The sequence below is a fragment of the Gallinula chloropus genome, assembly GCF_964237585.1.
Source record: "Gallinula chloropus genome assembly, chromosome: 12".
Taxonomy (NCBI): domain Eukaryota; kingdom Metazoa; phylum Chordata; class Aves; order Gruiformes; family Rallidae; genus Gallinula; species Gallinula chloropus.
Window position 1 is genome coordinate 15,452,985 of NC_140097.1, and position 50,829 is coordinate 15,503,813.

Sequence of the window (50,829 nt, forward strand, 5' to 3'; positions counted from 1 at the left end):
CGCCAGGAGTGCAAGTGGAACACAAATCACCAGAGCCGCTGTGCCAATCATACAGTTCCTGCGCACATCTGTAGGGCATACCCCTGTTCTCCTTGGGCGAACAGCCCTGTCAGCACTTCTCTTCTTCTCTTGCTGTCCGCATCTGGAGGAGCAAGTAGGGATGTTAGTCCCTCCTGTGCACCGCTGGATGACCTCGTGGCACCTGTGCTGGACACGGCCAGTAGTCCTCGGTTTCCTCCCCGTGCCGGTGCCTGGAGGCACGCTTCCGCCCTTGGGACAGCTCGTCCCACCCAAGAAAACTCAGGTTGCCAGGAGGAGAGCACGTGGCGGACCTCAGCTGCTTGAGCACTCACTGGCTCCTTCGAGGGACACGGACAGAAGGCATCCCGGCAGCAGAGAGCGCCAACCCCAACCCTCCCTCGCTGCCGGGCCAGCTCCCACAGCCCGAGGCCTTCTCAAGGGACACCTGAACCTTGCTCTCCCCTTCTGCCTTTTCCCCAGCCTGGGCACCGCTCGCAGATGCTCCCAGGTTTCGGGAGGTGTCTCCCACTTTGGCACCCCGGCAAGACTGCTCAGTACCTGAGTGCACTGGAAAGAATTCATAGGTTTTGTTGTGGTGGTCTTCCTTGGACTTGGAGCGCGCTGCCAAATAGAAGAGATGACAGGTAAAGCCTCAGCATGGCTCAGGCATGGAGGATGCAGGACCACCCGGAGGTTCCTCAAAGCCCCTGTCCAAGCCAGACGCTAACAGCATCTCTAAAGAGCAACATGCTCTTGCCACACTGTCAAGCTTTCTTCCTTCAAGGAAAGGGACATTGAGAACTTCCCTCCAGGATGCCCTGAGGGCTCCAAATCAACACTTGTCCAAGCTGCAGCATTGCCAGCCTTGCCACCATCCTCATCTACAAGCAAGCACAGATGAGAATCGTTTCCATTGCTGGTTGGGTTCCACTGCTGCCTTGGCGAATTCCAGGCTCCCACCTGGAAGGGGGCCAGGTAACAATGTGGGAGCCAGACGTTGGCCAAGCTTGCTGGTGAAACAGCTTCACCGGTCTTTATTTGAAAGAGCTGGACCCTGTTGGTGTGCCCAGACCTCTGTCCTGGCACAATCACCTTCAACGGCTGAGCCCGTGAGCTTGTGAGGTGTGGGGGGGGCCCTTTTGGTTGGGGCTGCAATGTGCGACTCTGGTCCTGCACCCAACGGAACGTTGCTGGCATCCCAGGGAGGGGGCAGCGGCCCTGGGGGGGAGATGGTGGTCGGAGGTGCCTGATGGCAGTGAAGGCACTCTCCTTCGTGGGGACTCTGGAGGCTGCCTTGAAGCCGGGCATGGGGGCTGCATGGGCTGTGGTGAAGCCGGGCGCTGGGGCTGTTCATGCAGGCCGTGGACAGGCCGATGAGCCTGTGTGGGCTATGAAGTACCCAACTGGGGGGCTGCAAAGGTGTGGTGGAGCCGGGCAGGGGGTCCATGGAACCTTTGGAGAAGCCGGGCATACGGATTTGCCAGGCTGGTGTGATGGCTGCAGGCGCTGGGCCCAGCTCTCTGGGTCCTGTTAGCTGTACCCTTCCTTTCGTGCTGCGTTTGGTAGGCCAAACGAAACTCTGGGGCATGGGCCACCTTCAGCGATTACCTAAGGCCCAATGCAGTGGGCTTGGGGGGCAGGAGGCCCATTTTGACTGGGGCTGGAATGCCCCGCCAAAGCTCGAGGGCTTTGGAGGCTGTGGTGAAGCCTGGCGCGAGGGCCCTGTGTGCAGTGCAGGCTTTCAATAAACCGGCTGCAGGGGCCTGGGGTTGCCACGTTGCCAGGCTGGTGCCTCGCAGGGTTTGCTGTTGATCCCACTCAGACACTTGTGAAACAGCCCCATCTGACTTTATTTGAAAGAGCTGCACCCTGTTGGTATGCCCAGAACTCTGTCCTGGCACGTCCACCTTCAACATTGACCGAAGGGCTGAGCGACTGGGATTGTGGGGCCGGGGGGCCCTTTCGGTTTGGGCTTGAGGGGTCGACTCCGCTCCTGCAGCCAGTGGAATGCTGGAGGCGGCCCGGGGGGAGGCGGTGGCCCGGGGGGAGGCGGCGGGCCGGGTGGGAGCGGAACCAGTTGGTTCGTGCGCCCTTTTTATTGGTACTTCAAGGTGCCAGTCCGTTCCTGCACCCTGTTGAAGTTTGGGGGCGGTCCGGGCGAGGGCGGCGGTCCGAGGTGGGACGGTGTCTGTGGCGGCCGCGGTGAAGCCGGGCGCGGAGACTGTGGATGAGGCGGCCGTGCCGGTTTGGCAGGCTGCTCCGGCGCCTGGTGGTACTGGTGGTACTGGGGCCGTGCCTCTGGCACTCCAGGCTGGGTGCTGTACAAGTAGCCGCTGTCCATGTGTGAGGGGCGGCCGCCCGTTCCGTGCCGGGCTCTTGAAGCAGCAGAGGCGTACCTGAGGGGAGAGGAGGCGGCTCAGGCCCTTGGCCACTCATGGGACTCGGGCCCTCCCCTTTCACAGGTGGCCCAGAGCCGGCAAGGCTCACTGCCACGGGCGGAGCTGCTGGTACACCTGGGCCGAGGTGGACACTGCCCCTCACGGCACCGCCGAGCAGCGGCATTCCCGTGGGCAGGGTCCCTGCTCAGCACCGGCTGCCGGTGCATGTCTCGCTTTGCGGAGCGACCTCAGCCCCGCTCTTTCTCTTCCTGAGCCTGCTCCTGGGGCTGCTCTTGTCCAGACGGGGGTCAGTTTGAGCTGACACTGGCTCCAGTCAGAGCAGGCTCCTGAGCTGGCCGTCCAGGAGTTAGGTTGAAGCATCTGACGGCACCGGGAAGCCCAGCAGAGGTTCTTTGCCCGGCACTAACTGGCCACTCTGCAGCCTCCTGACTACAAGTCCTTCGTGGCTAGGAGCAGCCTATAAAGCACGCAGCGTGGGTGCGTGTCTTTGCTGGGGGGAGGTAGATTAAATCCATGCCTCACTTTTTTCAAGCCGCGAAGTGCAACTTGATTTCAATACAGCACGCCAGGAGTGCAAGTGGAACACAAATCACCAGAGCCGCTGTGCCAATCATACAGTTCCTGCGCACATCTGTAGGGCATACCCCTGTTCTCCTTGGGCGAACAGCCCTGTCAGCACTTCTCTTCTTCTCTTGCTGTCCGCATCTGGAGGAGCAAGTAGGGATGTTAGTCCCTCCTGTGCACCGCTGGATGACCTCGTGGCACCTGTGCTGGACACGGCCAGTAGTCCTCGGTTTCCTCCCCGTGCCGGTGCCTGGAGGCACGCTTCCGCCCTTGGGACAGCTCGTCCCACCCAAGAAAACTCAGGTTGCCAGGAGGAGAGCACGTGGCGGACCTCAGCTGCTTGAGCACTCACTGGCTCCTTCGAGGGACACGGACAGAAGGCATCCCGGCAGCAGAGAGCGCCAACCCCAACCCTCCCTCGCTGCCGGGCCAGCTCCCACAGCCCGAGGCCTTCTCAAGGGACACCTGAACCTTGCTCTCCCCTTCTGCCTTTTCCCCAGCCTGGGCACCGCTCGCAGATGCTCCCAGGTTTCGGGAGGTGTCTCCCACTTTGGCACCCCGGCAAGACTGCTCAGTACCTGAGTGCACTGGAAAGAATTCATAGGTTTTGTTGTGGTGGTCTTCCTTGGACTTGGAGCGCGCTGCCAAATAGAAGAGATGACAGGTAAAGCCTCAGCATGGCTCAGGCATGGAGGATGCAGGACCACCCGGAGGTTCCTCAAAGCCCCTGTCCAAGCCAGACGCTAACAGCATCTCTAAAGAGCAACATGCTCTTGCCACACTGTCAAGCTTTCTTCCTTCAAGGAAAGGGACATTGAGAACTTCCCTCCAGGATGCCCTGAGGGCTCCAAATCAACACTTGTCCAAGCTGCAGCATTGCCAGCCTTGCCACCATCCTCATCTACAAGCAAGCACAGATGAGAATCGTTTCCATTGCTGGTTGGGTTCCACTGCTGCCTTGGCGAATTCCAGGCTCCCACCTGGAAGGGGGCCAGGTAACAATGTGGGAGCCAGACGTTGGCCAAGCTTGCTGGTGAAACAGCTTCACCGGTCTTTATTTGAAAGAGCTGGACCCTGTTGGTGTGCCCAGACCTCTGTCCTGGCACAATCACCTTCAACGGCTGAGCCCGTGAGCTTGTGAGGTGTGGGGGGGGCCCTTTTGGTTGGGGCTGCAATGTGCGACTCTGGTCCTGCACCCAACGGAACGTTGCTGGCATCCCAGGGAGGGGGCAGCGGCCCTGGGGGGGAGATGGTGGTCGGAGGTGCCTGATGGCAGTGAAGGCACTCTCCTTCGTGGGGACTCTGGAGGCTGCCTTGAAGCCGGGCATGGGGGCTGCATGGGCTGTGGTGAAGCCGGGCGCTGGGGCTGTTCATGCAGGCCGTGGACAGGCCGATGAGCCTGTGTGGGCTATGAAGTACCCAACTGGGGGGCTGCAAAGGTGTGGTGGAGCCGGGCAGGGGGTCCATGGAACCTTTGGAGAAGCCGGGCATACGGATTTGCCAGGCTGGTGTGATGGCTGCAGGCGCTGGGCCCAGCTCTCTGGGTCCTGTTAGCTGTACCCTTCCTTTCGTGCTGCGTTTGGTAGGCCAAACGAAACTCTGGGGCATGGGCCACCTTCAGCGATTACCTAAGGCCCAATGCAGTGGGCTTGGGGGGCAGGAGGCCCATTTTGACTGGGGCTGGAATGCCCCGCCAAAGCTCGAGGGCTTTGGAGGCTGTGGTGAAGCCTGGCGCGAGGGCCCTGTGTGCAGTGCAGGCTTTCAATAAACCGGCTGCAGGGGCCTGGGGTTGCCACGTTGCCAGGCTGGTGCCTCGCAGGGTTTGCTGTTGATCCCACTCAGACACTTGTGAAACAGCCCCATCTGACTTTATTTGAAAGAGCTGCACCCTGTTGGTATGCCCAGAACTCTGTCCTGGCACGTCCACCTTCAACATTGACCGAAGGGCTGAGCGACTGGGATTGTGGGGCCGGGGGGCCCTTTCGGTTTGGGCTTGAGGGGTCGACTCCGCTCCTGCAGCCAGTGGAATGCTGGAGGCGGCCCGGGGGGAGGCGGTGGCCCGGGGGGAGGCGGCGGGCCGGGTGGGAGCGGAACCAGTTGGTTCGTGCGCCCTTTTTATTGGTACTTCAAGGTGCCAGTCCGTTCCTGCACCCTGTTGAAGTTTGGGGGCGGTCCGGGCGAGGGCGGCGGTCCGAGGTGGGACGGTGTCTGTGGCGGCCGCGGTGAAGCCGGGCGCGGAGACTGTGGATGAGGCGGCCGTGCCGGTTTGGCAGGCTGCTCCGGCGCCTGGTGGTACTGGTGGTACTGGGGCCGTGCCTCTGGCACTCCAGGCTGGGTGCTGTACAAGTAGCCGCTGTCCATGTGTGAGGGGCGGCCGCCCGTTCCGTGCCGGGCTCTTGAAGCAGCAGAGGCGTACCTGAGGGGAGAGGAGGCGGCTCAGGCCCTTGGCCACTCATGGGACTCGGGCCCTCCCCTTTCACAGGTGGCCCAGAGCCGGCAAGGCTCACTGCCACGGGCGGAGCTGCTGGTACACCTGGGCCGAGGTGGACACTGCCCCTCACGGCACCGCCGAGCAGCGGCATTCCCGTGGGCAGGGTCCCTGCTCAGCACCGGCTGCCGGTGCATGTCTCGCTTTGCGGAGCGACCTCAGCCCCGCTCTTTCTCTTCCTGAGCCTGCTCCTGGGGCTGCTCTTGTCCAGACGGGGGTCAGTTTGAGCTGACACTGGCTCCAGTCAGAGCAGGCTCCTGAGCTGGCCGTCCAGGAGTTAGGTTGAAGCATCTGACGGCACCGGGAAGCCCAGCAGAGGTTCTTTGCCCGGCACTAACTGGCCACTCTGCAGCCTCCTGACTACAAGTCCTTCGTGGCTAGGAGCAGCCTATAAAGCACGCAGCGTGGGTGCGTGTCTTTGCTGGGGGGAGGTAGATTAAATCCATGCCTCACTTTTTTCAAGCCGCGAAGTGCAACTTGATTTCAATACAGCACGCCAGGAGTGCAAGTGGAACACAAATCACCAGAGCCGCTGTGCCAATCATACAGTTCCTGCGCACATCTGTAGGGCATACCCCTGTTCTCCTTGGGCGAACAGCCCTGTCAGCACTTCTCTTCTTCTCTTGCTGTCCGCATCTGGAGGAGCAAGTAGGGATGTTAGTCCCTCCTGTGCACCGCTGGATGACCTCGTGGCACCTGTGCTGGACACGGCCAGTAGTCCTCGGTTTCCTCCCCGTGCCGGTGCCTGGAGGCACGCTTCCGCCCTTGGGACAGCTCGTCCCACCCAAGAAAACTCAGGTTGCCAGGAGGAGAGCACGTGGCGGACCTCAGCTGCTTGAGCACTCACTGGCTCCTTCGAGGGACACGGACAGAAGGCATCCCGGCAGCAGAGAGCGCCAACCCCAACCCTCCCTCGCTGCCGGGCCAGCTCCCACAGCCCGAGGCCTTCTCAAGGGACACCTGAACCTTGCTCTCCCCTTCTGCCTTTTCCCCAGCCTGGGCACCGCTCGCAGATGCTCCCAGGTTTCGGGAGGTGTCTCCCACTTTGGCACCCCGGCAAGACTGCTCAGTACCTGAGTGCACTGGAAAGAATTCATAGGTTTTGTTGTGGTGGTCTTCCTTGGACTTGGAGCGCGCTGCCAAATAGAAGAGATGACAGGTAAAGCCTCAGCATGGCTCAGGCATGGAGGATGCAGGACCACCCGGAGGTTCCTCAAAGCCCCTGTCCAAGCCAGACGCTAACAGCATCTCTAAAGAGCAACATGCTCTTGCCACACTGTCAAGCTTTCTTCCTTCAAGGAAAGGGACATTGAGAACTTCCCTCCAGGATGCCCTGAGGGCTCCAAATCAACACTTGTCCAAGCTGCAGCATTGCCAGCCTTGCCACCATCCTCATCTACAAGCAAGCACAGATGAGAATCGTTTCCATTGCTGGTTGGGTTCCACTGCTGCCTTGGCGAATTCCAGGCTCCCACCTGGAAGGGGGCCAGGTAACAATGTGGGAGCCAGACGTTGGCCAAGCTTGCTGGTGAAACAGCTTCACCGGTCTTTATTTGAAAGAGCTGGACCCTGTTGGTGTGCCCAGACCTCTGTCCTGGCACAATCACCTTCAACGGCTGAGCCCGTGAGCTTGTGAGGTGTGGGGGGGGCCCTTTTGGTTGGGGCTGCAATGTGCGACTCTGGTCCTGCACCCAACGGAACGTTGCTGGCATCCCAGGGAGGGGGCAGCGGCCCTGGGGGGGAGATGGTGGTCGGAGGTGCCTGATGGCAGTGAAGGCACTCTCCTTCGTGGGGACTCTGGAGGCTGCCTTGAAGCCGGGCATGGGGGCTGCATGGGCTGTGGTGAAGCCGGGCGCTGGGGCTGTTCATGCAGGCCGTGGACAGGCCGATGAGCCTGTGTGGGCTATGAAGTACCCAACTGGGGGGCTGCAAAGGTGTGGTGGAGCCGGGCAGGGGGTCCATGGAACCTTTGGAGAAGCCGGGCATACGGATTTGCCAGGCTGGTGTGATGGCTGCAGGCGCTGGGCCCAGCTCTCTGGGTCCTGTTAGCTGTACCCTTCCTTTCGTGCTGCGTTTGGTAGGCCAAACGAAACTCTGGGGCATGGGCCACCTTCAGCGATTACCTAAGGCCCAATGCAGTGGGCTTGGGGGGCAGGAGGCCCATTTTGACTGGGGCTGGAATGCCCCGCCAAAGCTCGAGGGCTTTGGAGGCTGTGGTGAAGCCTGGCGCGAGGGCCCTGTGTGCAGTGCAGGCTTTCAATAAACCGGCTGCAGGGGCCTGGGGTTGCCACGTTGCCAGGCTGGTGCCTCGCAGGGTTTGCTGTTGATCCCACTCAGACACTTGTGAAACAGCCCCATCTGACTTTATTTGAAAGAGCTGCACCCTGTTGGTATGCCCAGAACTCTGTCCTGGCACGTCCACCTTCAACATTGACCGAAGGGCTGAGCGACTGGGATTGTGGGGCCGGGGGGCCCTTTCGGTTTGGGCTTGAGGGGTCGACTCCGCTCCTGCAGCCAGTGGAATGCTGGAGGCGGCCCGGGGGGAGGCGGTGGCCCGGGGGGAGGCGGCGGGCCGGGTGGGAGCGGAACCAGTTGGTTCGTGCGCCCTTTTTATTGGTACTTCAAGGTGCCAGTCCGTTCCTGCACCCTGTTGAAGTTTGGGGGCGGTCCGGGCGAGGGCGGCGGTCCGAGGTGGGACGGTGTCTGTGGCGGCCGCGGTGAAGCCGGGCGCGGAGACTGTGGATGAGGCGGCCGTGCCGGTTTGGCAGGCTGCTCCGGCGCCTGGTGGTACTGGTGGTACTGGGGCCGTGCCTCTGGCACTCCAGGCTGGGTGCTGTACAAGTAGCCGCTGTCCATGTGTGAGGGGCGGCCGCCCGTTCCGTGCCGGGCTCTTGAAGCAGCAGAGGCGTACCTGAGGGGAGAGGAGGCGGCTCAGGCCCTTGGCCACTCATGGGACTCGGGCCCTCCCCTTTCACAGGTGGCCCAGAGCCGGCAAGGCTCACTGCCACGGGCGGAGCTGCTGGTACACCTGGGCCGAGGTGGACACTGCCCCTCACGGCACCGCCGAGCAGCGGCATTCCCGTGGGCAGGGTCCCTGCTCAGCACCGGGTGCCGGTGCATGTCTCGCTTTGCGGAGCGACCTCAGCCCCGCTCTTTCTCTTCCTGAGCCTGCTCCTGGGGCTGCTCTTGTCCAGACGGGGGTCAGTTTGAGCTGACACTGGCTCCAGTCAGAGCAGGCTCCTGAGCTGGCCGTCCAGGAGTTAGGTTGAAGCATCTGACGGCACCGGGAAGCCCAGCAGAGGTTCTTTGCCCGGCACTAACTGGCCACTCTGCAGCCTCCTGACTACAAGTCCTTCGTGGCTAGGAGCAGCCTATAAAGCACGCAGCGTGGGTGCGTGTCTTTGCTGGGGGGAGGTAGATTAAATCCATGCCTCACTTTTTTCAAGCCGCGAAGTGCAACTTGATTTCAATACAGCACGCCAGGAGTGCAAGTGGAACACAAATCACCAGAGCCGCTGTGCCAATCATACAGTTCCTGCGCACATCTGTAGGGCATACCCCTGTTCTCCTTGGGCGAACAGCCCTGTCAGCACTTCTCTTCTTCTCTTGCTGTCCGCATCTGGAGGAGCAAGTAGGGATGTTAGTCCCTCCTGTGCACCGCTGGATGACCTCGTGGCACCTGTGCTGGACACGGCCAGTAGTCCTCGGTTTCCTCCCCGTGCCGGTGCCTGGAGGCACGCTTCCGCCCTTGGGACAGCTCGTCCCACCCAAGAAAACTCAGGTTGCCAGGAGGAGAGCACGTGGCGGACCTCAGCTGCTTGAGCACTCACTGGCTCCTTCGAGGGACACGGACAGAAGGCATCCCGGCAGCAGAGAGCGCCAACCCCAACCCTCCCTCGCTGCCGGGCCAGCTCCCACAGCCCGAGGCCTTCTCAAGGGACACCTGAACCTTGCTCTCCCCTTCTGCCTTTTCCCCAGCCTGGGCACCGCTCGCAGATGCTCCCAGGTTTCGGGAGGTGTCTCCCACTTTGGCACCCCGGCAAGACTGCTCAGTACCTGAGTGCACTGGAAAGAATTCATAGGTTTTGTTGTGGTGGTCTTCCTTGGACTTGGAGCGCGCTGCCAAATAGAAGAGATGACAGGTAAAGCCTCAGCATGGCTCAGGCATGGAGGATGCAGGACCACCCGGAGGTTCCTCAAAGCCCCTGTCCAAGCCAGACGCTAACAGCATCTCTAAAGAGCAACATGCTCTTGCCACACTGTCAAGCTTTCTTCCTTCAAGGAAAGGGACATTGAGAACTTCCCTCCAGGATGCCCTGAGGGCTCCAAATCAACACTTGTCCAAGCTGCAGCATTGCCAGCCTTGCCACCATCCTCATCTACAAGCAAGCACAGATGAGAATCGTTTCCATTGCTGGTTGGGTTCCACTGCTGCCTTGGCGAATTCCAGGCTCCCACCTGGAAGGGGGCCAGGTAACAATGTGGGAGCCAGACGTTGGCCAAGCTTGCTGGTGAAACAGCTTCACCGGTCTTTATTTGAAAGAGCTGGACCCTGTTGGTGTGCCCAGACCTCTGTCCTGGCACAATCACCTTCAACGGCTGAGCCCGTGAGCTTGTGAGGTGTGGGGGGGGCCCTTTTGGTTGGGGCTGCAATGTGCGACTCTGGTCCTGCACCCAACGGAACGTTGCTGGCATCCCAGGGAGGGGGCAGCGGCCCTGGGGGGGAGATGGTGGTCGGAGGTGCCTGATGGCAGTGAAGGCACTCTCCTTCGTGGGGACTCTGGAGGCTGCCTTGAAGCCGGGCATGGGGGCTGCATGGGCTGTGGTGAAGCCGGGCGCTGGGGCTGTTCATGCAGGCCGTGGACAGGCCGATGAGCCTGTGTGGGCTATGAAGTACCCAACTGGGGGGCTGCAAAGGTGTGGTGGAGCCGGGCAGGGGGTCCATGGAACCTTTGGAGAAGCCGGGCATACGGATTTGCCAGGCTGGTGTGATGGCTGCAGGCGCTGGGCCCAGCTCTCTGGGTCCTGTTAGCTGTACCCTTCCTTTCGTGCTGCGTTTGGTAGGCCAAACGAAACTCTGGGGCATGGGCCACCTTCAGCGATTACCTAAGGCCCAATGCAGTGGGCTTGGGGGGCAGGAGGCCCATTTTGACTGGGGCTGGAATGCCCCGCCAAAGCTCGAGGGCTTTGGAGGCTGTGGTGAAGCCTGGCGCGAGGGCCCTGTGTGCAGTGCAGGCTTTCAATAAACCGGCTGCAGGGGCCTGGGGTTGCCACGTTGCCAGGCTGGTGCCTCGCAGGGTTTGCTGTTGATCCCACTCAGACACTTGTGAAACAGCCCCATCTGACTTTATTTGAAAGAGCTGCACCCTGTTGGTATGCCCAGAACTCTGTCCTGGCACGTCCACCTTCAACATTGACCGAAGGGCTGAGCGACTGGGATTGTGGGGCCGGGGGGCCCTTTCGGTTTGGGCTTGAGGGGTCGACTCCGCTCCTGCAGCCAGTGGAATGCTGGAGGCGGCCCGGGGGGAGGCGGTGGCCCGGGGGGAGGCGGCGGGCCGGGTGGGAGCGGAACCAGTTGGTTCGTGCGCCCTTTTTATTGGTACTTCAAGGTGCCAGTCCGTTCCTGCACCCTGTTGAAGTTTGGGGGCGGTCCGGGCGAGGGCGGCGGTCCGAGGTGGGACGGTGTCTGTGGCGGCCGCGGTGAAGCCGGGCGCGGAGACTGTGGATGAGGCGGCCGTGCCGGTTTGGCAGGCTGCTCCGGCGCCTGGTGGTACTGGTGGTACTGGGGCCGTGCCTCTGGCACTCCAGGCTGGGTGCTGTACAAGTAGCCGCTGTCCATGTGTGAGGGGCGGCCGCCCGTTCCGTGCCGGGCTCTTGAAGCAGCAGAGGCGTACCTGAGGGGAGAGGAGGCGGCTCAGGCCCTTGGCCACTCATGGGACTCGGGCCCTCCCCTTTCACAGGTGGCCCAGAGCCGGCAAGGCTCACTGCCACGGGCGGAGCTGCTGGTACACCTGGGCCGAGGTGGACACTGCCCCTCACGGCACCGCCGAGCAGCGGCATTCCCGTGGGCAGGGTCCCTGCTCAGCACCGGCTGCCGGTGCATGTCTCGCTTTGCGGAGCGACCTCAGCCCCGCTCTTTCTCTTCCTGAGCCTGCTCCTGGGGCTGCTCTTGTCCAGACGGGGGTCAGTTTGAGCTGACACTGGCTCCAGTCAGAGCAGGCTCCTGAGCTGGCCGTCCAGGAGTTAGGTTGAAGCATCTGACGGCACCGGGAAGCCCAGCAGAGGTTCTTTGCCCGGCACTAACTGGCCACTCTGCAGCCTCCTGACTACAAGTCCTTCGTGGCTAGGAGCAGCCTATAAAGCACGCAGCGTGGGTGCGTGTCTTTGCTGGGGGGAGGTAGATTAAATCCATGCCTCACTTTTTTCAAGCCGCGAAGTGCAACTTGATTTCAATACAGCACGCCAGGAGTGCAAGTGGAACACAAATCACCAGAGCCGCTGTGCCAATCATACAGTTCCTGCGCACAACTGTAGGGCATACCCCTGTTCTCCTTGGGCGAACAGCCCTGTCAGCACTTCTCTTCTTCTCTTGCTGTCCGCATCTGGAGGAGCAAGTAGGGATGTTAGTCCCTCCTGTGCACCGCTGGATGACCTCGTGGCACCTGTGCTGGACACGGCCAGTAGTCCTCGGTTTCCTCCCCGTGCCGGTGCCTGGAGGCACGCTTCCGCCCTTGGGACAGCTCGTCCCACCCAAGAAAACTCAGGTTGCCAGGAGGAGAGCACGTGGCGGACCTCAGCTGCTTGAGCACTCACTGGCTCCTTCGAGGGACACGGACAGAAGGCATCCCGGCAGCAGAGAGCGCCAACCCCAACCCTCCCTCGCTGCCGGGCCAGCTCCCACAGCCCGAGGCCTTCTCAAGGGACACCTGAACCTTGCTCTCCCCTTCTGCCTTTTCCCCAGCCTGGGCACCGCTCGCAGATGCTCCCAGGTTTCGGGAGGTGTCTCCCACTTTGGCACCCCGGCAAGACTGCTCAGTACCTGAGTGCACTGGAAAGAATTCATAGGTTTTGTTGTGGTGGTCTTCCTTGGACTTGGAGCGCGCTGCCAAATAGAAGAGATGACAGGTAAAGCCTCAGCATGGCTCAGGCATGGAGGATGCAGGACCACCCGGAGGTTCCTCAAAGCCCCTGTCCAAGCCAGACGCTAACAGCATCTCTAAAGAGCAACATGCTCTTGCCACACTGTCAAGCTTTCTTCCTTCAAGGAAAGGGACATTGAGAACTTCCCTCCAGGATGCCCTGAGGGCTCCAAATCAACACTTGTCCAAGCTGCAGCATTGCCAGCCTTGCCACCATCCTCATCTACAAGCAAGCACAGATGAGAATCGTTTCCATTGCTGGTTGGGTTCCACTGCTGCCTTGGCGAATTCCAGGCTCCCACCTGGAAGGGGGCCAGGTAACAATGTGGGAGCCAGACGTTGGCCAAGCTTGCTGGTGAAACAGCTTCACCGGTCTTTATTTGAAAGAGCTGGACCCTGTTGGTGTGCCCAGACCTCTGTCCTGGCACAATCACCTTCAACGGCTGAGCCCGTGAGCTTGTGAGGTGTGGGGGGGGCCCTTTTGGTTGGGGCTGCAATGTGCGACTCTGGTCCTGCACCCAACGGAACGTTGCTGGCATCCCAGGGAGGGGGCAGCGGCCCTGGGGGGGAGATGGTGGTCGGAGGTGCCTGATGGCAGTGAAGGCACTCTCCTTCGTGGGGACTCTGGAGGCTGCCTTGAAGCCGGGCATGGGGGCTGCATGGGCTGTGGTGAAGCCGGGCGCTGGGGCTGTTCATGCAGGCCGTGGACAGGCCGATGAGCCTGTGTGGGCTATGAAGTACCCAACTGGGGGGCTGCAAAGGTGTGGTGGAGCCGGGCAGGGGGTCCATGGAACCTTTGGAGAAGCCGGGCATACGGATTTGCCAGGCTGGTGTGATGGCTGCAGGCGCTGGGCCCAGCTCTCTGGGTCCTGTTAGCTGTACCCTTCCTTTCGTGCTGCGTTTGGTAGGCCAAACGAAACTCTGGGGCATGGGCCACCTTCAGCGATTACCTAAGGCCCAATGCAGTGGGCTTGGGGGGCAGGAGGCCCATTTTGACTGGGGCTGGAATGCCCCGCCAAAGCTCGAGGGCTTTGGAGGCTGTGGTGAAGCCTGGCGCGAGGGCCCTGTGTGCAGTGCAGGCTTTCAATAAACCGGCTGCAGGGGCCTGGGGTTGCCACGTTGCCAGGCTGGTGCCTCGCAGGGTTTGCTGTTGATCCCACTCAGACACTTGTGAAACAGCCCCATCTGACTTTATTTGAAAGAGCTGCACCCTGTTGGTATGCCCAGAACTCTGTCCTGGCACGTCCACCTTCAACATTGACCGAAGGGCTGAGCGACTGGGATTGTGGGGCCGGGGGGCCCTTTCGGTTTGGGCTTGAGGGGTCGACTCCGCTCCTGCAGCCAGTGGAATGCTGGAGGCGGCCCGGGGGGAGGCGGTGGCCCGGGGGGAGGCGGCGGGCCGGGTGGGAGCGGAACCAGTTGGTTCGTGCGCCCTTTTTATTGGTACTTCAAGGTGCCAGTCCGTTCCTGCACCCTGTTGAAGTTTGGGGGCGGTCCGGGCGAGGGCGGCGGTCCGAGGTGGGACGGTGTCTGTGGCGGCCGCGGTGAAGCCGGGCGCGGAGACTGTGGATGAGGCGGCCGTGCCGGTTTGGCAGGCTGCTCCGGCGCCTGGTGGTACTGGTGGTACTGGGGCCGTGCCTCTGGCACTCCAGGCTGGGTGCTGTACAAGTAGCCGCTGTCCATGTGTGAGGGGCGGCCGCCCGTTCCGTGCCGGGCTCTTGAAGCAGCAGAGGCGTACCTGAGGGGAGAGGAGGCGGCTCAGGCCCTTGGCCACTCATGGGACTCGGGCCCTCCCCTTTCACAGGTGGCCCAGAGCCGGCAAGGCTCACTGCCACGGGCGGAGCTGCTGGTACACCTGGGCCGAGGTGGACACTGCCCCTCACGGCACCGCCGAGCAGCGGCATTCCCGTGGGCAGGGTCCCTGCTCAGCACCGGGTGCCGGTGCATGTCTCGCTTTGCGGAGCGACCTCAGCCCCGCTCTTTCTCTTCCTGAGCCTGCTCCTGGGGCTGCTCTTGTCCAGACGGGGGTCAGTTTGAGCTGACACTGGCTGCAGTCAGAGCAGGCTCCTGAGCTGGCCGTCCAGGAGTTAGGTTGAAGCATCTGACGGCACCGGGAAGCCCAGCAGAGGTTCTTTGCCCGGCACTAACTGGCCACTCTGCAGCCTCCTGACTACAAGTCCTTCGTGGCTAGGAGCAGCCTATAAAGCACGCAGCGTGGGTGCGTGTCTTTGCTGGGGGGAGGTAGATTAAATCCATGCCTCACTTTTTTCAAGCCGCGAAGTGCAACTTGATTTCAATACAGCACGCCAGGAGTGCAAGTGGAACACAAATCACCAGAGCCGCTGTGCCAATCATACAGTTCCTGCGCACATCTGTAGGGCATACCCCTGTTCTCCTTGGGCGAACAGCCCTGTCAGCACTTCTCTTCTTCTCTTGCTGTCCGCATCTGGAGGAGCAAGTAGGGATGTTAGTCCCTCCTGTGCACCGCTGGATGACCTCGTGGCACCTGTGCTGGACACGGCCAGTAGTCCTCGGTTTCCTCCCCGTGCCGGTGCCTGGAGGCACGCTTCCGCCCTTGGGACAGCTCGTCCCACCCAAGAAAACTCAGGTTGCCAGGAGGAGAGCACGTGGCGGACCTCAGCTGCTTGAGCACTCACTGGCTCCTTCGAGGGACACGGACAGAAGGCATCCCGGCAGCAGAGAGCGCCAACCCCAACCCTCCCTCGCTGCCGGGCCAGCTCCCACAGCCCGAGGCCTTCTCAAGGGACACCTGAACCTTGCTCTCCCCTTCTGCCTTTTCCCCAGCCTGGGCACCGCTCGCAGATGCTCCCAGGTTTCGGGAGGTGTCTCCCACTTTGGCACCCCGGCAAGACTGCTCAGTACCTGAGTGCACTGGAAAGAATTCATAGGTTTTGTTGTGGTGGTCTTCCTTGGACTTGGAGCGCGCTGCCAAATAGAAGAGATGACAGGTAAAGCCTCAGCATGGCTCAGGCATGGAGGATGCAGGACCACCCGGAGGTTCCTCAAAGCCCCTGTCCAAGCCAGACGCTAACAGCATCTCTAAAGAGCAACATGCTCTTGCCACACTGTCAAGCTTTCTTCCTTCAAGGAAAGGGACATTGAGAACTTCCCTCCAGGATGCCCTGAGGGCTCCAAATCAACACTTGTCCAAGCTGCAGCATTGCCAGCCTTGCCACCATCCTCATCTACAAGCAAGCACAGATGAGAATCGTTTCCATTGCTGGTTGGGTTCCACTGCTGCCTTGGCGAATTCCAGGCTCCCACCTGGAAGGGGGCCAGGTAACAATGTGGGAGCCAGACGTTGGCCAAGCTTGCTGGTGAAACAGCTTCACCGGTCTTTATTTGAAAGAGCTGGACCCTGTTGGTGTGCCCAGACCTCTGTCCTGGCACAATCACCTTCAACGGCTGAGCCCGTGAGCTTGTGAGGTGTGGGGGGGGCCCTTTTGGTTGGGGCTGCAATGTGCGACTCTGGTCCTGCACCCAACGGAACGTTGCTGGCATCCCAGGGAGGGGGCAGCGGCCCTGGGGGGGAGATGGTGGTCGGAGGTGCCTGATGGCAGTGAAGGCACTCTCCTTCGTGGGGACTCTGGAGGCTGCCTTGAAGCCGGGCATGGGGGCTGCATGGGCTGTGGTGAAGCCGGGCGCTGGGGCTGTTCATGCAGGCCGTGGACAGGCCGATGAGCCTGTGTGGGCTATGAAGTACCCAACTGGGGGGCTGCAAAGGTGTGGTGGAGCCGGGCAGGGGGTCCATGGAACCTTTGGAGAAGCCGGGCATACGGATTTGCCAGGCTGGTGTGATGGCTGCAGGCGCTGGGCCCAGCTCTCTGGGTCCTGTTAGCTGTACCCTTCCTTTCGTGCTGCGTTTGGTAGGCCAAACGAAACTCTGGGGCATGGGCCACCTTCAGCGATTACCTAAGGCCCAATGCAGTGGGCTTGGGGGGCAGGAGGCCCATTTTGACTGGGGCTGGAATGCCCCGCCAAAGCTCGAGGGCTTTGGAGGCTGTGGTGAAGCCTGGCGCGAGGGCCCTGTGTGCAGTGCAGGCTTTCAATAAACCGGCTGCAGGGGCCTGGGGTTGCCACGTTGCCAGGCTGGTGCCTCGCAGGGTTTGCTGTTGATCCCACTCAGACACTTGTGAAACAGCCCCATCTGACTTTATTTGAAAGAGCTGCACCCTGTTGGTATGCCCAGAACTCTGTCCTGGCACGTCCACCTTCAACATTGACCGAAGGGCTGAGCGACTGGGATTGTGGGGCCGGGGGGCCCTTTCGGTTTGGGCTTGAGGGGTCGACTCCGCTCCTGCAGCCAGTGGAATGCTGGAGGCGGCCCGGGGGGAGGCGGTGGCCCGGGGGGAGGCGGCGGGCCGGGTGGGAGCGGAACCAGTTGGTTCGTGCGCCCTTTTTATTGGTACTTCAAGGTGCCAGTCCGTTCCTGCACCCTGTTGAAGTTTGGGGGCGGTCCGGGCGAGGGCGGCGGTCCGAGGTGGGACGGTGTCTGTGGCGGCCGCGGTGAAGCCGGGCGCGGAGACTGTGGATGAGGCGGCCGTGCCGGTTTGGCAGGCTGCTCCGGCGCCTGGTGGTACTGGTGGTACTGGGGCCGTGCCTCTGGCACTCCAGGCTGGGTGCTGTACAAGTAGCCGCTGTCCATGTGTGAGGGGCGGCCGCCCGTTCCGTGCCGGGCTCTTGAAGCAGCAGAGGCGTACCTGAGGGGAGAGGAGGCGGCTCAGGCCCTTGGCCACTCATGGGACTCGGGCCCTCCCCTTTCACAGGTGGCCCAGAGCCGGCAAGGCTCACTGCCACGGGCGGAGCTGCTGGTACACCTGGGCCGAGGTGGACACTGCCCCTCACGGCACCGCCGAGCAGCGGCATTCCCGTGGGCAGGGTCCCTGCTCAGCACCGGGTGCCGGTGCATGTCTCGCTTTGCGGAGCGACCTCAGCCCCGCTCTTTCTCTTCCTGAGCCTGCTCCTGGGGCTGCTCTTGTCCAGACGGGGGTCAGTTTGAGCTGACACTGGCTGCAGTCAGAGCAGGCTCCTGAGCTGGCCGTCCAGGAGTTAGGTTGAAGCATCTGACGGCACTGGGAAGCCCAGCAGAGGTTCTTTGCCCGGCACTAACTGGCCACTCTGCAGCCTCCTGACTACAAGTCCTTCGTGGCTAGGAGCAGCCTATAAAGCACGCAGCGTGGGTGCGTGTCTTTGCTGGGGGGAGGTAGATTAAATCCATGCCTCACTTTTTTCAAGCCGCGAAGTGCAACTTGATTTCAATACAGCACGCCAGGAGTGCAAGTGGAACACAAATCACCAGAGCCGCTGTGCCAATCATACAGTTCCTGCGCACATCTGTAGGGCATACCCCTGTTCTCCTTGGGCGAACAGCCCTGTCAGCACTTCTCTTCTTCTCTTGCTGTCCGCATCTGGAGGAGCAAGTAGGGATGTTAGTCCCTCCTGTGCACCGCTGGATGACCTCGTGGCACCTGTGCTGGACACGGCCAGTAGTCCTCGGTTTCCTCCCCGTGCCGGTGCCTGGAGGCACGCTTCCGCCCTTGGGACAGCTCGTCCCACCCAAGAAAACTCAGGTTGCCAGGAGGAGAGCACGTGGCGGACCTCAGCTGCTTGAGCACTCACTGGCTCCTTCGAGGGACACGGACAGAAGGCATCCCGGCAGCAGAGAGCGCCAACCCCAACCCTCCCTCGCTGCCGGGCCAGCTCCCACAGCCCGAGGCCTTCTCAAGGGACACCTGAACCTTGCTCTCCCCTTCTGCCTTTTCCCCAGCCTGGGCACCGCTCGCAGATGCTCCCAGGTTTCGGGAGGTGTCTCCCACTTTGGCACCCCGGCAAGACTGCTCAGTACCTGAGTGCACTGGAAAGAATTCATAGGTTTTGTTGTGGTGGTCTTCCTTGGACTTGGAGCGCGCTGCCAAATAGAAGAGATGACAGGTAAAGCCTCAGCATGGCTCAGGCATGGAGGATGCAGGACCACCCGGAGGTTCCTCAAAGCCCCTGTCCAAGCCAGACGCTAACAGCATCTCTAAAGAGCAACATGCTCTTGCCACACTGTCAAGCTTTCTTCCTTCAAGGAAAGGGACATTGAGAACTTCCCTCCAGGATGCCCTGAGGGCTCCAAATCAACACTTGTCCAAGCTGCAGCATTGCCAGCCTTGCCACCATCCTCATCTACAAGCAAGCACAGATGAGAATCGTTTCCATTGCTGGTTGGGTTCCACTGCTGCCTTGGCGAATTCCAGGCTCCCACCTGGAAGGGGGCCAGGTAACAATGTGGGAGCCAGACGTTGGCCAAGCTTGCTGGTGAAACAGCTTCACCGGTCTTTATTTGAAAGAGCTGGACCCTGTTGGTGTGCCCAGACCTCTGTCCTGGCACAATCACCTTCAACGGCTGAGCCCGTGAGCTTGTGAGGTGTGGGGGGGGCCCTTTTGGTTGGGGCTGCAATGTGCGACTCTGGTCCTGCACCCAACGGAACGTTGCTGGCATCCCAGGGAGGGGGCAGCGGCCCTGGGGGGGAGATGGTGGTCGGAGGTGCCTGATGGCAGTGAAGGCACTCTCCTTCGTGGGGACTCTGGAGGCTGCCTTGAAGCCGGGCATGGGGGCTGCATGGGCTGTGGTGAAGCCGGGCGCTGGGGCTGTTCATGCAGGCCGTGGACAGGCCGATGAGCCTGTGTGGGCTATGAAGTACCCAACTGGGGGGCTGCAAAGGTGTGGTGGAGCCGGGCAGGGGGTCCATGGAACCTTTGGAGAAGCCGGGCATACGGATTTGCCAGGCTGGTGTGATGGCTGCAGGCGCTGGGCCCAGCTCTCTGGGTCCTGTTAGCTGTACCCTTCCTTTCGTGCTGCGTTTGGTAGGCCAAACGAAACTCTGGGGCATGGGCCACCTTCAGCGATTACCTAAGGCCCAATGCAGTGGGCTTGGGGGGCAGGAGGCCCATTTTGACTGGGGCTGGAATGCCCCGCCAAAGCTCGAGGGCTTTGGAGGCTGTGGTGAAGCCTGGCGCGAGGGCCCTGTGTGCAGTGCAGGCTTTCAATAAACCGGCTGCAGGGGCCTGGGGTTGCCACGTTGCCAGGCTGGTGCCTCGCAGGGTTTGCTGTTGATCCCACTCAGACACTTGTGAAACAGCCCCATCTGACTTTATTTGAAAGAGCTGCACCCTGTTGGTATGCCCAGAACTCTGTCCTGGCACGTCCACCTTCAACATTGACCGAAGGGCTGAGCGACTGGGATTGTGGGGCCGGGGGGCCCTTTCGGTTTGGGCTTGAGGGGTCGACTCCGCTCCTGCAGCCAGTGGAATGCTGGAGGCGGCCCGGGGGGAGGCGGTGGCCCGGGGGGAGGCGGCGGGCCGGGTGGGAGCGGAACCAGTTGGTTCGTGCGCCCTTTTTATTGGTACTTCAAGGTGCCAGTCCGTTCCTGCACCCTGTTGAAGTTTGGGGGCGGTCCGGGCGAGGGCGGCGGTCCGAGGTGGGACGGTGTCTGTGGCGGCCGCGGTGAAGCCGGGCGCGGAGACTGTGGATGAGGCGGCCGTGCCGGTTTGGCAGGCTGCTCCGGCGCCTGGTGGTACTGGTGGTACTGGGGCCGTGCCTCTGGCACTCCAGGCTGGGTGCTGTACAAGTAGCCGCTGTCCATGTGTGAGGGGCGGCCGCCCGTTCCGTGCCGGGCTCTTGAAGCAGCAGAGGCGTACCTGAGGGGAGAGGAGGCGGCTCAGGCCCTTGGCCACTCATGGGACTCGGGCCCTCCCCTTTCACAGGTGGCCCAGAGCCGGCAAGGCTCACTGCCACGGGCGGAGCTGCTGGTACACCTGGGCCGAGGTGGACACTGCCCCTCACGGCACCGCCGAGCAGCGGCATTCCCGTGGGCAGGGTCCCTGCTCAGCACCGGGTGCCGGTGCATGTCTCGCTTTGCGGAGCGACCTCAGCCCCGCTCTTTCTCTTCCTGAGCCTGCTCCTGGGGCTGCTCTTGTCCAGACGGGGGTCAGTTTGAGCTGACACTGGCTGCAGTCAGAGCAGGCTCCTGAGCTGGCCGTCCAGGAGTTAGGTTGAAGCATCTGACGGCACCGGGAAGCCCAGCAGAGGTTCTTTGCCCGGCACTAACTGGCCACTCTGCAGCCTCCTGACTACAAGTCCTTCGTGGCTAGGAGCAGCCTATAAAGCACGCAGCGTGGGTGCGTGTCTTTGCTGGGGGGAGGTAGATTAAATCCATGCCTCACTTTTTTCAAGCCGCGAAGTGCAACTTGATTTCAATACAGCACGCCAGGAGTGCAAGTGGAACACAAATCACCAGAGCCGCTGTGCCAATCATACAGTTCCTGCGCACATCTGTAGGGCATACCCCTGTTCTCCTTGGGCGAACAGCCCTGTCAGCACTTCTCTTCTTCTCTTGCTGTCCGCATCTGGAGGAGCAAGTAGGGATGTTAGTCCCTCCTGTGCACCGCTGGATGACCTCGTGGCACCTGTGCTGGACACGGCCAGTAGTCCTCGGTTTCCTCCCCGTGCCGGTGCCTGGAGGCACGCTTCCGCCCTTGGGACAGCTCGTCCCACCCAAGAAAACTCAGGTTGCCAGGAGGAGAGCACGTGGCGGACCTCAGCTGCTTGAGCACTCACTGGCTCCTTCGAGGGACACGGACAGAAGGCATCCCGGCAGCAGAGAGCGCCAACCCCAACCCTCCCTCGCTGCCGGGCCAGCTCCCACAGCCCGAGGCCTTCTCAAGGGACACCTGAACCTTGCTCTCCCCTTCTGCCTTTTCCCCAGCCTGGGCACCGCTCGCAGATGCTCCCAGGTTTCGGGAGGTGTCTCCCACTTTGGCACCCCGGCAAGACTGCTCAGTACCTGAGTGCACTGGAAAGAATTCATAGGTTTTGTTGTGGTGGTCTTCCTTGGACTTGGAGCGCGCTGCCAAATAGAAGAGATGACAGGTAAAGCCTCAGCATGGCTCAGGCATGGAGGATGCAGGACCACCCGGAGGTTCCTCAAAGCCCCTGTCCAAGCCAGACGCTAACAGCATCTCTAAAGAGCAACATGCTCTTGCCACACTGTCAAGCTTTCTTCCTTCAAGGAAAGGGACATTGAGAACTTCCCTCCAGGATGCCCTGAGGGCTCCAAATCAACACTTGTCCAAGCTGCAGCATTGCCAGCCTTGCCACCATCCTCATCTACAAGCAAGCACAGATGAGAATCGTTTCCATTGCTGGTTGGGTTCCACTGCTGCCTTGGCGAATTCCAGGCTCCCACCTGGAAGGGGGCCAGGTAACAATGTGGGAGCCAGACGTTGGCCAAGCTTGCTGGTGAAACAGCTTCACCGGTCTTTATTTGAAAGAGCTGGACCCTGTTGGTGTGCCCAGACCTCTGTCCTGGCACAATCACCTTCAACGGCTGAGCCCGTGAGCTTGTGAGGTGTGGGGGGGGCCCTTTTGGTTGGGGCTGCAATGTGCGACTCTGGTCCTGCACCCAACGGAACGTTGCTGGCATCCCAGGGAGGGGGCAGCGGCCCTGGGGGGGAGATGGTGGTCGGAGGTGCCTGATGGCAGTGAAGGCACTCTCCTTCGTGGGGACTCTGGAGGCTGCCTTGAAGCCGGGCATGGGGGCTGCATGGGCTGTGGTGAAGCCGGGCGCTGGGGCTGTTCATGCAGGCCGTGGACAGGCCGATGAGCCTGTGTGGGCTATGAAGTACCCAACTGGGGGGCTGCAAAGGTGTGGTGGAGCCGGGCAGGGGGTCCATGGAACCTTTGGAGAAGCCGGGCATACGGATTTGCCAGGCTGGTGTGATGGCTGCAGGCGCTGGGCCCAGCTCTCTGGGTCCTGTTAGCTGTACCCTTCCTTTCGTGCTGCGTTTGGTAGGCCAAACGAAACTCTGGGGCATGGGCCACCTTCAGCGATTACCTAAGGCCCAATGCAGTGGGCTTGGGGGGCAGGAGGCCCATTTTGACTGGGGCTGGAATGCCCCGCCAAAGCTCGAGGGCTTTGGAGGCTGTGGTGAAGCCTGGCGCGAGGGCCCTGTGTGCAGTGCAGGCTTTCAATAAACCGGCTGCAGGGGCCTGGGGTTGCCACGTTGCCAGGCTGGTGCCTCGCAGGGTTTGCTGTTGATCCCACTCAGACACTTGTGAAACAGCCCCATCTGACTTTATTTGAAAGAGCTGCACCCTGTTGGTATGCCCAGAACTCTGTCCTGGCACGTCCACCTTCAACATTGACCGAAGGGCTGAGCGACTGGGATTGTGGGGCCGGGGGGCCCTTTCGGTTTGGGCTTGAGGGGTCGACTCCGCTCCTGCAGCCAGTGGAATGCTGGAGGCGGCCCGGGGGGAGGCGGTGGCCCGGGGGGAGGCGGCGGGCCGGGTGGGAGCGGAACCAGTTGGTTCGTGCGCCCTTTTTATTGGTACTTCAAGGTGCCAGTCCGTTCCTGCACCCTGTTGAAGTTTGGGGGCGGTCCGGGCGAGGGCGGCGGTCCGAGGTGGGACGGTGTCTGAGGCGGCCGCGGTGAAGCCGGGCGCGGAGACTGTGGATGAGGCGGCCGTGCCGGTTTGGCAGGCTGCTCCGGCGCCTGGTGGTACTGGTGGTACTGGGGCCGTGCCTCTGGCACTCCAGGCTGGGTGCTGTACAAGTAGCCGCTGTCCATGTGTGAGGGGCGGCCGCCCGTTCCGTGCCGGGCTCTTGAAGCAGCAGAGGCGTACCTGAGGGGAGAGGAGGCGGCTCAGGCCCTTGGCCACTCATGGGACTCGGGCCCTCCCCTTTCACAGGTGGCCCAGAGCCGGCAAGGCTCACTGCCACGGGCGGAGCTGCTGGTACACCTGGGCCGAGGTGGACACTGCCCCTCACGGCACCGCCGAGCAGCGGCATTCCCGTGGGCAGGGTCCCTGCTCAGCACCGGGTGCCGGTGCATGTCTCGCTTTGCGGAGCGACCTCAGCCCCGCTCTTTCTCTTCCTGAGCCTGCTCCTGGGGCTGCTCTTGTCCAGACGGGGGTCAGTTTGAGCTGACACTGGCTCCAGTCAGAGCAGGCTCCTGAGCTGGCCGTCCAGGAGTTAGGTTGAAGCATCTGACGGCACCGGAAAGCCCAGCAGAGTTCTTTGGCCAGCACCAACTGTCAGAGGGGAGTCCCCCACCCATATCCCTGTCCAGTCTGGCAGAAGCAAGCTTCCACAAAACCAGCTGACATTTCTTCCATCAGGACTGGCAGTAAGCTGCTGCTTCCTTCTGGAGACCACAGCACTAAAATCTTCTTTCCAGGCCATGGACAACACCCTTGGGGAGTAGATGGACCAACATAACAGCCCCTCAGGGTGTTTTTTCTGCAGAGGAAAGCTGCTAAAGCCCTCAAGGCAAAACAGCACCACCCATGCTTCTCTGGGAGTACCAAGCACAGCCTGCCATGTTGCTGCCACCACTCTGAAGGAAATGACTGTTAACCTGTGACAGTAATGAGGGGAGCTGAGACTGGCAAGTGGAAGGAGCGGTGTCAGTGACCTCCCAACACACTGGCACAAGCCAGAGGTCTGCTACTGGCCTGTCAGCTGCTCAGCTAAGATGACCAATGGTCCCCCTTAGGAATGGAGCCCTAAGGACAAACCTTATAGGACAGTGTGGACAAACATGCCACTGCCTCTTCCCTCCATCGTCTCTCCATGGCTGAGCTTTGCCATCCCACCACCCACTCTCCTTTGACACCAGCACAAGTAGCCCTGCCAGGAGGGATGTGGACAATGTGCTGGCGTGGCCAGACATCCCCTGGCTGATGCCAAGGTGAGCTGCTGGAGAAGTTGGTACCATTTCTGAGCCTGCCAGTCCACCGCAGCACCCCTACTTCTCTATGGGACAGCTCCACAGAAAGGAAGGGGTACGGTGTCCTTGTCTCCCCGTGTCTGGTCCAGTGTCATGGAGTGTGGGTGCTCAGCCTGCAGCAGCCCCATATGGATCTTCTCCATGTGCTCACCACAGCTGGGGTCATCCGAGATGAGGACATGGAGCAGGGATCCCTGGTCCCAGTTGTGCTTGGAAGGGTCACATGCTGCCCAGACACATGTCACCAGGGATGCCTTGGCCCCAGGCTGTGTTTGGAGTTTAGCGGGGTGTCCCACCCTAAAGTTCCCCTTTCTCTGGTTTCGTTTCCGCCTTTGCCGACACCCCCAGGAAAGGGGAAGAGAAACTGCAGGGTGAAGCAAGGTTCCCAGGGACATTTGTAGAGGGGGACAGGGTTCCCCACCGCATAAGTTGGGAAGGAAAGGGGAGTGCCAGGCTACAGCCCAACCCCTGGCCCTCTCTGGGGGGGGGGTTAGAGGAGAGTTGGAGCTGCCTGGCATTGCAGGTTGCAGAGAAGCAGAGGCAGCTCCTATGTCTCTAAGGAAATTCATCCACCATACCCCCCTCGATGGCCCTTAGGGTGGGTGCACTGTGGTTCTATCCCGGTGCCGTAGTTTTGTGTGGCTGATTTCTGGATGAGAACAGGGGCTTCATGGGTGGCTTCTGCAAGAAGCAGCCAGAAACTCTCTGCAGGCCCCATGGAGCAAACACCAGCTGGCTGAAGGCCAGAGTCATTGTTGACCAGGGCCGAGCCAATCGGCAACAATCATAACACCTCTGGGATTCACATTTAGGAGAAGAAATATGCTAGCAGGTGCTCTTTGCCACCAGAGAAGCGAGTGAGTATACGTAAGAAACTTTGCAGACAGCCCAGTTAATGAAGAAGGCTGAGGGGGATGGGGGCGGAGAAGGAAGGATGTGCACCAGGTGCTGGAGAGCAAGATGTCCCTGCAGCCCCTGGAGAAACCCATGGTAGAGTGAGTGTCCCCCCGCCCCAGCCCATGGAAAAGGCTGAGACCCCACCTGCAGCCCGTGGTGAGGCCCCACGCTGGAACAAGGGGAGACAGACAGGAGATGCTGTCACCTGTGTTGGAGCAAGCCCCTGCCAGCGCTTGCAGCCCATGGAGAGAGACAGAGACACAGAGATGAGAGAGAGAGAGATCTCCATGCTGGAGCAGGTTTGCTGGGGTGGGGCTTGTGATTCCGTCAGGGACCAGGCTGGAGCAGTCTGGGCTTGAGAGACTGAGACATGTTGTGATTTGTGACTGCACTCCATAGCAGTGACCCACGCCAGGGCAGCTGGGGAAGAGCTGAAACCCTGTGGGAAAAGAGTCATGTTGGAGAAGGTTTTAAAGGCCTGTCTTCCGTGGGTGGGACCCCATGGTGCAGCAGGGCAAGGGTGTGAGGAATGCCCCCCTGGATAAGAAGGAGAACATCTTGTGAGGAACTGACTGAAATCCCCATTCCCCCAGTCCCTGCCCCTCCCTGTGCAACAATGTGGAGTAAGAAGGGAGCAAAATGCTGACTAAAGTGCAGTCTGCTAAGAAAGGAGGGGTGGGGGAAGGTGCTTTAAGATCTGGTCATGCTTCTCATTATCCAACTCTGGTGTCACTGGCTGTGCAGTGTAATAAATTAGAGAGTTTTCTTTCCTTTATTATGTGTTGAGTCTGTTCTGCCCATGACACTACTTGCAGAATGATCTCTCCCTGTCCTTATCTCAACTCCTAAGACTTTCAATATATATTTTCTCACTTGTCCAGCTGAAAAGGGGAATGATGGAGAGGCTTTGATGGGCATCTGGCCTCCAGCCAGGGTCATACCACCATACCCCATGCCAACTTGGTGATCCTGCCTGGCCAAGAGCTGTTTCTTCAAGGCTCTGATGCTCTCTCTCAGAAAGAATTCCTTCAGGCCGTGCAGCCCATCTGTCCCTTTGATGACCATCACACTACAGCTGCTGCAGCCCATCTGCTTCCCTTGCTCTAAGAGGAGCTCCTGAGAGAGTCACTTCCTCCAGCCCTGCCTGCACCCATCCCCAGCCGTGCAGCAATGGGCTGGGTAGGAACTGCTTGTCCCATCCTCCCTGGGGAACCTCTTACCCAGGATCACGCCAGTGGTGCCAAAGGATCAGAAGATATCACCAGCTCTCCTCACTCCTACCCCTCGGAGTTGTCCCTGCATGCCCGGCCCAGCTCTGCCTCCAGTGGTTTGTCACATCACCAACTTCTACCTGTGACCCATCAGCATGGTCTGGCTAAGGGGCCGTTGGAAGGTGACAAAGAGGCATGGGGCCAGCACACAGTCCGGGCGCATGGGGAGCCCAGGCATGTGGCCAGGCTGTGGGAATGGGATTTATCTTCCTTATGAGAAAGACAGCAGTGTCAGGGTGAACCCATCTGGTTTAAGTAGGCAGCACAGAACAGATGGAAATGTCTGTGCTACACAGGGCCAAGTGATGCCCAGCACAAATGGCAGCAAGGGACATTCCCATCAATGGACAGTGGATGCAGCCCATGGCATCTCCCACCCAAATTCCCCCAGCACTCACAGCCATACTCAGGGTGCCCCAGACCAGCCCATGCCAAGCAGGAACCTCAGGGCCCTCCCCAAAACCTCAGTGCCAGCCCTATTGGCTGCCAGGGCCACTAGGACCAACAGAGCTGCCTGGGCAGAGCCACACTGAAGAGAACTGTGCAGCCACGTCTCTCTCAGCCCCTTCCTCCTACTGCTGCACCCACTACTGCACGCACTGGGCCTTGCTGCTGGTACTATGCAACCCCCTCACCTCTGCCTCCTCCTTCTCCTTCCCACCTACCTCCTTCTCCTCTCTGGGACGTGGGCGGACCAGGAAGGTAAGAAGGAGCCACGGCTCATATGCTCCTATGCTACCGTGGGACCCAGCGGGCGAGGGGCTTCCTGCTCCCTACTCGCCCTAGGCACTTGTGTCCTCACACTTACTTGTCCCCTGGTCCCACATCTCCTTCCTGGTAGGGATGCAGCCACCCTATGTGGTGTAGAGGGTGGGAACTGGGGCTGCCCAGGATACAGGGGCTTATGGGATCCTGCAGGTCCCTGCAACCTTGAGGACCCGTACCTCAGCCCCTCCACTTTCCCCAGCTCTCTCCCCGTGTTGACCTCTGTCTCATGTAGGGACCTTCACCCTCCGGCTGCTCCAGACCTCCATCTTCCAGAATACTTCCTTTGTGGACACAGAAGGGCTGGGCCTACTGGAAGACATCGAGCTTGGTTCCCTTGATAAGCATACTTGGTCCATCCGCTTCTATCAGCCCTGGGTGCGCCCAGCCCTGCCCCGCAGTGACTGGGACACCATTGAGAACATGCTCAAGATCTATTTGCAGCAGTTCAACCACCTGATCAATGAAGGTGCAATGCAGAGGGATGTGCCCTGTGAGTACCTGGTCATCTTTGCATCTGCTCTCTAAACAGCATATGAAACGTGGGGAAGGACTCAGTAGTTCTGGTACTGCATAAGAGTTGCTGACCACATCCCCAGGAAGGCTGTCCCAGCCCCTCATGCAACCTCTCTCTCCTCTCTGCTCCTCCAGACCCCTTTGTGGCCCAATGCGTAGCAGGCTGTGAGCTCTACCACAATAGGACCTCCCGGGCCTTTGCCTATGTGGGTTACAATGGTGAAGACTTCCTCAGCTTCAGTGTGGACAATGCTACCTGGCTCCTCTCCCAAGACACCAATCTGTCACGGTATGTCCAGGCTGTTCTCCAGAACTATACCGCCTTCAGTGAGCTGGTGGAAGTCCTCTTCAATGATACCTGTGTCGATGACATGGAGGTGTTACTGCATTATGGGAAAGCAGCTCTGGAGAGACAAGGTGAGAGCACCCCCAACCCTGGCACAGACACCCCAAAGCCCCACACACTGGGGCCAAGCAGTGCCCCAGCAGGGCTCCCCCCACCCCTTCCTTCTCACCCCCTAGAGATGCCTGTGGCCACAGTCTTTGCCCGCACATCCAGACCAGACCAGCTTCTGCTGGTTTGCCGTGTCACCGGCTTCTACCCACGGCCCATCAGTGTGGCCTGGCTGCGGGATGGCCAGGAGGTGCCACCGGGCCCAGCACTCAACACCAGCGCCATCCTGCCCAACGCCGACCTCACCTACCAGCTCCGCAGCATCTTGGCTGTGGCCGCCCGTGATGGGCACAGCTACGCCTGCCGTGTGCGTCATCGCAGCCTGGGCACCCGCAGCCTCCTCATCCCATGGGGTAGGTGCCTCTCATGGGGCTTATAAGCAGCCCTGCCTCGTGGGATGGAGCGAAGATAGGAAATCTCATAGGAGCCTCTACTCATATTTTTCAGGGAACTCAGAGGTGGTGCTGATCACAGGGATTGTGGCTGGGCTACTGGCAGCTGTGGCCGTGGCTGCTGTCATAGCACTTTGGGCATGGAAACACAGGTGAGGCCCTCTCTGCCCCATGGAGCAGCAGTGGGAGAGAATGAGGGGAAATGCCCTAAGAGATTGCTGCACTTAGCACCAAAGCTCCGGCTCTGGCCTTGACAGCTGCTGTCTGCACCCCCATGAGGTCTCTTCCATGGACTATCCGTTAGCTGTCCCACTCTCATTTCAGAAAGCACCAGCAGATGGAGGAATCAGAGTCCAGGAATTCCATCCTGAGCAAAGAAGCTTAGCCCAGAAGGGAGCCAGCAGCATTTGTTTCCTTCTACCACCTTCACAGGGTCAAAATCCTTTATCTGCTTTGACAAAATTCTGGGCACTGCTGAGTGTGAGATCAACTCAACTTGGAGGTGCAGAGGAGAAACCTGGGGGGCTCCTAACTGCTTCAATTTGCTAGGCACACAAGGGTGCAAGTCTGAGACGTCCTCACACATTATGTATGATCATCTCTTACCTTGTGTCAGTGCTTCATGCACCCACTGAGGCACTTCAGGGCACCTGGATTCCCGTTGTCAATTTCTTCTGGTAAAGTAACAAATCTATGGGTTGGTGGTAAACTGTGTCCTTCTGCTGTCACTTTCTGGTACTTTATCTTAAAAGCTGCCTTTTTTAATCACATTCCAAAAATACATGTTCTGAGACTGAACTGTGCCACCACTGCCTAACAGCACCTGCCCACAAAGCATTTTATAAAGTGCTGAGTAACACTGAGACTCTGATGTAATCTGTGACCTGCTGATATGTATAAAATGCAATTAAAATATTCATGTTTTCTGTAAGAACACATGCCTGTCCTCAGGGTTTGGATTGTCTCAGGATGGTAATGACCAGCTGTAAATGGAAGCTGGAGCACCACTGAATTACTGGTGCTAATTAAAGGAAACAGCAAAGAAATAAAAAGAGGGGAAAAAAAAGTGAAAGTGTGTTTGTGTCTATACACACACAGTCTTACATAAGCAACTGCGCACATGGGGGTAAAATATGCCCCCAGGCCTCCCAGTTAAGAAAAAAGGAAGCCAACCTCCCATTGGAGACAGCGGAGATGAGACAGACATAGGAAGGAATTTAGTTGATGCTTCCTATCAACCACAAACATCAATGTGTGGCTTCAAAAGGGTTGGTTTCACAGGACAACTTCCTGGCAAGGTTTCACTGGAAACATCTCCAGCAGCCATGTGTGAGCCAACTACCAGCTGAGTCAGAGGAAAACCCAACTGGCCACATCCACCACACTTGGTGGGAGCTGGTTGTCCCCTGGCCACACCCTGAGAACCACAGTGCTGTGGGCAGGACTGCATTTCCCTGACAGTCAGAGTTGCCAGCTGGCACTGTGGGGCTCAAGGTTCTCTGTGCAGGTAGAGTGATATTTAGTCCTTCCCAGTCCTCGCTGATCTAAGAAAGACAGATGAAACTTGTCCTGTGCAGGCAGCGCCCACCTCATGTTGGGAGCCTACAGCCTCAGCGCCATGAAGCTCATGTGGCAATTCATCTCCCAGAGTAAAACCCCTGCAGTACTCATGGACATGGCAGGAGGAAGCTCACCCACCAAATCTGAACTTCAGGTGCAGGTGGTGAGCAAACCTGACATGAAGAGGTGGTCATGTGCCTGACCTCCCAAGAGACCCTACGTAACACATACCCAAACTGCAGAAGGGAATGGCTGTGCACCAAGCACAGCCTGCCGTGCCGCTGCCACCACACTGAAGGAAATGACTGCTAACCTGTGACAGTAATGAGGGGAGCTGAGACTGGCAAGTGAAAGGAGAGGTGTCAGTGACCTCCCAACACACTGGCACAAGCCAGAGGTCTGCTACTGGCCTGTCAGCTGCTCAGCTAAGATGACCAATGGTCCCCCTTAGGAATGGAGCCCTAAGGACAAACCTTATAGGACAGTGTGGACAAACATGCCACTGCCTCTTCCCTCCGTCGTCTCTCCATGGCTGAGCTTTGCCATCCCACCAGCCAAACACTCTCCTCTGACCCCAGCACTAGTGGCCTTGCCAGGAGGGATGTGGACAGTGTGGTGGCATGGCCAGACATCCCCTGGGTGATGCCAAGGTGAGCTGCTGGAGAAGTTGGTACCATTTCTGAGCCTGCCAGTCCACCGCAGCACCCCTACTTCTCTATGGGACATCTCCACAGAAAGGAAGGGGTACGGTGTCCTTGTCTCCCCGTGTCTGGTCCAGTGTCATGGAGTGTGGGTGCTCAGCCTGCAGCAGCCCCATATGGATCTTCTCCATGTGCTCACCACAGCTGGGGTCATCCGAGATGAGGACATGGAGCAGGGATTCCTGGTCCCAGTTGTGCTTGGAAGGGTCACATGTTGCCCAGACACATGTCACCAGGGATGCCTTGGCCCCAGGCTGTGTTTGGAGTTTAGCGGGGCGTCCCACCCTAAAGTTCCCCTTTCTCTGGTTTCGTTTCCGCCTTTGTCCCCATCATGGACACCCCCAGGAAAGGGGAAGAGAAACTGCAGGGTGAAGCAAGGTTCCCAGCGGACAGGCCATGGAGGAGCAGTGGGTAAGAACAGTGTGGGGGTTACCCAGCTCTCATTGCCCCTTCATCCCTCCAGCACTGGCCGCTGGGGGACAATGGGGACAGAGCCAGGGGATGGACCCCACCATTCCTATTCCTGTTCCCAGGGACGTTTGTAGAGGGGGACAGGGTTCCCCACCACATAAGTCAGGAAGGAAGGGGGAGTGCCAGGCTGCAGCCCAGGCCCTCTCTGGGGGGGTTTAGAGGAGAGTTGGAGCTGCCTAGCACTATTTGTGCAGCCATGGGCCCCACAAGAACTGTGTGTCTCCTCTTCACTGGGGAGCCCCATTCGCAGGGTTGGGCAGGAGGAGCCTGTGCTGGAGGTACGGGGGAGGCGGTGTGGCCAAAGATGCCCTCTCTCAGTGCGGGGTTGAGTGTTCAGTAGCCATCTTTCTCCAGTCAGGGCCACGGTCCCCTCCATCAGATCTGATGCATCCCACAAATACAGGTATGGGGGCCAGATACCACCAGTGGGGAGGAGCAGTCAGCAGGAGCAGGTTCCTCAAGCACACATTTTCTTATAGAGCCATTTCCTGATCTTCCCTTTCCCTGCCCCCCTCCTCCTGTCTCCTCCCCAGCCCCAGCCTGTCACTACACTTGATGCTTAAGATCTTATTTCGTATTTGCTCACTCACACATGTCTCAGTCCCCAGCTGGGGACCTCTGGGGCCCTCCCCAACACACCAGCACGAGTCCCATTGGTGGAGAGCCACCGCTATGACTTCTGGGCTGAAGTGTCAGACTGTAGGGGTGCTTCTTCCTCCTGCAGTTACTCCTGCTGCTGCTGCTTTGACCTTGCTGTGTGCGCCATGCAGCCCTCTCACCTCATCCTCTTCCTCTTTATCGCCCTCCTCCTCCCTGGGATGTGGGCAGACCCAGAGGGTAAGTGGGAGCTCTGACTCACCCCTACCAATCTCACCACCCCTGTCAGAGGCCCTCACAGGCTCCTCAGGGGAGGCATCGCCACTGTCCCCTGCATGGGGAATGATGATCTCCAGCATCAAGGGGCCACCCCCAACCGCGCAGCACTCAAAGGTGCCCTGTCCCTGCCTGCCTTCTATGTTCCTACTCAGGGCTTTAAGCCTCACTGGCTCTTGCACAGGGGCTTGGGCACCCAAGCAGAAGTGGGGCACAGGGGTCTGCAGCACTTCCTGGGGTGAGGTTCCCCCAAAGGTGCCTTCCTCCTGTAGGGAGCCTGAGGGCACCAGGGGAGTCTCAGCTCCATCTGATGCTTTGGGCCCCTTCCAGAAGCTCCTTGTTTGTTGGGGAGCTGCACTAGCCAGAGGGTGTTTGGGGTGCTGCTGTCACACAGTGTCACCACAACCCTGTGAGACCTCATGTTTCCAGGGAAGCAGCAGCAGAAATTGTAATGCAGGATTGATCTCTGGTCTGGGCTACTCCCCTGCCCCTGCCAGTGTGCAGTCTCATTGAGCTCCTGATGCCCAGGAGCCCCCCCACCTGGATGAAATGTCCTTTCCCATCCTCCATCCTCCCTGTCCTCTGCATCATGTGCAGGTCTCTGGCAGACATAGGTCCCCGCACAGTGCTTCTTTGAAGGTAGCCTCACCCCAAAATGCTGAGGTGCCTCTCACCATCTGCTCCAGAGGGAGGCAGGGAAGACATGAGGTGCCTGAAATCCTGTAAGGGGGAGAAAGACCTCACTGAAAGTAAAACAGGGAAGGAAAAAGAGCAGTGTGGAGGCAGAGGAAGTTCGGACAGGAAAGCAACCCTGTGTAAACAAGGAGGTGAGAGTCCAGTGAAGACATGCATGGGGGGTTACCCAGTGTCCTGATTCTGGCCAGGTCACAGTTAACCTTCCCAAGCAGCCAGCACAAGGGATCTGAGTGAGCTCAGGTGAGCTGAGGGAGCCCGGGCTGTTCTCACATCACCTGACATCACTCTCCTATAAAAGGGGCTGGTCGGGGGGAAGGGTCCCTCAGTGTTTCTAGGGCAGTCTGAGTGTGGCTGGGGTGCCCTCACAGTGGTGCAGTACTCTGTGTCATTTTCAGGTCAATAAGGTACTCTGTATTATCACTGGGTGTAAGTGAAACTTGTCGCAGGCTGTTGCTGTTCTGCTTTTGTGGTGATTTTGTCAGTAAACTGCCCTTCTAGGTATGGGGCACCTACCACCTCTCTGGGCAACCTCATTGTAGAAAATTTCTTCCTTATGTCTTGTCTAAATCCCTTGTTTTCTTTACATACTCCTCTGCTCATTTCTTGTAGCCCTTCCTATCCCCATCTTTTTTTCTAGAAGAGCTGCAGGTTTTCCAGCTGCTCCAGACAAGCACCTTCACCAGTGTTACCTCCGCCATGGTGTCTGGGGTGGCTCTGCTGGGGGATGTCCCCATCTTCACGCTGGATCCTGCCAACTGGACTGTTCAGTTCCATTGGCCGTGGGCCCGCCAAGCCACAGATGAAGGTGATGAGGAGAAGATCAAGTCCCACGCCAAGCTCCTTCTGCGCAATATGATCCATTACGTGCATGAAATAGTCCAGCAGGCACAATTGGACTGTGAGTATGGGGACAACCCCAGCCCTGGGTTCCACATGTGCCCTCCTCCCTACTGGGGCAGCATCTGAGGGGTCTCATGGGGTGCAGCAGCTCCTAAAAGGATAATGGCAAACACTGCAGCTGATGGGGGTCATGGCAAGCAGGGGTGGGGGGGGCAGTACACTGAAAATACCCCTCAGGGCTCCTGCCTGATGGCACAAGAGGACCTCTCTGCGCATCAGGGAGCTGCCACCAAATTTACCAGGGCTGTGGGACCTGCACAGTACAGATAAGGGAAGGAGAAAGCTGTGGGCAAATATTCTGGGAGACATTCTGTTTGAGCTAATTGCTAACTGGCCTGATATCCATGCTGGCCCTCCAAGGGGACTAAGGGCTTGCAGGGTGTCCTGGGACTCCCTGAAGCATGGTGCCATGGCCTGCTGCCACGTGCACCCTGCTGCCCATCACACCCCTGCACATGCCTCATGCCACCCATGCCCCACATGCTCACGGAATCTCTCCAATGGCTATGCCCTTGGCAGACCCATTGGTGGTCCAGTTACGTGCAGGCTGCGTGCTGCACCCCAACAGCACAAGCTGGGGCTTCATGGATGTTGGAGAGGATGGGAGAGACCTCATAGCTTTTGAGACGGAGAGGCAGTGCTGGGAGCCCCAGCAGCAGTCCCGTCTGGCAGACGTGGTCAGCAAGTCCCTTAAGAGTAAGAAGTCTGTCACGGCACTCCTGGAACACATCCTCTCCATCTCCTGTAAGAATCACATCCTTAGGTTGTGGAAGTATGGAAGAGCAACTCTGGAGAGACAAGGTGAGAGCACCCCCAACCCTGGCACAGACACCCCAAAGCCCCACACACTGGGGCCAAGCAGTGCCCCAGCAGGGCTCCCCCCACCCCTTCCTTCTCACCCCCTAGAGATGCCTGTGGCCACAGTCTTTGCCCGCACGTCCAGACCAGACCAGCTTCTGCTGGTTTGCCGTGTCACCGGCTTCTACCCACGGCCCATCAGTGTGGCCTGGCTGCGGGATGGCCAGGAGGTGCCACCGGGCCCAGCACTCAACACCAGCACCATCCTGCCCAACGCCGACCTCACCTACCAGCTCCGCAACATCTTGGCCGTGGCCCCTTGTGATGGGCACAGCTACGCCTGCCGTGTGCGTCATCGCAGCCTGGGCACCCGCAGCCTCCTCATCCCATGGGGTAGGTGCCACCTGTGGGGATGGGGCACAGGGTGCAGGTAGCAGCCACTAAACCTGTGTGGCACAGCTCCTGTGTGGTGCTGCCACACTCCCATGCCCCCCCTTTTCTCTCCCAGTTCCAGAAAGCTGCAGGACAGCTCCAATTTTGGGGATCGCCATCGCACTGCTGCTTGTTGTGGCCACAGCCTCTGCTGGGACGTTTTGGTGGTGGAAGCGCAGGTGAGGTGTCCCTGGTCTCAGGTTTATAGGCAGATGTGTCAGGCCAGGAGGTTGCAGCAGCAGCAGCTCTGCAGGGGTGAACTCCCCATCCCTGCATGCGGCTTACAGTGGCTCTCTCTTGCAGAAAAGGCGACAGGGCCACACAGGATACCCAGGAATTCATCGTTTGAGGCCTGGCTCCCCACCCAACAGTGAGCTCCCTCATCACCAGATCTCCCTGTTTCTCATCTCCCATCCCTGACCCATCAGCATTGTAGGGATTTTACTCTGGAAAAACACAGCATTAAACAACCTTTTGGTCACATGTGGCTCCTATCCTCCTTTCCCCCCCACAAGGTCACCCCAGAAAACCCCACAGAGATAGGATAATAAGAAATAAGAACAAATCTAAAAACACCTTCACCCCACCCCTTCCTTCTTTCCAGGGCAAACTTCTCTCTTGACTTTTCTGCCTCCTCCTCCTCCCAAGTGGCACAATGGGATGGGGAATGAAGATTGCCATCAGTTTATTATGCATTGTCTCTGTTGCTCCTTCCTCTCCACCCTGCTCCAGCACAGGGTGCCACTCACAGTCCTTCACACATTTCTCCAGCCTGAGTTCTTCCCATGGGCTGCAGTTATTCATGGAGTGCTCCAGTGTGGGTCCCTTCAACAGTAGTGCAGTCCTTCAGGAACAGACTGCTCCAGCATGGGACCCTGTGAGGTCAAAAGTCCTACCAGAAGACCTGCTGCCCCATGAGGTACTCTCCATGGGTCACAGTGTCTTTTTGGCACATTCACCTGCTCCAATGTGTTGTCTTCTATGGGCTGCAGAAAGGTATCTGCTCCACCATGGTCTTTCACCATAGACTGCATGGACACCATCAAGTGTCTGTAGCATCTCCTCCTCCTCCTCATTTTATCTGTAGTTGCTTCTCTCACATACTCTAACTTGTCTCTCCCAAAAAACTGCGCAGCAGTTTTTACCACTTCTAAAATGCTTTATCACAGAGGCTCTACCAACATTGCTGAGTGGCTCAGCTGTGGCCAGTGGTGGGTCCGTCTTAGAGCTGGCTAGAACTGACTCTATTTGACATATTCTTGTTTCTTCTCACAAGCCATCCCTGCAGGCCTGCTGCTACCAAAACTTTGCCATGTAAACCAAATACACTCTACAGAGTAACTCTCTGAGGGTTATCATGGGAGGCAGCTTACACTGTCCTAGGTGTCAGGGTACTGCTGCAGTCAGGAGGGATGACTTTGCACCCACCCAAATTCCCCTAGAACTTGGAACTGTCAGCCAGAATACCCCAACCCTCTGCCAACCGCACCATCTTCCCCTGGGGAACACACAGCCAGGTCCTCCCCAAAACCACAGCACCGGTCTCATTGGTTACTGGGGCCACCAGAGCTTCCCCAGGCAGTGACGCCACGGGGACAACTCCGCTGTAACAGCTTTGATGGTCCTTCCTCCTGCAACAGCTGCTCCTGCATGCTTGCTGCTGGCACCATGCAGCCCTCTTGCTGCCTCCTGTTCTTCCTTCTCTTCCCTGGGACATCTGCAGATCCAGAGGGTAAGTGGGAGTTGTGGCTCACCCCCTCTAGATCCCATCCCTGCACTGCAGGACCCCATAGAGGTGGCAGGGGGTGGGCACAGACAGGCTGTCCCAACACCAAGGGACCACCCCCCACCCCATAGCACCCAAAGGTGCCCCATCCCTGCCTGCCTGCTCAGCACCACTGGAACTGGGCTTCAGGCACTTGAGCAGCCAAGAGGCAAGTGGTCCCTCAGCCAGGTCTGGAGTGTTGGGGTGCCCCCCAAATCATCTTCCTCTGGCAGGGAGCCTGTGTGCAGCATGGGTTCTCAGCCCGTCACAGCTCAACAACTCTGCACTGGGCTCCAATCCCTTAGGAAGGTCCTGGGCACTGCCCTCAGCCTGTGGGATCATTTTTCTTGTAATTGAAGGGTCCCTGGATCCTCTGCATTCTCTCCTCGTGAAACAGTGCTCCAAGGTTCCTTCTGCTGCCAGAATGAGCCTCTGCCTGTATCCCCAGCCAGTTCCCCATGCCAGAGGCAGGCACTCATCAACTCTGGCCAGGGGTGCAGCCACTGCTCCAAAACAGGTTCCGCTCTGCCCTGCTTGCTACCAAGAGTCTCATTGAACATTGAACTGCAGTCTCCTATCTCCTGCTAGTGTTTGGTCTTGAGCACTGCTTGGGAGCCTCAAATAGGTGAAATTCCCCTCCCTCCCAGCTCCCCCCGCCCCTGCACTATGTGCAGGTCTCCTGTGGATCCGGGTCTGGCATGGGTGCTCCTTGTCAAGGGAGCATCACCCCATACCAGCACTGAGGTTCCCTCTGCCATCCCTTCCACATGGGTAATTGACAGCTCCAAGAAGGTCACAGTGGGGTGGTGAATGGCTAAAAAAAGAATTAGAGAAGCAGAAAGAGGCTCAGAGAGCTGTGGAAGGAAACCGCAAACCAAGTGAAACCAAGGGATATCCTCTGCCCTGTCCATCTGCCCCATCTTGCTCTACCTGTCCCCAGGGACACTGCAAACCATCCTTCCTCCTGGGGCTGTCACCACCCCTTTATACTTGAGTGCCCCAATGCCACTTCCTCTCCCCACAGGTTCTTTTAAAATGCACCTTTTCCAAACCTTGGTCTTCCACAACACCAGCTTTGTGGATGTTTCATTCTGGGCCACCCTGGAAGACTTTGTCTTTGCTACAGTGCAGAAATACACCTGGAATATTGTCTACCTCTACCCATGGGTCTATCCAGCCCTGCCTGCAGCAGAGTGGGACAGCCTTCGAAACCTGTTCAAGATCTATGTGCATGACTTCATACTGTTCATGACCAATGATGCCAAGCTGTACCAGATACCCTGTGAGTACCAGGTGCTCAGCACCTCCTTAACCAGTTCAGAATTCTAGGAAAAGTAGCTCAGACTCATTACAGCTTTCCCAAACCAGGGCTGGCAGGAGGGAATGGGCCTCATTCTGCACCAGAAAGATTCCCAAACTACCCTGTCCTGTGTGGAGATCACATGGGGGCCATCCTAGTCCCCAGCAAAATCCTTGGCCACATTTAGTTCCACTTATGCCCTCAAGACCAGCGCCCATTATTGCTCCACAGGCACACCAAACCCCACCAGAGAAGTAATCTGAGAAAGTGGAGTAGAAGGTCAGAGGCCTCTCTGCTCACATGTGTGGAACAGGACGCATGGAGCAAGCACCTGGCCCAAAACACTGGTGCAGCACTGGTTAACCAAGGGCAGGGTGCCACTGTCCTCCTACTCACCCGCACCCCATGTCCTGTCACTCCCCCAAAGCAGTGCTTCCTGCTTTGCCATGGCTCCCAACCATGCTGTGGCCAAGGATAGCTTGAGGACTAGAATCTACAGGCCTCATGACAGGTTTCTCAGAGTACTCAGGGTTCCTCATAGGACACGCCTTCCAGTCCCTTCACCAACTTTGTTGCCCTTCTCTGGATGCGTTCTAGTACCTTCATATCTATCTTAAATGATGGGGCCCAGCACTGCAAACAGTACTCAAGGTGAGGCCGCACCAGCACTAAATACAGTGGGATAATCCCCTCTCTTGACCAGCTGCTTATGCTGTGTTTGATGTCTTCCAGGATGCAGTTTTCTTTCTGGGCTGCCAGGCCACACTGCTGGCTCTGACTGAGCCTGCTGCAAACCAGCATCCCCGGGACCCTTTCTGCAGGGCTGCTCTCCAGCCACTCCCCTCCCAATTAATACTTGTGTTCAGTGTTACTCTGCCCCTGGTGCAGAATCTGAAGTTTGATCTTGCTGAATTTCATGCCCACTGATTACTTGACGTAATCTATCCAGATCCCTCTGCAAGGCCTCTTATCCCTCAGGACAGTCAAGAGCACCTCATGGTTTGATACTGTCAGCAAACTTGCTAATGGTGCATTCAACTGGTAACGGTGCATGCAAAGTACTGAACCGCTACTGGCCCTAGGATTGAGCCCTGAGGAACACCACTGGTGACCAGTCACCACCCAAATGTAGACCCTTTGAGTCCTGCTGTACAGCCAGTTCTTCACCCAGCATGATGTGGACCTTGTCATCTCACAGTTGGACAACTTGTCCAGAAGGATGCTACAAGGGACAGTATGAAAAGTCTTACTGAAGTCTATAAAAATTACACCCGCCTTCCCTTCATCCCCTAATTAGTTACAGGACTTTCCCTTTGTGAACTCATGTTGACTGGGTTGCATAATCCTGTAAATGCCTTTCAGTAGTACCCAGTGTGATGTTCTCCATGCTTTTTACAAATACTGATGTTAGATTAAGAGTCTGTAGTTTCCTAGGTCTTGCCTTATGCCCTTCTTGTAAATTAGCTTGCGGTCAACAGGGACCTCCCCAGACACTCAAGACCTTTGGTAGATGATTGAGAGGGTCCTGCCATAACATCCACCAACTCCTTCGGTGCTCTGGGATGAATCCCACCGGGCCCCATGGACTTTTGAACATTCAGCTGCTACAGCTGCACCCTGAGAGTTCCAGTGTCTACAAAAGGAGAGTCACTGCTCCTGCAGCCTGACTCAGAGGACCAGGCAGCCCAAGGTCTACTGGTATCATTAAAGACGGAGGCAAAACCAACAGTGAATCCCTAACTTTTTCTTCTACTTTCTTCTTCTAACTTTCTTCTACTAGTCAGGTGACCATCATCAACAAGTATCAGCCCAATGTTTTCTTTAGACCTCCTCTTACTATTAGTGTACCTAAAAAAAGCCTTTCTTGTTGTCTGAAACAAAGCTGGCCAATTTCAACTCTAACTGAGCTTTGGTCTTTTGTGTCTTCTCCCCAGGGAGAATGACTTGGGGTGCAGAGGGAAGGGGAAAGGGCTGTGCCCAAAGAAGTGAGTGCCAGGCTGCAATTTCAGGCTCCAGGTCAAGCTGCACTCATGATGCCCATCATCCCCCGCCAGACCCCTTTGTGTTCCAGGGTATGGCTGGCTGCGACTTGTATTCCAATGGCTCCTATACCAGATTCTGTCGTCTGGCCTACAAGGCCCATGACTTCGTCAGCTTCAATGTGGACAACATCAGCTGGGACAGGCATCAGGAGAGTGAGCTGGCAGCACAAGTTCAGAGGCAATACACCACCTTCACTGAATTCTCCGTGACCCTGCAGTATCTTCTCAATGTCACCTGCATTGACCAGATGAAGAAATTCATTGAGTATGGAAGGGCAACTCTGGAGAGACAAGGTGAGAGCACCCCCAACCCTGGCACAGACACCCCAAAGCCCCACACACTCGGCCCCAGCGGGGCTCCCCCCACCCCTTCCTTCTCACCCCCTAGAGATGCCTGTGGCCACAGTCTTTGCCCGCACGTCCAGACCAGACCAGCTTCTGCTGGTTTGCCGTGTCACCGGCTTCTACCCACGGCCCATCAGTGTGGCCTGGCTGCGGGATGGCCAGGAGGTGCCACCGGGCCCAGCACTCAACACCAGCGCCATCCTGCCCAACGCCGACCTCACCTACCAGCTCCGCAGCATCTTGGCTGTGGCCGCCCGTGATGGGCACAGCTACGCCTGCCGTGTGCGTCATCGCAGCCTGGGCACCCGCAGCCTCCTCATCCCATGGGGTAGGTGCCACCTGGCATGTCCAGCCATAGCCTCCTGTGTGCCTGCAACCCTTCTCCTTTCTCCTCTCTCCTACAGAGGTAGCTTCCAGTGTTGGCGTCATCATTGCAGTTCTGCTGACCATAGCTGCATGCCTGGCTGGGGCCATTTGGTGCTACAGGCGCAGGTGAGGTTTCCTCCTCACGCAGATGCACCAGCTCCATCAGCTCCCAGCCACATGGGGTGGGAAATGCCTTGGCAGCATTGCCTGCCCCTTCCAACCTCACTGACCTTCTTCTGCAGGAGATGAGAGCAAAGGACACACCACACCAGGAGTACCACAGGGATGCCCCAGCCCTCCACATCTCCCTGATAATAAACCACTAATTAACACCTCCATGCATGTGGAAACTCCTTGTGTGCTGTGCCCAGTGCCCACATCACATGCACATGGCATCACACATCTTCTGCCCACCCCAGGAAAGACAGGAAGAGCCCTAGTGCAGCTCACATTCCTCATCCCAGGTTGAAACACTAGGACAGCACCGAACACCAACGTGATATCCCTGGCCCCAAACCCTCGTCCCAGGGGGCACCAGGGTCTGCACATAACAGCAGGGCTTAGCCAGCACCATTGCAGGCCGGGGCAGGGAATGACCATTTTCCACCCACCCACACTTTTCAGGGTGCTTCAAGACCTCTGTTCCAGATCCCAGTCCCTGGGACCAGGGAAGGGTGACAAACAGGGGTCACCACACAGTTTAGGGGCATGGGGAGCCCAGGCATGCAGCCACCTGTGGGAGCAGGGTTCACATCCCCCATGGGAAACACAACTGCACTGGGACAAACCTGTGCTGTTGAGTGCTGGGGGCAGCAGCACAGATGGGAAAGAGATGTCTGTTAGAGCAGGACCAGGGTCTTTTGTCAGGTGCATCAGCAAAGGACATTCTCATTGAGGACACTGGATGCAGTTCACATGTATGTGGCACCCACACCTGCATTGGGGGTAGAGAAGAGTGCTTGAGTCACCCGTACTACCTCAGGTGTCAGGGTGCCACTGTGGTCATGAGGGACCCCACCTGTAACCACAGGGATGGCCTTGCTCCCATCCAAATGCCCCCAGCACCTGTAGCCCTAGGCCAGGGCAGCCCAGCCCAGCCTTTCCATCTTTCTGTGATCCCTTGGGGAAGGGGCTTCCCCTTACCTGCCCACCCAGGCACTCTCCCTTGCACCCTTCCTTATCCCTCTTCCCACTGTGTCCCCTCTGTTCTGGGTTCAACTAGGATAATTTTTTCCAGAAGCTGGGCGGGGGGGCGAGCGGGGGCAGCCAGGACGGGAGACCCAAACCACCCAAAGGGGTCATTCCATACCATTGACACCATGCTCAGCAAGGAGGGGAGGGGTGGCACAGCTCCAGGATGGACCCACGGCTTGCAGGTGGTCTGGCTGTGGCATGGATCCGAGTGTGCAGTCTGAGTTGTGTAGTCACGGGGTGAAGAAACCACGCGGGTATCACCATTCTGTATATTCTAAGTGCTGTTGTCCCTCTGCTGTCCCCGTAAAGCCACGAGGTTAGCCTTTGCCTTCACCTTCTCCCCATCCCACAAGGGATAACCAGCAAGCAGCTGGTTGATGTTCAGCTGCCATCTGGGGCTGAACCCTGACACCTTCCCCCAACTGCAATGTCCCTTTTCCTCCCAACACATCCCTGGACCTGGACCTCTTCCACATCTCAAATTCCCACTACCCCACCTGTTCCTCCTCTGTCTTCACAGGTCCCTTCCTGCTTCCCACATGTCCCCATGGTGTAAGGGTGAGATGGGATCCCAAGGTTCCTATGTTCACAGCCTGATATCCCTATCAGCAGCCTGAGGCCTGTCCAGCTTTACTTTGGCTAAGCACCTGTCAGTGGTGACACATGCTGAACCTTATGTCACTGCCCCTCCCCAGGGCCACAAGCAGCAGACTAGCTGACCTGCCCATCCCAGCCAGCCCTCCTGGTACCCCTGCCCTCCTCACTCTGCCATTGGCCATGGCATAGCCCATTCACCAATGGGGATCCGTGATCCTCCTAGTATCACCAACTATTCAGGTGGATGAGGGGTGAGCATGGCCAGGGATGAGGGAGAGGGCTGCCTCACACTGCTCTGGTCTGCCTCAGACTGCCCTCCCCCCCCAATCCCTCCCAATGGTCTCCAACCCCATGCACCTGCTGTGACAAAGCCCAGACAAAGATCAGAGAAGATCTGAAAAAAGCCCATGAAAACTAAACAAAAACCTGACAAAAACTTCCCAGTGCAGCTTGTGATATACACACATGGTCATGGTCACTTCAGTGGAAAAGTGAAGAGGTTGGGGTCTTTGGCCAAAGGGAGGGCTATGTGACCACAGGTCAGATTCAAATTGGGTATAAATGGGGCCCAGTGAGAGCACCATTTTGAGGCACTCTCCCTCAGAGTAGCGGGTCTGTGATCTGCGGCTCTCCCCAGGATTTGAGACACCACCTACAGTTCATCTTCTGTCCAGATCAAGAGACCTCATCTGATACAGGTGAGTGATTATGTATGTTTTGGGTCATTTACCATAAACCCTAGCGCTCTTAAGTTGTGAGAGTAGTAATAACATCCCAATCAACATCCTGAGCCTGTGGTTTCTTAATGATATCACAAGCACCTGCCCAAGCCAGGTGCCTGCTCCTGCCCTAATATCTGCCCCCAACCTGTAACATCACAAGAACCTGAACAGGCCCTGGAAAAAAGGTGCCAAATAGATGAAAAGGCTTAAACTTTTTCTATGATTTGGGATCCAGACTTCTCTGGGTGTTGGTGCAAAGAAATTATCTCTTAGTGGTTGACATCACAGGAAGGTTTATCTGTACCTCTGCATCAACCTCATAAAGCACCAGCTTGTCAGGGCCTTTGCACTTACTTTACTGTAAGTGCTTTACTGAAATGCTGTGTTTTGATCAACAGTAATAATGAGTTCTTACAGACCATCCAATGAGCACTGAAATAAAAACTGATGAAAACAAGCATGTCTTGTAGTTGAGGAAGATGATTGTGAAGGTGCATCTTTGGCTCAGGAAGCTTCTGTTTGTTCCAGGCAGCAGGTAAACACTGAAACTTGTCTGAAACCTGCACTAAATAACCCAAAGAGACACTAAGAAACTAATCACAGTGCTAGTAAGGACTGCTGACTTAACAGTGGTGAGGGGGAGGATTCAGTGCAGGGGTTCATTCCAAAATCCTCCAAAGTCCTCAAACAGCCTTGCTGGAGCTCTCTGAAGCCAAGACCCTGTTTCCTCTTTGCCCTATCTCTATTTTCAGAATAGTGCCTGGCGTGCACTGTCATGGTGGGGCCTGTCACCTGTGTTGAGATGGTGAATGTTGATGTAAAGGTTTGCTAGGGTTTTGTTTAGCTGCATGGACAGCCCTGTGGGGAAGACAGACAGCCAACATGGTGTAGAAAAAACCAACAGCCGTTTACCCCGTCCCGCCCTTGCCCTTGTGTTTGGAACAAGGAGGCTCTTTGTGAAAAGCACAGTGGAGCAGAGGTGGCAGTGCTGATTTCACTGAAGAATGGGAGGATCCTTGAAGTGGTAAAATGTCTGCTGGTTTGTTTTATCCATGGGAGGATTTTAAGGAGGCCCTTTTTTGCTCCTGGGTGACTGTACCTTGACAGACATGGATTTACAAGGATTTTGCAGAGTCGGAGCCTCCCCTTCAGCATGCCAAGGCTGCTGGTAGGGGAGAATCAGCACAGCTCCCAGTCAGCAGACACACGGTGTGCTAAAGGCGTTGCGGTGCAGTGCTCCAGGATTTGCATTCTTTCCAGAGAATTTAACAAGTCAAATCGAAAGAGAAAAAGGGAAGTAGCGTAGATGCTTTCAAGATATTTGAGATGCAGCTCATCAGACCCGTTTCATCAAAAGTGAACTAGAATATGAATTGGCATGATGATTCAACATCACAGATCTCTGATTTTCAACCCCCCAAAAAGACATCTGAGCAGATTGTTTCCCTTTCCGGATTTCTAAATAAATGTAAGGTAAGAATGAGTCACTGGCTAAAACCAAAACCAAGCCTCCTATCTTTTTATGTCCTTAAGTAGCAAGTAGGTTATGCCACATTAACCAAGCCTTGCTCGAAGCCCTGTGTAGGCTGGGTGTACTGAAAAGGGAGACCTGATAAAGTTTTCCTTTCTTTGTAAAATTTTTCTCACTCAGAAATTCTTCAGCAAGAAACAGAAGCCTTTGACAAGAAACTATCCCAGGGAATATATCTGATGGACTCTCACTTTCTATGTACACATGAATTGTGATTTGCCAAGCCTACCTCGAGAGAGTTCCTAACTTTGTGGGTACCTAGTGCACTGTAGGTGAACAACGAAGTATTATGGCTCCTAAATATTTTCTGCTGTTGTACTTCAGCATTTACATGCTCAAAGCACGTCTCTAAGTTTTGTACAGTTAGACTTTTATTTTTCAGTTCTATTGGCCATGGCCTGTTGTCAAGAGCTGCTAGAGGGAAAAGAAATTGCAAAGGAGAAGAGATGCCAGACTGTATGTCATCTGCCTCACAACCTGCAAAGCAATGCACTTGTATACCATCCACTGAGATAGCTCAGGGGTCCTGTTGCCTGGATTTGCCTGTATCATGGTAAATCACAGCAAGCTTTCTAATAATTTGAGGAATTGTAGAATCACAGAATCCAGACTGTGTTAGGTTGGAAGGGACCTTTAAAGGCCATCTACTCCAACCTTCCTGCAGTGAGCAGGGCCATCTCCACTAGATCAGGTTGCTCAGAGCTTCATCATGCCTGACATTGAATGTCTCCAGGGACGGGGCCTCCACCACATCTCTGGGCAACTTGTGCCAGTGTCTCACCCCCTTCAGAGTGAAGAACTTCTTCCTAATGGCTGATCTAAACCTCCCCTGCTCTAGTTTCAAACCATTGTCCCTCATCCTATCTCTACATGCCCTTGCAAACAGTCCCTCCCCAGCTTTCCTGTGGGTCCCTTCAGGGACTGGAAGGGGCTCTGAGGTTTCCCTGGAGCCTTCTCTTCTTCAGGCTTAAGAAGCCCAACTCTCTCAGCCTGTCTTTGTAGGAGAGATGCTCCAGCCCTCGGGTCATCCTTGTAGCACTCCTCTGGACCCACAGAAAACCAAGTATCAGCCCTGATTATCTGTTGTCTTTTCTCCCTGCTTCTCTCAATGCTATGCCACTATCAACCACATGTGCAAAGAATCAAAATTAAGCCAGTTTTGGGGAGAATCCTTTCGCAGTACCTATGACTCTTCTTGCATTGGGTTATATGTAGAAGATGCTTGTGCACCAGGAACCATTCGACTTCATGGAGTGGTTTGTCTCTCATCTAGTGCCCAATAAAACAGGCCGGTCAGATAAGTCTGTTAAAGTTGCCAATGGCATACTGACATTCAGGGGTTTGGCTTTTTAAAGCTGCTTCCTGTGTTTGGCTTCACCAGCTTATACAATGGAACCTGTATGACTTGTTTGTTTTAACAAGGACCATAGATTCCCAGAATAGGTTCACAGAATCGTAGGGGTTTGAAGGGACCTCCAGAGAGTATCTGGTCCAATCCCCTGCCAAAGCAGGTTCCCTAGCACAGGTCACACAGGCTGGCGTCCAGATCGGTCTGGAATATCTCCAGAGAAGGAGACTCCACACCCCCCTGGGCAGCCTGTCCCAGGGCTCTGTCACCCTCACTGTGAAAAAGTTCTTCTGCATATCAGTGCGGAACTTCCTGTGCTCCAACTTGAAGCCATCGCCCCTTGTCCTGTCTCCACAGAAACAGATAAACTGAAAAAATAATAAACTGATAAGCTGAAATATAAACAGACAAACTGTAACAGATAGGACTTAGTAAGATGCTCTGTTATCATCTGACTTTGTAATTTTAAAGCATCACAGCATTACATGACTTTGTGTGGATATGTAACTTATTATGCTCTTTGTGGCCTAACCAGTAATAGATCTTTAAGATACAGAGCCCCTGCACTTGGAATTGCAATCAACCAATCAATCACTTTTTTTAGATGTGGAGATCACTAATTCATTTTTGACCTGGCAACGTGTGCTGTCATCCCAGAAAGCCAACTGTGTCCTGGGCTGCATCCCCAGCAGCGTGACCAGCAGGTCTGGGTGGGGGTGGGGAGGGATTCTGCCCCTCTGCTCCTCTCTCAGGAGACTCCACTCTGCAGTGCTGTTCCAGCTTGGGGGTCCCCAGGACAAGAAGGTCATGGAGCTATTAGAGCAAGTCCAGTGGAGGCCATGGGGCCTGCTCTGGAGACAGGCTGAGGAAGTTGAGGTGTTTCAGCCTGGAGAAGAGAAGGCTCCGGGGAGACCAGATTGTGGCCTTTCAATACTTAAAGAGAGCTTATAAGAAAGATGAGGACAGACCTTTTAGTAAGACATGTTTCAACAGGACAAGGACTAATGATTTTAAATCAGAAGAGGGGAGATTTACCATCTTGAATATTCCTCTCTTGATTATGTCTGCTAATAACTGACTGACAAAGGTAAAACCAGAGCTTGAACTGTGCCCTCACGTAGCAGCACATCTGTTCTGTAGCTAGTGCTGTGCTATTGAGGGTTAGTACAGTCTTTCTCCCATTTATTCCAGTCAACCATATGAGCAAATGCAAGGTGCTGTATGTTTTGATGTCTGTGCCTGAAGGTAGATGCTTTGACCGCAGATAGAGTGCAAGGATTGAATAGGAAGAAGAGGTTGCTTACTACTCTTACTTATGTTACAATAACACAAAGACTTTTACTGTTACTTGAATGTGCTCATTGTAAAGAAGTTAACTTAAAAAGCTCCCTAACATTAAGTCTTTTCATGGAGAACAATTGCATTTGTCCCAAATCAATGTGATTACTCTAATCAGACTGTCAGTGCAATTCAGGATGTCACAGGCAAACAGGACTCTCTGGGAAGCATTCAGGCTAGCAGGGATGACCAAGAACTTGCAAAGATGCAAACCAACAAGCATAAAACATTTTTTTTTCTTACCAGGACCTGAGAAATATGTGTGAGCTATGTCAGCTTATGTTCTTAAAACAAACCTATTTCTTGATTTTTTTTTTTTAAAGGGAAAGAATCACATTTGGTATCAGGCATATAAAAAGTCGGAACTTCTTGTAATTTTCTATGGTTAACTGAATAGTTCCATTTGATTCAACCCAGAAAGACTAAGACTGGCAATGTGTCCCCATGAAACAATGGGATACGTCCCTGGGGAGGAGGGATGGGGAGATGTTCTGGTTACTTCTATTGCTGCTCGATCTTTCTCCTTTCTATTTTTGCTTCTAAAGACTGTTAGCAAACAAACAAAATAAAAATGACAAAAACTTTAGTAACATTATATTGAAAATAATGGTTTATTTGTTTTAGTAGATTTATAATGGATAACAGACCAATGCCATTTGTGTTCAGCAGCCTCATGGAGAAATGCAGCATAAACATGAAGGGGTTTGGTTAAACCTTTAAGGGTTTTTAGGATATAAACTACACGTGTGCTATACAGGAGACAATATTTAAATAACCCTGTAGACATATGACAAACACTCAGATTATCTGATAACAAAAACTTGTTACCAGTGAAAGATGCAAGCCACCACTCCCTGAGTATGGCCTGGCCACACACAGCCTTATCAGATGCTGGGAATTACTGAGCAGAAGACAGTTGTGTTCAACAGTATTGTCAGTAGCCTGGATATACTGAGAGGTCCTAGGCTTTAAACACCTGAAGTCACATATTTTTGCTAAGTAATCATAAAAGAATTCTTCAGTCTCCGGGCAAATGCAATGAGCATGAACTTGACTATAGGAAGTTTCACCTAAACTTGAGGAGGAACTTCTTTCCTGGGAGGGTGGCAGAGCCCTGGGACAGGCTGCCCAGAAGGGCTGTGGAGTCTCCATCTCTGGAGACATTCAAACCCCACCTGGATGCTCTCCTGTGCAGCCTGCTTGAGGTGATCCTGCTCTGGCAGGGGGTTGGACTGGATGGTACCTGCCAACCCCCATCGTTCTGCAATCTTCATGTGATTCTGTGATGTGTCTGGTTCATGCTCACTTGGTAGCAACAATGGCCTGGCATGTCTGTGCTTGAACTGTGACATTCTTGTTCCCTCATTACTCTGGAACAATAACAACAATTGATCACCTCCAGACAGCCTGGTACGCCTGTACCTGGGCTGCAGCCCAGAGCAGGTGATGCCAGAGAAGTTCTGAGGCTGCGCAGCAGGTGGAAAGCACCAGAACATGCCACTGTCCGAGCTGGGCTGGAATGGAAAAGTACCTGAGAAAGGTTATTTACCTCGGATCCCATAAACAGCAATTCTGAGTGAGACCCTTGGAGCTCTCCTCCTGCATCACAGCAGGCTGTGACCAGCATCTCCCCACCCTGAGCTGGGACGCCTCAGAGGCACAAACAAACCTTGCAAGACTCACCTGCCAGGGGAAGCCAGGTTCTCAGGTCCCAGCCATCACCCGCCGGGGAATGCTGATGCACTGTGAGTATTTATTCTAAACAAGAAGAGGGAAATTTCAGCTACAAGTTGCCTTCATCCATCTCACTAATTACATATGTGTTTAAATACACACACTCCTGTGTCGGTGGCATATAGCGCTGGGGCCAAGTATTTCTGTTCATTTGTTTGCACCTCTTTGTCTTATGTTTTATGTTTATATATATATATACACACACACATATATATATATGTGCATTGTGTGTCTAGCTATACACTCTGGTTTAAGATACCTTATAGCAAGGTCGTGTGAATCTTGTCATCTTTGGACCTGTAATTAAGTTGCTGTTGTGATCATAATATATTTTACAGATTACCTGTAAACCTTTAAAATTAGCCACTCATTAAGTGCTGCTAAAATGTAACCTTTGATTTACTTTATGCTATTAAGAAATTCCGAATTGAGTAAATTGTAACTGCGTCAAACACCTCCATCCACAACGCACCTGGAAGCCAGGGCACTGCCTGGCTTTCACATTCTGATGGAAAGAGCAATGGGTGACTGTAAAGGAAAGAGCAGCATTGAGAATGGCAGTGATCCAAAGGAAATGGGGTAGCAGCTCAAGCAACAGCAATTTTGAGAGCTATGCAGATTGATTTGAATAACAAAGCTGAAATCTGAATGTATATAATCTCCCCTCTCTCCCTTTCCCTTCTCCCCTTTCCAAACCAGCCTAATTGGAGCATTTGTGCTAATTCATCAGCTGATTTAGCTCTTTTCTTTGGAATTTTCCTTGCAGATCAGAGGTCACCTTAAGTGATTCACCAGCTGTTCAGAAAGCAGAGGGTGGAGATATTATCTCACTTCAGGGTCTGGGATTTGGGTATTTGTGTTTTGTTTGTTAAATTTCTGTTGACGATCTGTGTGTAGAGGCTTGAAACAGAAGGATTTCAGAAAGACATAGTGTTCCTAACAATAGCATGTCAACTTTTAATCCCCACAGCTGTAAAAAACAGGAAAAAAGCATCCGCCTCATTCTTGCAATCTGCATTAAGTGTGTTGGTGCTGCCAGGCAGTTTCTCTGGGTTTTACTGTGGTTGTTGCGTGGAACAGATGGGAGAAGCTTCTCTTCTGAAACCCCCTTTGGGTATTTTCAAGGTGATCAACCAGTTCCTTTTTTCTTCAGAATGATTTTTAACACTTTGAAAAACAGTGGGGTTTTTCCCCTCTGACACAGACTACATATACCCAATGGCATGGAAGACTTTACATTCATTTTTACCTGGCCTGCAGGTCACTCATTATCCCTGATCTACCTGTTCATCTAAATTTCGGATGAGCTTCGATGGAACTGGGATTATGTTTGGAAATGAGCTGTTGAAGCCTGTCACCCACGTCTCAACTCTACCTTAGCACTCCTGGATGAAATACTGATGTCCCAAGGCATAAA

The 50,829-nt window shown here is 56.4% G+C and overlaps 3 protein-coding genes across 3 annotated transcripts; all 3 read left to right on the top strand.

The window, feature by feature from the left end:
• Positions 1 to 27,192: 27,192 nt before the first annotated feature.
• Positions 27,193 to 29,084, top strand: LOC311196317 (T-cell surface glycoprotein CD1b-3-like; the record flags this gene model as incomplete). Its single annotated transcript, XM_084269858.1, has 6 exons — positions 27,193 to 27,274; positions 27,573 to 27,830; positions 27,989 to 28,270; positions 28,376 to 28,660; positions 28,755 to 28,851; positions 29,024 to 29,084. The coding sequence occupies 6 exons, from the start codon at positions 27,193 to 27,195 to the stop codon at positions 29,082 to 29,084; spliced, it is 1,065 nt and encodes a 354-aa protein (XP_084125984.1).
• A 3,090-nt stretch (positions 29,085 to 32,174) lies between these two features.
• Positions 32,175 to 35,584, top strand: LOC311196262 (T-cell surface glycoprotein CD1b-3-like). Its single transcript, XM_084269788.1, has 6 exons — positions 32,175 to 32,268; positions 33,638 to 33,898; positions 34,420 to 34,701; positions 34,807 to 35,091; positions 35,207 to 35,309; positions 35,434 to 35,584. The coding sequence occupies exons 1-6, from the start codon at positions 32,196 to 32,198 to the stop codon at positions 35,477 to 35,479; spliced, it is 1,050 nt and encodes a 349-aa protein (XP_084125914.1). The 5' UTR covers positions 32,175 to 32,195; the 3' UTR covers positions 35,480 to 35,584.
• Positions 35,585 to 36,798: 1,214 nt separating this feature from the next.
• On the top strand, positions 36,799 to 41,253 carry LOC311196070 (T-cell surface glycoprotein CD1b-3-like; the record flags this gene model as incomplete). Its single annotated transcript, XM_084269565.1, has 6 exons — positions 36,799 to 36,862; positions 37,920 to 38,177; positions 40,250 to 40,531; positions 40,626 to 40,910; positions 40,987 to 41,074; positions 41,191 to 41,253. The coding sequence occupies 6 exons, from the start codon at positions 36,799 to 36,801 to the stop codon at positions 41,195 to 41,197; spliced, it is 984 nt and encodes a 327-aa protein (XP_084125691.1). The 3' UTR covers positions 41,198 to 41,253.
• Between the last annotated feature and the right edge of the window lie 9,576 nt (positions 41,254 to 50,829).

What these genes read in the sequence shown, in the direction of transcription:
- LOC311196262 (XM_084269788.1), top strand. Translation starts at nt 32,196, where the DNA reads ATGCAGCCCTCTCACCTCATCCTCTTCCTCTTTATCGCCCTCCTCCTC. An exon ending in GATGTGGGCAGACCCAGAGG is followed by an intron (nt 32,269 to 33,637) that starts GTAAGTGGGAGC and finishes CTTTTTTTCTAG; the next exon opens with AAGAGCTGCAGGTTTTCCAG. An exon ending in TTTTGGTGGTGGAAGCGCAG is followed by an intron (nt 35,310 to 35,433) that starts GTGAGGTGTCCC and finishes TCTCTCTTGCAG; the next exon opens with AAAAGGCGACAGGGCCACAC.